We start from the raw sequence: 72,089 nt of genomic DNA on the forward strand, positions 1-72,089 counted from the left end.
TCACATCAGCCGTGAAAGGGGTTTATCAGTTCAGGTTCACGGCATGTCACCACTGGTCATCATCGCATGTGTTGATCCAGATGTATAAAAATGATCAGCGACTCATTGATAACTATGCATATGTTCCTCCTACTGGTGGTCGGACATATGTGTCTAATGGAATGATCCTAGAGCTGGAGCAGGGAGACACCGTTTACATGCGTATACCTAGTGGGCGGAAGCTCTATGATGACTCTGACAACCACAATGTGTTCAGTGGTTTTCTGCTCTATGCTATGTAACTGTTACTACATTACATTAACACTGTTACTGTGCCATTAACACTGTTACTGTGCCATTAACACTGTTACTGTACCATTACATTAACACTGTTACTGTACCATTAACACTGTTACTGTACCATTAACACTGTTACTGTACCATTACATTAACACTGTTACTGTACCATTAACACTGTTACTGTACCATTAACACTGTTACTGTACCATTACATTAACACTGTTACTGTACCATTAACACTGTTACTGTACCATTACATTAACACTGTTACTGTACCATTAACACTGTTACTGTACCATTAACACTGTTACTGTACCATTAACACTGTTACTGTACCATTAACACTGTTACTGTACCATTAACACTGTTACTGTACCATTACATTAACACTGTTACTGTACCATTAACACTGTTACTGTACCATTACATTAACACTGTTACTGTACCATTAACACTGTTACTGTACCATTAACACTGTTACTGTACCATTAACACTGTTACTGTACCATTACAGTAACACTGTTACTGTACCATTAACACTGTTACTGTACCATTAACACTGTGCCTGTGCCATTAACACTGTTACTGTACCATTAACACTGCTACTGTACCATTACATTAACACTGTTACTGTACCATTAACACTGTTACTGTACCATTACATTAACACTGTTACTGTACCATTACATTAACACTGTTACTGTACCATTAACACTGTTACTGTACCATTACATTAACACTGTTACTGTACCATTACATTAACACTGTTACTGTACCATTAACACTGTTACTGTACCATTAACACTGTTACTGTACCATTAACACTGTTACTGTACCATTAACACTGTTACTGTACCATTACATTAACACTGTTACTGTACCATTAACACTGTTACTGTACCATTACATTAACACTGTTACTGTACCATTACAGTAACACTGTTACTGTACCATTAACACTGTTACTGTACCATTAACACTGTTACTGTACCATTAACACTGTTACTGTACCATTAACACTGTTACTGTACCATTAACACTGTTACTGTACCATTACATTAACACTGTTACTGTACCATTAACACTGTTACTGTACCATTAACACTGTTACTGTACCATTACATTAACACTGTTACTGTACCATTAACACTGTTACTGTACCATTAACACTGTTACTGTACCATTACATTAACACTGTTACTGTACCATTAACACTGTTACTGTACCATTACATTAACACTGTTACTGTACCATTAACACTGTTACTGTACCATTAACACTGTTACTGTACCATTAACACTGTTACTGTACCATTACATTAACACTGTTACTGTACCATTAACACTGTTACTGTACCATTACATTAACACTGTTACTGTACCATTACATCAACACTGTTACTGTACCATTAACACTGTTACTGTACCATTACATTAACACTGTTACTGTACCATTAACACTGTTACTGTACCATTAACACTGTTACTGTACCATTACATTAACACTGTTACTGTACCATTAACACTGTTACTGTACCATTAACACTGTTACTGTACCATTAACACTGTTACTGTACCATTAACACTGTTACTGTACCATTACATTAACACTGTTACTGTACCATTAACACTGTTACTGTACCATTACATTAACACTGTTACTGTACCATTAACACTGTTACTGTACCATTACAGTAACACTGTTACTGTACCATTAACACTGTTACTGTACCATTAACACTGTGCCTGTGCCATTAACACTGTTACTGTACCATTAACACTGCTACTGTACCATTACATTAACACTGTTACTGTACCATTAACACTGTTACTGTACCATTACATTAACACTGTTACTGTACCATTAACACTGTTACTGTACCATTACATTAACACTGTTACTGTACCATTACATTAACACTGTTACTGTACCATTAACACTGTTACTGTACCATTACATTAACACTGTTACTGTACCATTAACACTGTTACTGTACCATTAACACTGTTACTGTACCATTACATTAACACTGTTACTGTACCATTAACACTGTTACTGTACCATTACATTAACACTGTTACTGTACCATTAACACTGTTACTGTACCATTACATTAACACTGTTACTGTACCATTAACACTGTTACTGTACCATTAACACTGTTACTGTACCATTAACACTGTTACTGTACCATTACATTAACACTGTTACTGTACCATTAACACTGTTACTGTACCATTACATTAACACTGTTACTGTACCATTAACACTGTTACTGTACCATTACATTAACACTGTTACTGTACCATTAACACTGTTACTGTACCATTACATTAACACTGTTACTGTACCATTAACACTGTTACTGTACCATTACATTAACACTGTTACTGTACCATTACATTAACACTGTTACTGTACCATTAACACTGTTACTGTACCATTACATTAACACTGTTACTGTACCATTAACACTGTTACTGTACCATTACATTAACACTGTTACTGTACCATTACATTAACACTGTTACTGTACCATTAACACTGTTACTGTACCATTACAGTAACACTGTTACTGTGCCATTACAGTAACACTGTTACTGTACCATTAACACTGTTACTGTACCATTACATTAACACTGTTACTGTACCATTACAGTAACACTGTTACTGTGCCATTACAGTAACACTGTTACTGTACCATTAACCCGGTTACTGTACCATTACATTAACACTGTTACTGTACCATTACAGTAACACTGTTACTGTACCATTACATTAACACTGTTACTGTACCATTAACACTGTTACTGTACCATTAACACTGTTACTGTACCATTACAGTAACACTGTTACTGTTTGTGGTAACGTTACATGAAAAGACAAGTGTTTGTTGACCCAATAATGTATGTATATACATTCTGTCAATAATAAACACCTGTTTAAAAAGTACTGTTGTTTATAGTCTGTTTTACTGGTTATTTTAACACTATAATACATCTATAGACACTGATGAAGGGTTTTACTGACTATAATACATCTATAGACACTGATGAAGGGTTTTACTGACTATAATACATCTAAAGACACTGATGAAGGGTTTTACTGACTATAATACATCTAAAGACACTGATGAAGGGTTTTACTGACTATAATACATCTAAAGACACTGATGAAGGGTTTTACTGACTATAATACATCTAAAGACAGTGATGAAGTGTTTTGTCCATAATTACAGTATTGCTGTCGGGAGGAAACCACCTAACTCCATTTACGAGTTTTTTTTTTACTTTGTTAGCATAAATCAGTGCTATTGAACACCCTTTACGTCTGTGTGTTGTTTATAACAATATTGAACCAATGGAAAGTGCTTCAGACAAAACCTCTTAAGTCCATTGGACTCTCAAACTGTTTTTTCAGTTCGAATCCCGGCTCCTCCTCCTGTCCACATGTGGAAGTGTCCTTGAGCAAAACACTGAACCACACATTGTCTCCAGTCAGTGAGACACTGAACCCCACCCTGCCTCCAATGAGACACTGAACCACACCCTGCCTCCAATGAGACACTGAACCCCACATTGCCTCCAATGAGACACTGAACCCCACCCTGCCTCCAATGAGACACTGAACCCCACCCTGCCTCCAATGAGACACTGAACCACACCCTGCCTCCAATGAGACACTGAACCCCACCCTGCCTCCAATGAGACACTGAACCCCACCCTGCCTCCAATGAGACACTGAACCCCACCCTGCCTCCAATGAGACACTGAACCCCACCCTGCCTCCAATGAGACACTGAACCACACCCTGCCTCCAATGAGACACTGAACCCCACCCTGCCTCCAATGAGACACTGAACCCCACCCTGCCTCCAATGAGACACTGAACCCCACCCTGCCGCCAATGAGACACTGAACCCCACCCTGCCTCCAATGAGACACTGAACCACACATTGCCTCCAGTCAGTGAGACACTGAACCACACCCTGCCTCCAATGAGACACTGAACCCCACCCTGCCTCCAATGAGACACTGAACCCCACCCTGCCTCCAATGAGACACTGAACCACACCCTGCCTCCAATGAGACACTGAACCCCACACTGCCTCCAATGAGACACTGAACCACACCCTGCATCCAATGAGACACTGAACCCCACCCTGCCTCCAATGAGACACTGAACCACACATTGCCTCCAATGAGACACTGAACCCCACCCTGCCTCCAATGAGACACTGAACCCCACCCTGCCTCCAATGAGACACTGAACCACACATTGCCTCCAGTCAGTGAGACACTGAACCACACCCTGCCTCCAATGAGACACTGAACCCCACCCTGCCTCCAGTGAGACACTGAACCCCACCCTGCCTCCAATGAGTCGGTCGGTGTGAGCTCGCCACCGTCGCTGTGTGAATGTGTGAAGTGAGGACGCTGGCGTCGACTGTTCGCCGCTTCACCTCCCAACGTATGAATGAATGAACCTTCACCTCCCAACGTATGAATGAATGAACCTTCACCTCCCAATGTATGAATGAATGAACCTTCACCTCCCAACGTATGAATGAATGAACCTTCACCTCCAAACGTATGAATGAATGAACCTTCACCTCCTAATGTATGAATGAATGAACCTTCACCTCCCAATGTATGAATGAATGAACCTTCACCTCCCAATGTATGAATGAATGAACCTTCACCTCCCAATGTATGAATGAATGAACCTTCACCTCCCAATGTATGAATGAATGAACCTTCACCTCCCAACGTATGAATGAATGAACCTTCACCTCCCAACGTATGAATGAATGAACCTTCACCTCCCAATGTATGAATGAATGAACCTTCACCTCCCAACGTATGAATGAATGAACCTTCACCTCCTAATGTATGAATGAATGAACCTTCACCTCCCAACGTATGAATGAATGAACCTTCACCTCCCAATGTATGAATGAATGAACCTTCACCTCCCAACGTATGAATGAATGAACCTTCACCTCCCAATATATGAATGAACCTTCACCTCCCAACGTATGAATGAATGAACCTTCACCTCCCAATGTATGAATGAATGAACCTTCACCTCCCAACGTATGAATGAATGAACCTTCACCTCCCAATGTATGAATGAACCTTCACCTCCCAACGTATGAATGAATGAACCTTCACATCCCAACGTATGAATGAATGAACCTTCACCTCCCAACGTATGAATGAATGAACCTTCACCTCCCAACGTATGAATGAATGAACCTTCACCTCCCAACGTATGAATGAATGAACCTTCACCTCCCAACGTATGAATGAATGAACCTTCACCTCCCAACATATGAATGAATGAACCTTCACCTCCCAACGTATGAATGAATGAACCTTCACCTCCCAACGTATGAATGAATGAACCTTCACCTCCCAACGTATGAATGAATGAACCTTCACCTCCCAACGTATGAATGAATGAACCTTCACCTCCCAACGTATGAATGAATGAACCTTCACCTCCCAATGTATGAATGAATGAACCTTCACCTCCCAACGTATGAATGAATGAACCTTCACCTCCCAACGTATGAATGAATGAACCTTCACCTCCCAACGTATGAATGAATGAACCTTCACCTCCCAATGTATGAATGAATGAACCTTCACCTCCCAACGTATGAATGAATGAACCTTCACCTCCCAACGTATGAATGAATGAACCTTCACCTCCCAATGTATGAATGAATGAACCTTCACCTCCCAACGTATGAATGAATTAACCTTCACCTCCCAACGTATGAATGAATGAACCTTCACCTCCCAACGTATGAATGAATTAACCTTCACCTCCCAACGTATGAATGAATGAACCTTCACCTCCCAACGTATGAATGAATTAACCTTCACCTCCCAATGTATGAATGAATGAACCTTCACCTCCCAACGTATGAATGAATTAACCTTCACCTCCCAATGTATGAATGAATGAACCTTCACCTCCCAACGTATGAATGAATGAACCTTTACCTCCCAACGTATGAATGACTTGACTTTAAAGGAAAGAGAAAACTCACTCAACTCGCTATACCTTCCAACAGCAGAAACAACACAATTCACAGACACGCTGTAGATTCACGTCAGCCTTCCTTCAATTCCAGAGCCACAAACACTGCATGGGGCCCCAACATGACAGCAACAGTCTAGAGCAGCAGCTCCAATCACATCCATGATCACGGCATTCAACACACAGCTTGAATAACATCCGGAATCACAGCATTCAACACACAGCTTGAATAACATCCGGAATCACAGCATTCAACACACAGCTTGAATAACATCCATGATCACAGCATTAACACATGCAGCCTGAATCACATCCATGATCACAGCATTCACATCCATGATCACAGCATCCGCATCCATGATCAAAGCATTCACATGCATGATCACAGCATTAACACAAGCAGCAAATAAAATGATAAGGTTCGTACCTTTAGCTGTCTTCATCAGTGGCGTCAGTGATGGCCAGGGTCAAACTTCGGGGGTCAACTCGTACCAACGCTCTGTGCTGCCAGCCAGGGCTGCTGGGTGTGTTCCTGTCTTCTTCTTCTTCTTCCGTGTGTCATCACCAGATGTCCAGCTCAGTAGCGTACAGCCACGGCCTCGTCTCAGGTCCCGCATCGAAGAGGCCGGTTTATACAGGGAGGGGACAGGCGGTGATTATGTGGTCGTCAGTCTCCCCCGGCTCCCCACACTCACACGCTGCTCCGTCCGTCCGTCAGGCCCCACTTCCTCATGGATGTTTCGAAACGTCCGACCCCAGTTGGCAGGCGGTTCAGCAGGGTACAGTACATTGCCGCAGTGGCAGCTCCTCGCCTGTGATGCCGCCTCCCGGGTCCTGGATGTAACAGTGGCTGCGTGTCCTCATGTCTGGACCGGCCATGCCTCTGCGTAGACTGTTCCTTCAGGGATGGACCTGAGCAGCTCTTGTGCCGTCTTGTTGTACGGTTGGCGGGACTCGAGTCTATTTAGAGGCAGCGCTGCTGTGGTGGTGTTGTGCAGGATATGCCCGTCGTGTCTCTGGGCTTTCCTTGCTGGGGCGAGGGCATGGCAGCCTCTGGTCGGAGGCCGACCGGGGTAATTCCTGCCGTTGTTGGCAGTCAACCTTCCTGGCATGTGGGGCTTCTGCGCCAGGCTGGGGCACAGTATTCAGCTGCGGGGAAGACCAGGGCTTGTGTGGAGATTGGAAGCACCTTGCACCAGCGAGACGTCGGCTCGGTGTGTTCCTGTGGTACAGGTGGTGTAGCCTGGGGAAGGAAAGAAAGAAAGAAAGAAAGAAAGAAAGAAAGAAAGAAAGAAAGAGTGACATGTACAACGTGAATATTTAGGATATTCCTACAGTTTGTGGCTTCAAAATTGAGTATAAACACCCTGACAAAAATGCAGACATATCTCTCTCCAACAGGTGATAACTGATTATTTGCGTCGCCTTATTTGCTCGCACGCGCACGCGCACACGCACGCACGCACGCACACACGCACGCACACACACACACAAACACACACACACACATTTTACTCAAGTAGGCCATGACTCTACGTAGGCTTCTTCACAGACAAATACTGTCATTCAATTGCATAATGTGTAGTGTTAGTGTACATTGAAAAATATGGAAATGCCGTTCCTGAGAGCAATTTCCATAAAAGTCCCTATATGATGTGAAAGACTGATTGTTCAAAATTGGGTATTTGTGGGGATAGAAAACATAATTTTATGTTATAGGTCCTTTAATGTTTGTTTGTTTAGAGTACTTATGGCGCAAATTGTATGCAGACTTATAGCATGTGATGTAGACAGCACTAGAATTGCATTGTAAGTAGTCATAGCACTTTATAGTATATAAGTATAGTATAGTATATGGGCCATTCTACCGATTCGGTTCAAATTGCAGTCCCACAATGAAAAACACATATTAAAAAACAATTTAGTATTCAATCTTTTCACTGTAGTAATGTCATAGTATGGTCTAATATCACAATACATTAATTGAGATAATATCAAATTAAATATTATTTATATTTCACTTCCTATTGGAAGGTGGCTGTCCCAACCTCTCACCCCAAAATATCAATTCATGAAAAAAGTACTTAAATTGTTTTTGTACAAAAAAATGTTTTTTAACACACCCATTTGATTTATTTTATAGGGAAGTTGAAATAATTAAATTGATTTTGTATTTTTCTTTTAAATTGAAAAAATGCTGTCCCATGTTTTCACGTCACTACCGAAAAACAGAAAGAGTTTAAGTCCATAGATGGAGCCTGGTTTAAGCCACACCCCCACACTCTTCACCAAGAAGTGACATAGATGTCATGTTCATCATGGCCAAATGATGAGTAGCTAGTTTACTTCAGTCTGAAATTAATGTCTTCCAAAGTCTGAAAATCAGTGTGTGGTTTTAAGGAGTGTCACTACCGAAACACATAATTTCTCATAAATTACAAACTATTTTTGAGTGGTGCAACCACTCCCTTACGGAGCTATGTGTGTGGGTGGGTGGCTGGCTGGGTAGCTGGGTGGGTGCCTGGGTGGGTATGAGCACGAAAACAGCATGGTTGTTTTTCACCACCTGTGCGCAACCTAACACACACACAGACACACACACATATATTAACTGTATATATGATGATTTTGGTTGTACCAGTACAGTACAGTGATAATACAGTACAGTAGAGGGTACAGTAGAGGGACCCGCACACGGTAACTGTCATTTCTCAACCATTTCGGACGTGGGACGGCTCGTCGGGTCATGCCCGGCCCCCTGGGCGTGTTCCTGGGGGTCTGGATGTTCCGGGGACCCCCACATGGTAACTCTGTCATTTCTCTACCGTTTGGGACGTGGGGCGGCTCGACCCTGGATCCTGTGGGTCTGGAACTCTCTATGCTTTTTAATGTACTTAATTCTAGTAATTCTAGTAGTTTAGAAGTAGCTTGAGTAGCTTGGCTATGCAGCCTTCATTATGCTGATTGGGGGCTTTGGGGACCAGGATGAGTTCTCGGCAAATTAAATTAGATGGAACACCGGTTGAGAAGCACTGGTTTAGAGAACTATGTTTATTTTCTAAGTTGCTGTTGGTAGTCATCATGGCTGCCAGTTCACATACTATTTATTTTATTTATTTTTGATTTTTTTGGTAGTCATCAGGGCTGCCAGTCCATATATTTTTTCTTTCTTTATTGCCTCGCTATTTTATTTTTAATTTTGGCTAGTCATGGCTGCCAGTTCCCACCCGATGTCGTGTGGGAGTTCAGACTGATCCAGACCATGCTGAATAACTGCTAGCTTACATAATGTCTTGAGGCTAGGACTGAAGTCTAAGACATACAGGACACCTGGCCTGTGGTCTGCTCCAAAGAGGATGACACGATCTCCGATCATGCAACAGCACATGCTATCGCTCTTAGAAGGACGTTTCCCCTTGGGCTTAACCTTCTTCCAGGAGAACGTCTCTGGACTGAATGTCCAAAGATCAATGAAGCTCTGTTTACCGTTGTAACCACCAAATATGTACAGCTCTCCATTGTAGGTAAAGGCTGAATGCCACATGCATTCTTCTGGAAGAAGCTGTAGAGAATGTGTGTACATACATGCGTTGGTCTCTGTGTCAAACACTCTGATGGTGTTGTAGTACTGACCCCTCCCCCAGTGGCCCCCAATTACAAACATCTTTGTCCCGATGATGGTGGCAGAATGACTGTCTGTAGCAGGAGGTTCAGTTCCTCTGGTGTTAATTAAAGACCAGACCATTGTGCTGGTGTCCAACTTGGAGATGTCATTAGTGCATCTAGTCGGATGGGTCCGTCCTCCATGGATAAACATGACCTTCCCCAACACACAGGCTGAGTGGCCCCACCTCCCCTCTGGAACAGTCCCAGACACCCTGGGTTTGGACCATATGTGGGCGTCGACATCAAATGCATAAAGCACGTTGCAGTAATCTTGGTTAGTAAACCCTCCCCAGAGGTAGACAGTATCTCCAATCAGAACAGCTGTGTGGCCCAAGCTCCTGGAGGGAACCTCAAGGTGACGTCCTCCTGTTCCAGGGGTCACTGCAGGGGTCAACTTCCTCCAGCGTAAAGACAGTGTGTTGAAGACGAACACTTCAATGGGATCTCTTATCTGGTTTCCGTCTCCTCCAAAGCAGTAGATCTCATGTCCTATCACCACAGCAGCAGCCTGGTCCTCCCTATGTTCTCCTTCCAGATGTATCGTCCAGTGAAACATTTCACACAGCAGCTCCACCGTCAATGAGTGTTGACAACTAGTTTACAGATGAACTTGTTAGGAAGATGGCAGTTCGATTTCCTGGTTGCAAGTCACTAACTGATGTTTAGTGCATCGGACACGTCTTTTAAAAGAACAATTACACGGTTGTGATGTCATTGCATGATTACGTCATATTGTAGAATATCTATAAAAGGTATCCATATATGGAGCTGGCCTGTTCTGACATCACAACAGTCCATATTTGGGCATGCCTGACACTCCATATGTACATGTGTACGTCTGTAATCCACGTAACTCGAGAAATATTCGCTCCACCGACTTCAAATTCGACACATGCGTTCCACACCCCCACAGGTAGTGGTAGTGCAGTGCCCGGTGTTGATCCACGGTTGTCCAGAACCACCACAAAAGGCCTCTGCCCGGGCTCTGGACAAGGCCCCTGCCCAGGCTCCATATATGGAGCTGGCCTGTTCTGACATCACAACACTCCATATTTGGGCATGGCTGAAACATAACTTAGGAATAAAGGACACAGAGATACACAGGATACAGAAAGGTTCATATATGGGGATAAAAGGGACACAGACAGATGGGTGGAACGGGTACTCTGACACGGGTACAACGGGTAATGCATAGCCAGGGGGGACATGGATCTCCAACTTCCATCGTTACCGACTCGGTGCTCTACAGCCGGGCACCGCTCTAGTAGCTAATTATAATACAAAAAATCACACTTGTGTGAAGTGAGGGGCACTCTTATCAGTATACATCATCATACATCATCTCATGAACAACTGAATTTATGTGATTAGTTGGTTAAATTTGTCATATTTGGCGGACATTTGACCTAATTTCTCATTTCATTGTCAATGGCAAATATTGAGACATGTGGTGAGTCTGGGGACAAAAGCTGCTAGTCCCTCAAAACAATCACACAGCCAATCAAATCATCACAAATGTCATTCCGGCCAATCACTTTTGGCGCCTCCACTATACTGCCCTCACTTTTATCTTCAATATGTACTTTGCTCAGCCAATCAAATCATTGCTATAATGGTGCCAATCCAAAAATGTTGAATTTAATTATTAGCAGATCAGTCACCAGTGGCGGTGATGATGATGATAAAATAAAGTCTTGTTAAATTCGACAATTGTCCCAAAGCTGAATGTCTGGTCATCAGGATCCACAACATGGAAGCTCTTTGACTGAATGTCTGGTCATCAGGATCCACAACATGGAAGCTCTTTGACTGAATGTCTGGTCATCAGGATTCACAGCATGGAAGCTCTTTGACTGAATGTCTGGTCATCAGGATCCACAACATGGAAGCTCTTTGACTGAATGTCTGGTCATCAGGATCCACAACATGGAAGCTCTTTGACTGAATGTCTGGTCATCAGGATCCACAACATGGAAGCTCTTTGACTGAATGTCTGGTCATCAGGATCCACAACATGGAAGCTCTTTGACTGAATGTCTGGTCATCAGGATCCACGACATGGAAGCTCTTTGCAGAGACGCTCATTTTAATGCTCACCAATGTGTTTTTGTAACGAGGTACCAAATGGACCCACGGTTTTGCCACTCCCCAGCCGTCAGAATCTAACGACCCACCGGCGACCCTGCCCTGCTACATGTACGCTATATAATGAATTAATACATTTACGTCATATTTGAGGCACATACTGTATGACCTAATTTCTCCTGTCAATGGCAAATATGAGACGTGTGGACAAAAGCTGTATATGGGCCACTCTACCGAATTGGTTCAAATTGCAGTCACACAATGAAAAACAATTAAACAATTTAGTGTTCAGACTTTTCACTGTAGTAATGTTACAGTATGGTCTAATTAATCACAATACATTCATTGTGATAATATAAATTAATACTTTCAGCGCCATTGCCGACGATTAAAGTCAATTGACGCCTAATTTTGATACTGACGCCATTGCCGACGGCCTTCGGCAATTGCGCTTTTATGCCGCGTTCGATTGCTCGAGCCATAATGCTACTCACGTTAGCCGGTTAGCTAGCTGTGTTGTTAGCACATGAACTGGATCGCCCATCTTAGATCGTCGTCGCCATAATAATCCATTCTATCCATTTCTTTCAATCGCCTGTATCTCCTATTCCTTGTCCCAGATGGCATTTTGGTCAAAACAGCGTTTCTTTGACGGCACAGGAGCTCTGGAGCTCTGCAGAGCTCTGGTCTGGCTTCAGATGGTAAACAAGGCCTGTCCGCTCTGTGTAGTTTCCTAGGTTATGACTACTGCTCATGGACCGGAAATGGCGGCTTTTCAAAATAAGAGCTCAAATTAAAAAAATGCTGGCGTGAATTAGATCCTAATTTTTTAATAAATGATAGCGGCCTAAGTGTTAAATATATAAAAAAAACATCCTTATATGTCACTTCCTATTGGAAGGTGGCTGTCCCAACCTCTAACCCCTACATTTAAATTCATGAAAAAGGTACTTAAATAATTTCTGTCACTTTCCTAAATATATTTTTTTAATACCCCCACATTTGATTTATTTTATAGGGAAGTTTCTTTTTTTAATTAAAAAACTTTATATAAAAAATGCTGTCCCATGTTCATGTCACTACCGAAACATAAAGAGTTTAAGTCCATAGATGGAGCCTGGTTTAAGCCACACCCTCACACTCTTCACCAAGAAGTGACATAGACCAAAGTCTGAAAATCAGTGTGTAGTTTTAAGGAGTGTCACTACCGAAACACATAATTTCTCATCAATCATAAACAACTTTGTTTTTTCTGCTAAATGTGATGTTTCTATCCATGTACATCAGTTCAAAGCTGTTTTTCTTAGCCATTTTTTGCCTAGCATTGTAGAGTTAAGGTTAAGCTAAAAACTAGATAAAATTGTCAATGAAACAGTCACTACCGAAACAAAAATCACTAATTAGTGACATGATTGTTTCGGTAGTAACAAAATTGTATGTTTATGCTTTTTAATGTACTTAATTCTGATTTCTATTTCATCATGTGGTCCAAAATACCAAAACAAAATGTAAAAAGTGTGGCAGTGGGTTCCACATGGGTTCTGGAGTTCTTATCAGTGGGCTGGTCCTTCCACATGGGTTCCAGAATGTGTTCAGGAATCTTCTCCATAGCCGTCTTGGAGACCTCCATGGCAACTCCTTCTGGTAGATTCCTCTGGATGTATTCGAGGTAAACTCGCGCTGTGGAGCCCGTTACATGAGACAGCTCGATGCAGCGGAAATGTGTCCTCATCTCATACTGGACCCTGTGCTTCTTGAAGATGTGGATCGACTTCAAAAGTGTAAGCCTCTCGATGTTCTTGGGAGGTTCGAAAACCTTGTGGAGAGTAACGCCAAGCTCCTTGGCTGCCAGAGTAACAAAGAACTCGTAGCTGTCCAAGACAGCCCTGTCGTGGCCTTTCACCAACACAGACACCGTTTGGAACAGAGAGTCCGGCTCTTCTGTGACTGTGATCAACGACGGAGTCGGCCAAGGTGCAATCCCAGAATGAAAGGTAGCCGTTGGTGCCGACGGTAGATGCGGTCGCCGGGTTATACACCTCCGATTAACTCCGCAGTTGCTCAGGCTTCTTGTTCCCAACGTTGACGTTCCTGCAAAAATCCTTGATAAAGAGCAAATCTGCCGACTGACAGACATGTTTTTTGAGCGGCGCTAGCCGCTGCTATGCACAGCTTTGTGTGTCAGTCCGTATGAGCATGGAATGTGCTCAGTTGATTGGTTGAGAACGGAATGTGATGTATGATGATAAGAGCGTTGCTCACTTCACAGTCACACAAGTGTTTGTTTTGGTAACCTTCCAGTAGACTAGACACACCTGACACGTTGATGGCGATTTCAGTTCCAACTGCAGAGATAACTGAAATATTCATTCAGGAACCCCCATATATGAAGAGAATTGACATACTCAAGTCTGACATCATAGACTCTCCTGGAACCCCATGTATGGAGATAACTGACCTATTAATCCAGACAACCCCATATATGGAGATAATTGACCTATTAATCCAGACAACCCCATATATGGAGATAGACGCTCAAGTCTGACAGATCTCGTGGAACCCCATATGTGTGACTCTTTGTGATGTACAGCCTGCCATGAATCCCAAATAAACAATTATTAACCATGTTATGTTGTCACATGGATGTATTTTATCTAAAACATTTTGGTTTCTTCGTTGGTTTTGGAGAATTCAGCTCCATTTCTGGATTTTCTCCTTCTCTATGCCTACCTGTAATGTGGAGTGCCGGCCTGTCAGGCCTGAGATTTGCCAATGCCGTATGACGCAAGCGTCTGTGATTGACTCTGGTGTCCGTAAAACGCGGAAGTAATGTGTGCTTGCAATATAATGATGATAATGTTATAGCATCATAAGTGGTTAATACTTTGTCGATAAAGTAGTTTAGCCTGGACATTTCCACGTTTACCGTAACACTGGCTTAGTACTATCCGGCTAGCAGCGGGAGCTAACGGGTAATAGTCTAGGCCAGGCAGATGCAAAGATACAGTCTACCATTCATTGTCAATGTAAGCGTTTGTAGCTGTTGCAAAAGACACAAAACTACAAAGCTACAAATAAGATGAACTGGTTTCAACTTCACCTACAAAGATGCAAAGGTACAAATGCGTTGTGTATATTTGTATTATTTTTTATTATAAAAGGCTATTTTGGAATCTGTGAACTGTATTCATGTCCATCACTCCATGACTGAACTGTAGTATTGACTACTATTTAAATCTAACCCAATAACCAGGGAAGTTGCAATATTAAACTGCATATTCCGTATCACCCCAGGTGAAGGAGTTCAAGTATCTCGGGGTCTTGTTCACGAGTGAGGGGAGGACGGAGAAGGAGATCAACCAGATAATCGGTGCGGCAGGGGCGGTATTGCAGTCGCTGTACCGCACTGTTGTGACAAAAAGAGAGTTGAGCCAGAAGGCAAAGCTCTCTGTCCACCGAGCTATCTTCGTTCCTACTCTCACCTATGGTCATGAAGTGTGGGTCATGATCGAAAGAATAAGGTCGCGAATGCAAGCGGCCAAAATTAGTTTTCTTCTACAGGTGGCTGGCATCTCCCATAGAGATATGGTGAGAGGTTCAGTCACACGAGAGAGGCTGGCTCCTTACTCGCTGCTTCTTCGCCTGGAAAGGAGCCAGCTTAGGTGGTTCAGGGCATCTGGTTAGGATGCCTTTGTCGGGGCAGGCCAAGGCGCAGTTGGAGGAAACACATCGACTCACTGGCCTTGGAACGTCTCGGGATCCCCCAGGAGGAAGTCACTAATGTTGCTCTAGAGAGGGAAGTCTGGAACAGTCTGGTGGAGCTGTTGCCCCCGCGACCCGACTACGGATAAGCGGTTGAAGATGGATGGATATTCTATATTATCTTTAGGGAAAGTGCAAGAGGTTCATCGTGGCATCCAGGGAGTCTGTGTGCAAAATGTGGCATCGACCGGGTTAACGGTGCTGGAGATTAGCTGGTAACAAACGGACGCACGCACGCACACACGCATGCACCCACGCACGCACGCACGCACGCACGCACGCACGCACAGTGAAAAAGACTCTCCCCCCATGCCTTCGGCCTGGTGGAGACAATAAGCTAGCTTCACTCTTGTTTTCAACTCAATACCACCCCCATCTGGTGTGTGTGTTTGGAGGGGGGGCTTGACATATACAGGGCAGCTAATATCAAAGCACTCGTAGAGGTAAAAAGGACACAGATGATGTTAGTGGTGACTGATTGTGTCTTGAGTGTGAGTGTTAATAACTAGATGGAAGCCAGTTGGTGATTGGCTCCTGTGTATATTGCTCCACTATATAAAGCCTCCAAGCATACAGTCTCTCTCCTTCAGTCAAACTCAGCAGCACTCTGCCATGTGCCCTCCGTGTTAACTTTGTCTCTTCTTTAGGGAATTAAAGGCCTAAAGTTCCCTTTCTTTCTTTTTTTTAATTTTACAAAATGTATGCCTTTTAGACACAGAGTGGAGAGGGTGTTAGGTCAAAGGGCATGCTTTGAACTAGTCAAGTCCTTACAACTACCAGACCAGAACTATGCTATTCATTCTCTGGAGACATGAGAGTTCTCATAAAGGTTGACAGCTCCTCATCTGCTAAATGCCTGGACTGTAGATTTACTGTAAATCAGAGTTTCTCAAAGTGGGCTCAGTAAAACAGACCTGAGTTGCAGTGTACTTGGTGTGTTCTTTTTCAATCTACACACCAAATCTCTCACCAAAAATAGCAGATCTACAAGCTCGCAATCTGTCCTATAATGGAAACAGACATTCTCTCAAGTTTTCCTCTGTATACTGTATCTTATGGGGAAACATTTGCATATCTGTGTACCATAATATGACAATATTCTAAAGATTAACAGTGCAATTCAAGGGGTTCTGTGGATGAAAGGGTAATATTTACAGTCAATACGAAATCTACACACCAAATCTCTCACCAGAAATAGCTGATCTACAAGCTCACAACACATCAGAATAGGGATTCTGGGGTTCCAAGTGGTTAAACTTCAAGTTTTTTGCAATCTGTCCTATAATGGAAACAGACATTCTCTCAAGTTTTCCTCTGTATACTGTATCTTATGGGGAAAGATATGCATATCTGCGTACCAGAGATTCTAAAGATTAACAGTGCAATTAAGTTCTGTGGATGAAAGTGGTTATTTTATTTGCCCTGAGTCAATACTAGTTGGAGAACCACTGCTGTAAACTGTCAGGAATGATTGTGGGGTAGGATCAGAAAACAGATGATAGGAGGCAGAACAGATCAACTAATATCTGAAATAGTTTCTCCTAGTAAGAATTAAATTGTAGATATCCAGAACGAACTGGATATCTGAAACTAAAAGCCAAATACACATATAGCAAGCCGTTTTAACAAAATAATAATTCAATTGTAGATATCCAGAATGTTGATTGTTGATATAAAAATAACGGTTGGGAGCAGAGCATTCGCACATCGTGCCCCCTGTCTCTGCAATGCTCCACCACAAGCTGTTAAGAGATGCAAACTCACTGGACATTTCTAAACGTAGGCTAAAAAAAAACGTATTTTCTCCCTTCACTATGGTTCCCCCTAGTTTAACTGAAACCATTGTTATGTTCACTTTGTTCTGCCCTGTGGTTTTATGACACCATGTTGTATTTTTCTTTTCTAATTTATTTTTGATGATTTATAGCTGTGTACTACTGCATGCAATTGTTTTAACCATGTGTGTTGGCACTATTTACTGTTTCCTTGCTATTGTGTTTTTGGCTGTGATGTTGTTGTATCCTTGTTGTAAAGTGCACAGAGACCGCTTGGGGTGATGTTGCACTATAAATACAAATAAACTGAGATATATCCAGAATGCAGTTACAGATCTGAAACTAAAAGCCCTATAAATGGTGGAAGTGACATCATTCCTCCTGCCTCAGATTACTTTGATAATATTTGGAGTTCATCAAAATCACTTCAGTTTAAACACATAGACCCTCTCAAACATAGCATATCTACAAGCTCACAACACGTCAGAATAGGGATTATGGGGTTCCAAGTGGTTCAATTCGGCCACTATGTCCATTTCTCCGCAGGGTTTCCTCCGGGTGCCGTCTCTATTCATATATACTCTAAGGTGTGTGCGTGTGTGTGTGTGTGTGTGTGTGCGTGTGTGTGTGTGTGTGCCTGCGTGTGTGCGTACCTGGTAGATTATCTTTAGGGAAAGTGCAAGAGGTTCATCGTGGCATCCAGGGAGTCTGTGTGCAAAATGTGGCATCGACCGGGTTAACGGTGCTGGAGATTAGCTGGTAACAAACGGACGCACGCACGCACACACGCATGCACCCACGCACGCACGCACGCACGCACGCACGCACGCACGCACAGTGAAAAAGACTCTCCCCCCATGCCTTCGGCCTGGTGGAGACAATAAGCTAGCTTCACTCTTGTTTTCGACTCAATACCACCCCCATCTGGTGTGTGTGTTTGGAGGGGGGGCTTGACATATACAGGGCAGCTAATATCAAAGCACTCGTAGAGGTAAAAAGGACACAGATGATGTTAGTGGTGACTGATTGTGTCTTGAGTGTGAGTGTTAATAACTAGATGGAAGCCAGTTGGTGATTGGCTCCTGTGTATATTGCTCCACTATATAAAGCCTCCAAGCATACAGTCTCTCTCCTTCAGTCAAACTCAGCAGCACTCTGCCATGTGCCCTCCGTGTTAACTTTGTCTCTTCTTTAGGGAATTAAAGGCCTAAAGTTCCCTTTCTTTCTTTTTTTTAATTTTACAAAATGTATGCCTTTTAGACACAGAGTGGAGAGGGTGTTAGGTCAAAGGGCATGCTTTGAACTAGTCAAGTCCTTACAACTACCAGACCAGAACTATGCTATTCATTCTCTGGAGACATGAGAGTTCTCATAAAGGTTGACAGCTCCTCATCTGCTAAATGCCTGGACTGTAGATTTACTGTAAATCAGAGTTTCTCAAAGTGGGCTCAGTAAAACAGACCTGAGTTGCAGTGTACTTGGTGTGTTCTTTTTCAATCTACACACCAAATCTCTCACCAAAAATAGCAGATCTACAAGCTCGCAATCTGTCCTATAATGGAAACAGACATTCTCTCAAGTTTTCCTCTGTATACTGTATCTTATGGGGAAACATTTGCATATCTGTGTACCATAATATGACAATATTCTAAAGATTAACAGTGCAATTCAAGGGGTTCTGTGGATGAAAGGGTAATATTTACAGTCAATACGAAATCTACACACCAAATCTCTCACCAGAAATAGCTGATCTACAAGCTCACAACACATCAGAATAGGGATTCTGGGGTTCCAAGTGGTTAAACTTCAAGTTTTTTGCAATCTGTCCTATAATGGAAACAGACATTCTCTCAAGTTTTCCTCTGTATACTGTATCTTATGGGGAAAGATATGCATATCTGCGTACCAGAGATTCTAAAGATTAACAGTGCAATTAAGTTCTGTGGATGAAAGTGGTTATTTTATTTGCCCTGAGTCAATACTAGTTGGAGAACCACTGCTGTAAACTGTCAGGAATGATTGTGGGGTAGGATCAGAAAACAGATGATAGGAGGCAGAACAGATCAACTAATATCTGAAATAGTTTCTCCTAGTAAGAATTAAATTGTAGATATCCAGAACGAACTGGATATCTGAAACTAAAAGCCAAATACACATATAGCAAGCCGTTTTAACAAAATAATAATTCAATTGTAGATATCCAGAATGTTGATTGTTGATATAAAAATAACGGTTGGGAGCAGAGCATTCGCACATCGTGCCCCCTGTCTCTGCAATGCTCCACCACAAGCTGTTAAGAGATGCAAACTCACTGGACATTTCTAAACGTAGGCTAAAAAAAAACGTATTTTCTCCCTTCACTATGGTTCCCCCTAGTTTAACTGAAACCATTGTTATGTTCACTTTGTTCTGCCCTGTGGTTTTATGACACCATGTTGTATTTTTCTTTTCTAATTTATTTTTGATGATTTATAGCTGTGTACTACTGCATGCAATTGTTTTAACCATGTGTGTTGGCACTATTTACTGTTTCCTTGCTATTGTGTTTTTGGCTGTGATGTTGTTGTATCCTTGTTGTAAAGTGCACAGAGACCGCTTGGGGTGATGTTGCACTATAAATACAAATAAACTGAGATATATCCAGAATGCAGTTACAGATCTGAAACTAAAAGCCCTATAAATGGTGGAAGTGACATCATTCCTCCTGCCTCAGATTACTTTGATAATATTTGGAGTTCATCAAAATCACTTCAGTTTAAACACATAGACCCTCTCAAACATAGCATATCTACAAGCTCACAACACGTCAGAATAGGGATTATGGGGTTCCAAGTGGTTCAATTCGGCCACTATGTCCATTTCTCCGCAGGGTTTCCTCCGGGTGCCGTCTCTATTCATATATACTCTAAGGTGTGTGCGTGTGTGTGTGTGTGTGTGTGTGCGTGTGTGTGTGTGTGTGCCTGCGTGTGTGCGTACCTGGTAGATTACTCCTCCAGAGTTGGAACAGGTCAGGACGTGCGTGTGTGTGTGTGTGTGTGTGTGCGTGCGTGCGTGCGTGCGTGCGTGCGTGCGTGCGTGCGTGCGTGCGTGCGTGCGTGCGTGCGTGCGTGCGTGTGTGTGTGCGTGCGTGCATGTGTACCTGGTAGATTACTCCTCCAGAGTTGGAACAGGTCAGGACGTGCGTGTGTGTGCGTGTGTGTGCGTGTGTGTGCGCACACACACACACCTTAGAGTATATATGAATAGAGACGGCACCCGGAGGAAACCCTGCGGAGAAATGGACATAGTGGCCGAATGTGGTATTGCAGCGTGGGCCCAAACACATGAACGCGCTGGTCCGTTGACTATCATTGTGCGCGTTCACGATGACACGTGAACGCTGTTTCATACGTGAACCCTGTTTCATACGTGAACGCACGTGAACGTGTGCAATAAAATAAAATAAAAGTCAAACGGCAGCGCGTTCGTGTGTTTGGGTCAAATCCATCCCAGAATGCACTCTGTTCCTACCCGGAAGGAGGAGTGAAATCGCCTCATGCGCTTTAGAGCAACTTAATGCAAGTGGATGGGAGGAGAACTCGGGTGCCGTCTCTATTCATATATACTCCAAGGCGCACACACACACGGAGGAGTCATTTACTAGCTAAATATGTCCTGCACACAGTGATCATCATTTTCTCCGCCCCCTCCCTCCAGCTGACCAATGGGGAGGAGCCGTGGCTGAACAACGTGCTGTCGCTGGGCGGACATCGCGTCTCCGTGGTGACGGTGGACTGGTGCTGCGCCGTGGACTGTGGCGCCTGCCTGACAGGCAGCATGGACGGGAAGATACGACTGAGCACGCTCCTAGGGCACAAGACCTACTGAGCACGCTCAGTGGACACCAAGACCTACTGAGCACGCTCAGTGGACACCATGACCTACTGAGCACGCTCAGTGGACACCAAGACCTACTGAGCACGCTCCTAGCGCACAAGACCTACTGAGCACGCTCCTAGCACACAAGACCTACTGAGCACGCTCCTAGTGCACAAGACCTACTGAGCACGCTCCTAGTGCACAAGACCTACTGAGCACGCTCCTAGGGCACAAGACCTACTGAGCACGCTCCTAGCACACAAGACCTACTGAGCACGCTCCTAGCACACAAGACCTACTGAGCACGCTCCTAGCACACAAGACCTACTGAGCACGCTCCTAGCACACAAGACCTACTGAGCACGCTCCTAGCACACAAGACCTACTGAGCACGCTCCTAGCACACAAGACCTACTGAGCACGCTCCTAGCACACAAGACCTACTGAGCACGCTCCTAGTGCACAAGACCTACTGAGCACGCTCCTAGCACACAAGACCTACTGAGCACGCTCCTAGGGCACAAGACCTACTGAGCACGCTCCTAGTGCACAAGACCTACTGAGCACGCTCCTAGCGCACAAGACCTACTGAGCACGCTCCTAGCACACACGACCTACTGAGCACGCTCCTAGTGCACAAGACCTACTGAGCACGCTCCTAGGGCACAAGACCTACTGAGCACGCTCCTAGTGCACAAGACCTACTGAGCACGCTCCTAGCACACAAGACCTACTGAGCACGCTCCTAGGGCACAAGACCTACTGAGCACGCTCCTAGCGCACAAGACCTACTGAGCACGCTCCTAGCACACAAGACCTACTGAGCACGCTCCTAGGGCACAAGACCTACTGAGCACGCTCCTAGCACACAAGACCTACTGAGCACGCTCCTAGCACACACGACCTACTGAGCACGCTCCTAGCGCACAAGACCTACTGAGCACGCTCCTAGCGCACAAGACCTACTGAGCACGCTCCTAGGGCACAAGACCTACTGAGCACGCTCCTAGCACACACGACCTACTGAGCACGCTCCTAGCGCACAAGACCTACTGAGCACGCTCAGTGGACACCAAGACCTACTGAGCACGCTCCTAGTGCACAAGACCTACTGAGCACGCTCCTAGCGCACAAGACCTACTGAGCACGCTCCTAGCACACAAGACCTACTGAGCACGCTCCTAGGGCACAAGACCTACTGAGCACGCTCCTAGTGCACAAGACCTACTGAGCACGCTCCTAGCACACAAGACCTACTGAGCACGCTCCTAGGGCACAAGACCTACTGAGCACGCTCCTAGCGCACAAGACCTACTGAGCACGCTCCTAGCACACAAGACCTACTGAGCACGCTCCTAGGGCACAAGACCTACTGAGCACGCTCCTAGCACACAAGACCTACTGAGCACGCTCCTAGCACACACGACCTACTGAGCACGCTCCTAGCGCACAAGACCTACTGAGCACGCTCCTAGCGCACAAGACCTACTGAGCACGCTCCTAGGGCACAAGACCTACTGAGCACGCTCCTAGCACACACGACCTACTGAGCACGCTCCTAGCGCACAAGACCTACTGAGCACGCTCAGTGGACACCAAGACCTACTGAGCACGCTCCTAGTGCACAAGACCTACTGAGCACGCTCCTAGCGCACAAGACCTACTGAGCACGCTCCTAGCACACAAGACCTACTGAGCACGCTCCTAGGGCACAAGACCTACTGAGCACGCTCCTAGGGCACAAGACCTACTGAGCACGCTCCTAGTGCACAAGACCTACTGAGCACGCTCCTAGCGCACAAGACCTACTGAGCACGCTCCTAGTGCACAAGACCTACTGAGCACGCTCCTAGGGCACAAGACCTACTGAGCACGCTCCTAGTGCACAAGACCTACTGAGCACGCTCCTAGCACACAAGACCTACTGAGCACGCTCCTAGTGCACAAGACCTACTGAGCACGCTCCTAGGGCACAAGACCTACTGAGCACGCTCCTAGCGCACAAGACCTACTGAGCACGCTCCTAGTGCACAAGACCTACTGAGCACGCTCAGTGGACACCAAGACCTACTGAGCACGCTCCTAGCACACAAGACCTACTGAGCACGCTCCTAGCGCACAAGACCTACTGAGCACGCTCCTAGCGCACAAGACCTACTGAGCACGCTCCTAGGGCACAAGACCTACTGAGCACGCTCCTAGCGCACAAGACCTACTGAGCACGCTCCTAGGGCACAAGACCTACTGAGCACGCTCCTAGGGCACAAGACCTACTGAGCACGCTCCTAGCGCACAAGACCTACTGAGCACGCTCCTAGGGCACAAGACCTACTGAGCACGCTCCTAGTGCACAAGACCTACTGAGCACGCTCCTAGGGCACAAGACCTACTGAGCACGCTCCTAGCGCACAAGACCTACTGAGCACGCTCCTAGGACACAAGACCTACTGAGCACGCTCCTAGCGCACAAGACCTACTGAGCACGCTCCTAGGGCACAAGACCTACTGAGCACGCTCCTAGCGCACAAGACCTACTGAGCACGCTCCTAGTGCACAAGACCTACTGAGCACGCTCAGTGGACACCAAGACCTACTGAGCACGCTCCTAGCACACAAGACCTACTGAGCACGCTCCTAGCGCACAAGACCTACTGAGCACGCTCCTAGCGCACAAGACCTACTGAGCACGCTCCTAGGGCACAAGACCTACTGAGCACGCTCCTAGCGCACAAGACCTACTGAGCACGCTCCTAGGGCACAAGACCTACTGAGCACGCTCCTAGCGCACAAGACCTACTGAGCACGCTCCTAGTGCACAAGACCTACTGAGCACGCTCAGTGGACACCAAGACCTACTGAGCACGCTCCTAGCGCACAAGACCTACTGAGCGCGCTCCTAGCGCACAAGACCTACTGAGCACGCTCCTAGTGCACAAGACCTACTGAGCACGCTCAGTGGACACCAAGACCTACTGAGCACGCTCCTAGCGCACAAGACCTACTGAGCACGCTCCTAGGGCACAAGACCTACTGAGCACGCTCCTAGTGCACAAGACCTACTGAGCACGCTCCTAGGGCACAAGACCTACTGAGCACGCTCCTAGCGCACAAGACCTACTGAGCACGCTCCTAGTGCACAAGACCTACTGAGCACGCTCCTAGCGCACAAGACCTACTGAGCACGCTCCTAGGGCACAAGACCTACTGAGCACGCTCCTAGTGCACAAGACCTACTGAGCACGCTCCTAGGGCACAAGACCTACTGAGCACGCTCCTAGCGCACAAGACCTACTGAGCACGCTCCTAGCGCACAAGACCTACTGAGCACGCTCCTAGCACACAAGACCTACTGAGCACGCTCCTAGTGCACAAGACCTACTGAGCACGCTCCTAGCGCACAAGACCTACTGAGCACGCTCCTAGCGCACAAGATCTACTGAGCACGCTCCTAGCGCACAAGACCTACTGAGCACGCTCCTAGCGCACAAGACCTACTGAGCACGCTCCTAGCACACAAGACCTACTGAGCATGCTCCTAGGGCACAAGACCTACTGAGCACGCTCCTAGGGCACAAGACCTACTGAGCATGCTCCTAGGGCACAAGACCTACTGAGCACGCTCCTAGCGCACAAGACCTACTGAGCGCGCTCCTAGGGCACAAGACCTACTGAGCACGCTCCTAGTGCACAAGACCTACTGAGCACGCTCCTAGCGCACAAGACCTACTGAGCACGCTCCTAGCGCACAAGACCTACTGAGCACGCTCCTAGCGCACAAGACCTACTGAGCACGCTCCTAGCGCACAAGACCCACTGAGCACGCTCCTAGTGCACAAGACCCACTGAGCACGCTCCTAGTGCACAAGACCTACTGAGCACGCTCCTAGTGCACAAGACCTACTGAGCACGCTCCTAGCGCACAAGACCTACTGAGCACGCTCCTAGCGCACAAGACCTACTGAGCACGCTCCTAGCGCACAAGACCTACTGAGCACGCTCCTAGCGCACAAGACCTACTGAGCACGCTCCTAGCGCACAAGACCTACTGAGCACGCTCCTAGCGCACAAGACCTACTGAGCACGCTCCTAGTGCACAAGACCTACTGAGCACGCTCCTAGTGCACAAGACCTACTGAGCACGCTCCTAGCACACACGACCTACTGAGCACGCTCCTAGCGCACAAGACCTACTGAGCACGCTCCTAGTGCACAAGACCTACTGAGCACGCTCCTAGCGCACAAGACCTACTGAGCACGCTCAGTGGACACCAAGACCTACTGAGCACGCTCCTAGCGCACAAGACCTACTGAGCACTCTCAGTGGACACCAAGACCTACTGAGCACGCTCAGTGGACACCAATACCTACTGAGCACGCTCAGTGGACACCAGGACCTACTGAGCACGCTCAGTGGACACCAAGACCTACTGTGACATCAGGACACACAGGCGTTCCTAAATGAAACGTTGATCACATGTTAAATATCAGCTGTGTGAAGTAGAGGTGCTCCCATCAGGTTCTGATCACAGATAGTTTTTTTTTTCTTTTTTTCTCTCACGATCGACCGATACCGATGTTGTGCATAAAGGGGAACATTTGAATATTTACAAAATTATTATATGTCAAAACCCATGTCGTCAAACCTGTTCCTCTGTTGGAGGGAGGGGGGGGGGGGGGAGGGGGAGGAAGAGGAGAATGTTTAGGCCTGTCACAAAGATGCAAAACGATATAATACTATATATCTGTATAAATACAGTACAAATATTATACTTATGCTCAGTAGGTGTTGTGCGCTATACGAGCTTCTAGATCTGCTATTTTTGAAAATTCGGGAAAATGTGGCGCACATCTTTGAATTTATATTCTTTCAGAGTGAACGTTTTTAACGTTTTTTACATTTGACTGTACATGAAATATTAAACGGCTCCACGTGAATGTTTGCTTTTGACTTGTTGTGGTCATTCAGGCGAGCTCTTTGTGTTTCTGGTAATGTATTATTGTATTATTCATATATCAAAATATATGAAAAATCTCTAAAGGGGGCTAGGGGACAACTTCATGTTTTTTAAGGGGTTCCAGCCCCTTCAACACCTCACTTTTCATTGTGACGTCATTATGGCAGCCAAATCTATGGACCTTTTGAAGTTTGCTTTAAGAATGCCCCCTAACTGACGTTATTATGTGATCGTCTACACGATTGTAAATGAAGAAAAAATCCACACACCAATATATTGATGCTACCAAAAAATCTTTACTGAATGGTAACAGTAGATGTGCGTGTCCTTTATGGCGGTTCAGCCTCCCTATACTACTGTCTACACGAATGTGACATATTTCAGCAGGTCACCAATTCCACCGTAACACCACCATGCTGGAGTGACCGAGTGGCCAAGATTTGGGGTATTGGAATGTGACTCTCCTCCTGCTGACTCCACATTGGAACTGTAGTTGATCCATGACTGGGAAACTTTATGCTGATAAACGGAGGACGTCAGATTTACATTCGGACACCGACATACATGATGTGGTAACAGGTACGGCCGCCCCTTTTCCATCTCGCCCCACTACTCTACAGAGCTGTAAATAACAAACATAATTCATGTTGGTGATTATATAAAAGCTATTATCATATTAATTTATAATTGTTAAAGACACGTTCACTCTGTATATCCACGGGCATATTAGCATGATGATGCCATTACAAAACATGGGCTACATCATGGAAGAAATGTGTTTAATAAAATGAAATTAACTGCTAGAAGGTCCTAAATTAACTTAATTAAGCAGTCACCGTCTGTCATGTTATTCTTTCTGAATTTCACAGAGTATAGAGATCGACTACTATACAATCAAATAAATCTGTATACAAGATAATTTCACATTTCAGAGAGGGAGGGAAATACTAAATTAACTGTTAACTACATTAACAAAATTCACGGGGACGGGTTGGTGAAGGGGCGAGTCGTCTGGTATTCCATTATGTGATTGTCCAACACTAGCCCAAACATTTAGGCTGCGTTCGAATTGCTAGGGTTGTTCCCTACTCCCTACTCCCCATACGGGGACCCAGACTCAGTGGACTCAAATAGTGATTAATTCGGACAATACTCCCTGTATAGGGAGCACCGACTCTGACGTCAATATCGGTAGAGGGCGCTATAGGTCCGCGGGTTCATGTACTTTTTATTTGCATTGTAATCCCCATAGGGTTTTTTCAGATCGCCTCATAAAGAACTGTATGAAAAATAAACAAATCATCCCGGCCGTTTCACTCAATTGGATATGAAGAATCAACTGACTACAAAAAACCAGTCAAAACGCTGCTGCTGAAATGATGATAAAAAGGTTATTATTTTAAAATAACATAGGCCTATGATTATTATCAATAAATTAATATTATATCCATTATCCAGCAATATGAAAACAGTGCACCACCTTGACAATATGAAAATATCAGCAGCATGATTATGAACCCCCGCAAATCCTGGGGGGGGGGGGGGGGGGGGGGGGTGGATACGGTAAAAATAGCCGATCTATAAGCAACGCGACGTCCGTGTTGTGAGCTTGTAGATCGGGTACTTTTGGTAAAGAATTACCAAAAGTAGCCAATCTACAAGCTCTGCTCACAATACCGACGTTAACAGAAACAGCAGTCCAATAAATTACTGCCTACATAATGAAGTTGTAATGTATTTAGCGCAATTAAATGAAATCATGTTAGATAACATATTTTTTAATGGCAGGAATTAATTAATATGAATAAAGCATATGTTCGGAGACACAATTAATGTGTCTCACATGCATGTACAAAATATATATTGGACTTTAGCACATAGCTTTACAACCTCACCAACCTTAATCCAAAAACTATTAAAATATAAGGCCTTCTACAGCAAGCAACTGTTTTATTATAAATAAATAAAACAAATCAATTGCAAATAAATGCACAGATCATTTGTCTCGAGATCTGTAGCTTTGAGATCCGCCAGGGAAGAAAAGAGAGGGGAAACGAAAGTTTAAAAAGTACATTTGTGTTGATTTCTTTCGCTGGTTCAACTTCTGCCTCTTCTGAGTTGGAGCGCAATAAGCGCATGCATGCAGAAGCAGCGCACGTGCGCGCAAACGCGTGCATGTGCGCTCAAGAGCGAGCTTGCGCAATGCATTATGGGGCAGATTTGCTTCGCTGTGTTTTTGTAGTGACCATCGGATGGTCCCTACAATTCCCGGTGCATTGTGGGATACTTCAGTCCACTACATTAGGGTGCAAAAATGCTCACTACATATTCGGACACTATAACAAAATGGCGGAACCCCAAAGTAGTGCACTATATGGGGCATAGGGAATGAATTCGAACGCAGCCTTAGACTCTCGTAGAGGTTTTTTTCGATTCTGACGAATCTCTTCGTCAGAATCGAAAAAAACCTCTACGAGAGTCTATGTTTGGGCTAGTCCAACACGATTGTTACATATTTCAGCAGGTCACCGATTTCACCGTAACACCTAACGCAATTTGCAACTCTAGATTTTTTTATAATGGGATGAATCTAGAGTTGCAATACCCTCCATTGACTCCCCATGCATCCAATTTGCGTTTGCGATCTGCTTGTATTAAACGACGTACTGCTACTTTCTGTCAAGAAATTCTGTGCAGGTGATTCTTTTTTCTAAGTGCTGGAGTTTGGAAGCACTCGTCGTAAGTCACTGAACGGCCCTGCGTACCACCTGTTTAGAATCTGCACATAATGCAGGAGGCAGCAGCGCGACCCGTTAACAAAAACGAGTGCTTCCAAACTGCAATAAGAAAAGAACCACCTGCAGAGGATGTCTTGACAGAAAGTATCTCATAACAACATCTCTACGGTGGATGTTTATGAAAAACTAGCTCGGCAGATTGAAAGGGGATAATTCAAGCTTGGACTACAGTAGCCCTGGTCCAGTGCTTACAGCGAGTAGAGCGAGTCTCTGTCAGAGAGAGACTCGCTCTACTCGCTGTAAGCACTGGACCAGGGCTAGGACTACAGCTGCAATGTTGGTGAGTTTAACGTTGTTTAATACAAGCAGATCGCAAACGCAAATTGGATGAGTGGGGAGTCAATGGAGGGTTTTGCAACTCTAGATTCATCCCATTATAAAAAAAAATAGAGTTGCGAATTGCAGCTAGGTAATGCCACCATGCTGGAGTGACCGAGTGTGAGACAGTGAGTGAGTGAGTGAGAGATTTGGGATATTTGGCATTTGACTCTAGAGTATTAAGAATAAGATCCTAACTGACTCGACACTGTCTGGAACTGTAGTTGATCCATGCCTGGGAAACTTTATGCTGACAAACGGAGGACGTTCGAATCCCGTCAGAAACAAAGTTAACAAACGTTCAACTAACTTTTTGCTAACCAGTACATGCTAACATTACAATAACATGCTAGCAGTCAGTGGTTCCCAAAGTGGGTACCTGAGGGAGTTCCAGGGGGTCCCCAACTAAACGATAGTTTGGAACCAAATGGTCCATTTGGTTCCATTTGTACACTCTCAGAGTTAAAATAACATTGATTTTTACAATATAAATTGGGGGTCCCAGAGACAGAAATTCCATTAAACGGGGGTCCGTAGACTAGTGCATGTCAAACTGGGGATCCTTGAAATTAAACGGGTTGAGAATCACTGCTAGAGCCGTAAACATCTTCTCTTATGGGGGGTCCCTGGCATATCTTTTCAAATGGGGGTCCGTGGGCTAATTGGTGTCAATTTGGGGGTCCTTGACATGAAAACGTTTGGGAACCACTAGATGCTACGCATCCCTCTCCTTTTTGTAAAATCTCTTTTCTTATTTATTGTTTTGCTTTAATGATGATACCGAATGTTACAACATAATGCTTAGCCAGGGGTTCCCAAACTTTTTGTTGTTGTCAAGGACCCCCAAAACAACATTTATTAGGCCACGGACCCCCCATTTGAAAACATATGCCAGTGACCCCGATAAGGACCCCCCATTTGAAAACATATGCCAGTGACCCCGATAAGGACCCCCCCATTTGAAAACGTATGCCAGTGACCCCGATAAGGACCCCCCATTTGAAAACATATGCCAGTGACCCCGATAAGGACCCCCCATTTGAAAACGTATGCCAGTGACCCCGATAAGGACCCCCCATTTGAAAACATATGCCAGTGACCCCGATAAGGGAGGATTTTACAGCTCTCTAGCAGTGATTCCGAAACATATTAATTTCATGGACCCCACAGTTTCACAGGCAGTATGCTACGGACCCCCGATTTAATGGCATTTCTATCTCTGGGACCCCCAATTTATATTGTAAAATCAATGTTAATTTAACTCTGGGTTCATTTGTCCATTTGTATACTCTGAGTTACAGACCCATAAGGGTCCATTTTGGTTACAAATTATCATTTAGCTGGGTCCCCTCTGGAACTCCCTAAGTACCCCTGGGGGTCCCCTAGCCGCAATTTGTAACTCTAGATTGTTTTATAATGGGATGAATCTAGAGTTGCAATACCCTCCATTGACTCCCCACTCATCATTTTGCGTTTGCGATCTGCTTGTCTTAAACGACGTTAAACTCACCAACATTGCAGCTGTAGTCCAAGCTTGAATTATTCTCTTTCAATCTGCCGAGCTTGTTTTTCATAAAAATCCCCCGTAGACATGTTATGAGCTACTTTCTGTCAAGAAGAAGAAATGTTGGAGTTTGGAAGGTAACTAACTTTGGATGTGCAAATGCGAAACAGATGCATGCAGGGACGTTCAGTGACTTACGTCGAGCGCTTCCAAACTCCAGCACTTAGAAAAAGAATCACTTGCACAGAATTTCTTGACAGAAAGTAGCTCATAACATGTCTACGGGGGATTTTTATGAAAAACAAGCTCGGCAGATTGAAAGAGAATAATTCAAGCTTGGACTACAGCTGCAATGTTGGTGAGTTTAACGTCGTTTAAGACAAGCAGATCGCAAACGCAAAATGATGAGTGGGGAGTCAATGGAGGGTATTGCAACTCTAGATTCATCCCATTATAAAAAAATCTATCTAATTTTATTGAGGGGGGCAGAAACCGAAAGTTTTCACCAAGTAAAGTTGCTGTACTCTGTCGTCAACCCTAAGCCATTCCATTCCAGCCTTTCAAAATGGGCAGGGGTGAGGTGGGTTCTGGGAGTAAGGCCAAGTAGAAGACATTGGGGGGGATGCATGCGTAGTCGAATGCATCCGCACGTTTTCTTAGGAGGCTGTGGCTCAGGAGGTAGAGCACGTCGTCCAATGATCCCTACGTCGGCGGTTCGAATCCCGGCTCCTCCTGTCTACATGTCGAAGTGTCCTTGGGCAAGAAAGTGAGACACTGAACCCCACACTGTCTCCAATGAGACACTGAACCCCACATCGCCTCCAATGAGGCGGTCGGTGTGAGCTCGCCACCGTCGGTGTGTGAATGTGGGAAGTGAGGACGCTTGCGTCGACTGTTCGCCACTTCACCTCCCAATGTATGAATGAATGAACCTTCACCTCCCAATGTATGAATGAATTAACCATTGTAAAGCGCTTTGAGCGTCAGGCTTTACAGTTATCTGATAATTGTATTTATTTTCTCCAATTTTCCAGATATCAGTAGTTTGATACAATGAGTGGTTCGTTCAGTCCCAACCTGCCTCTGAGGGAGCCCTCCACCACTCCTCCAGTCACCAACCTGCCTCTGAGGGAGCCCTCCACCACTCCTCCAGTCACCAACCTGCCTCTGAGGAAGCCCTCCACCACTCCTCCAGTCACCAACCTGCCTCTGAGGGAGCCCTCCACCACTCCTCCAGTCACCAACCTGCCTCTGAGGGAGCCCTCCACCACCCCTCCAGTCACCAACCTGCCTCTGAGGAAGCCCTCCACCACCCCTCCAGTCACGAACCTGCCTCTGAGGGAGCCCTCCACCACCCCTCCAGTCACCAACCTGCCTCTGAGGAAGCCCTCCACCACCCCTCCAGTCACCAACCTGCCTCTGAGGAAGCCCTCCACCACCCCTCCAGTCACCAACCTGCCTCTGAGGGAGCCCTCCACCACCCCTCCAGTCACCAACCTGCCTCTGAGGGAGCCCTCCACCTCTCCTCCAGTCACCAACCTGCCTCTGAGGGAGCCCTCCACCACCCCTCCAGTCACCAACCTGCCTCTGAGGGAGCCCTCCACCTCTCCTCCAGTCACCAACCTGCCTCTGAGGGAGCCCTCCACCACCGCTCCAGTCACCAATAAGACCTTTCCCACAACAGGTATCTACAGCTGCAACTATCCATTATTTTCTTAGAGGTTATTCTATTGATTACTTTTTGATTCATCGAATAATCGAGATGTTGATCCCGAGATCCAAATGATTGATTTTTAGGAACAGGATATGTGTGAGGAGATTTGTGCCTCTTGGCACAAGTCATAAGTTCCAGCTGGGTAGGGCTGGCAACTATCCATTATTTTCTCAGTGATTATTCTTTGGAATCTTTTTTTTAATGTTTTAATCGAGAAGTGGGTTTTCTTTAAATATATTGTATCAACGAATCGATTAACTACGTAAGTCCTATTGGCCTATAATGAGTTGACATGCCCAAAATAGGGATTGATTTGATCTTTTGTCAAAGTAAAATAAAATTGGGAGCCAGTGCTTCCTTGCTTGGCACTAAGCATCAAGGGCTGGATTTGGGGTTAAGTCCCTGCGACCAGAGACGAAATGTTTTTATAATCGTCATGGGGGCGCCCCTCCTCCCCCCGCTAAGCCCCCCCCCCCCCCCCCCCCCCGCCGCAACGGGGGAAAAAAAGTTGTTGTTTTTCTGGGTCTGGGTCTGACGGTTTGTGATCCTGATTGATGGGAATGGGACGTGAACTCCAGTACTATGGCAAAGTACTGGAACAAATTTAAATGTAAAGTGGTCAGTGTGCATTTTCAGGGCATGCTTATTTTAATGATCAATCAATGAAAACAAATTGTCATGACAAGACATGTTTTTGTCATGACACATTGGCTGATGATTGGCTGATCACCCCATAGCGTTGAGGGCATAAATGTGAAGACGCCAAAAAGCGATTGGCTGGAATGACGTTTGTGATGATTTGATGGACTGAGTACGGAATGTGATGTATGGCGATAAGAACATTACATTATTATCATTATAATAATGTAACATTATTATCATCATTAAAGTGTTTTGGCGATTATTTGCATTACTTGCAATGACCTCATCCTCATGGCCCACAGGTTGAGAATCACTGTTTTAGAGTATTTAAGTTTTAAGTCCGTTGCATGTTTGGTATATTCGTTGCTGTCGGGAGGAAACCTCATAACTAAAAATGAAAGTTTTTAATTTTTTTAGCATAAATCAGTGCTACTACGTCTGTGTGTTGTTTCGAAAATATTGAACCAATGGAAAGTAGTAAAAAGTGCTTATGACAAAAACTCCATTGGACCCTCAAACCGTCTGCTAAAGCAACTAACTCCACCACCACCAAGTATTTGACAATATATAAAGTTACAACACCAACTTTGAGGAGGCTTTTTTTCTTTTTTTTTTTTAAATATACGGTTTTCTTAATTTAAAAATATAAGTTTTTCTTCATTTCCTGAAAAAAAAACATTTTTATTTCCTGAAAAATGAACATTTTGGAGTTATGAGGTTTCCTCCCGACAGCAGAGATATGTTTTAATGTGTGATCTGTGTCTGTCAGTACGTGGTGGTCGTCCTCCCAGAGGTCTGTGTCTGTCAGTACGTGGTGGTCGTCCTCCCAGAGGTCTGTCAGTACAGGGTGGTCGTCCTCCCAGAGGTCTGCTTGGTGGTCATCCTCCCAGAGGTCTGCTTGGAGATCGTCCCAATGACCCCAAAGGAGGAACGCTGCTGTCTGCCACTGGAGAGCCTGTCGTAACAGCAAAGTAAGAACTCTCATCGAAATCACACAAACCCCGTTTTATCAAACCGTTTCATGTTAAGGATCCGATACCGAGACTGTAGATGTTGCTCCAATGCCATTAATTTTTCCCAGGCCGGGTACAAGTACTTCTTTTTTTAGGAGTCTATGGGCTCACCGCGCGAGTACATGAACCATATGACCATGGCTGTTTTCTGCCCCCTCAATATCGCAACTCTTCTATTATAGATGGCTCTGGGCACCACCACCATCCCACCCTGCACCAGCCATGCACATGGGCCGGGTGGGAGGTGCAGGACCCCCTCCCGATGCGAGAGGACGTCCACATGCCAGGAGAGGCCCACCTGTGGCTGACCTGGGGACCACGATGGGAGATCCCAGAGGGCCTTCATGGATGGAGCTGCATGGTAACTAAGGCCCCATTTACACTGGCAGCCAAATCCAGCCTGAATCAGATCTGACCCACATCCAGATTGGAATCTGATTTGTTTAAATGAGTCATGTGACCTCATTTAAACCAATCGGATTTCAATCTTGATGTGGCTCTTGATCGGATTCAGGCTAGATTTGACTGCCAGTGTAAATGGGGCCAAACTGTGCCGCCATTCCTTCAAAGTCTGAGCATGAAATACTTCAATTACAGTTTTCAATAGAGCGCCAAAGTCCTGACGTCACTCACTCATCCCTTGGTTCTGCCCGGTTCACGGAAGTAATTTCTCTATGGAGAATAACATGGGGTGATCTTAAAATCGTTTCATATAAGCGTTGTGGTCCAAAAATAAACAAGCTGTCTCTGCGTTATTGTCAGGGAGGTGTCTCTGTATCGTTATATTGTCGGGGAGGTGTCTCTGTATCGTTATATTGTCAGGGAGGTGTCTCTGTATCGTTATATTGTCAGGGAGGTGTCTCTGTATCGTTATATTGTCAGGGAGGTGTCTCTGTATCGTTATATTGTCGGGGAGGTGTCTCTGTATCGTTATATTGTCGGGGAGGTGTCTGTATCGTTATATTGTCAGGGAGGTGTCTCTGTATCGTTATATTGTCAGGGAGGTGTCTCTGTATCGTTATATTGTCAGGGAGGTGTCTCTGTATCGTTTACGACCGCCAGTCACTCATATATGATAGTCCGTTTCTAGCAGAAATGTAACTAATTCAGTAGCAGTAACAATAGCATTTTCTCTGTCAGTTGATTCTTCACATCCATATGAGTGAAACGGCCTGGATGACATGTTTATTTTTCAAACACAGTTCTTATATGAGGCGATCTAAAATCCCCCCTACAATGCAAATAAAAAGTACATGAACCCGTGGATTTATAGCGTTCCTAGCGATATTGACAGACTTCGGTGCTCTATAGAAGCTGCTCTGTGGCCCAATGTTGTTTTCGTCGACTAAAACTATGACGAAAAATGTCCGTCGACTACCTATTTCCACTGACAAACTAAATGGAAACTAAATGAAAACTAAGACTAAATTTACTGACAATTTTGTCAACAAATAAAAACTAGACTAAAATGTTAGGAAGGGACTCTAGTGGACAAGAGATCCAGTATAAGTCATTTTACACTTGGTCTGCATGCTGAAAATAGCAGATCTACAAGATCACAACGCGTCGCAGCGTGACACGTTTTCAGCAAGTGTAAAAACAGTCATTACGAAGGCATCAAGGCCCGCCAAAATACATTTTAGTCGACTAAATAACCTGTAGATTTAGTCGACTAACATCTCATGACAACAGAACTGTACAACACTGGCAAAGACAGGCTTGGCAAAAAGATGATGTATTATTGTTTCTGCATGCCCATTTAGGGGTGACATTGAAATTAATCAAAGCTATCTTTATTTTGACCATCAATCAAAAATAAGCAAGAATTGCTGTCAAGAAGTCTGAATGTCACTCTGCTGTTGTTGGGAAGTGCACACTGCAGTTAAAAGAACAGCCACTAGGTGGCAGAGGAGGGCTACTTTATAACAACAGCTTGAGTTTCCTCACTGAAACTGCACTGAAATCACAATTCACTTACTAGTCCGGGAACGAAGGGTGATTTTTGGCTGAACGTGGTTTCATCAGATAAAGTTTTTTTTGTCAACTGATTCTTGTAGCTTGGGGTCACCTCTTAATAATTCAAGAGGGTGCCCAGTGATATCCCTTGGGCATTTTTTGTTATTAGCCCCTTAATGCCCGAAACACTAAATAATCCACCCAAAATAGAGTTTTATGGTATTTCATGCCAAATACTTGGTCTAAATGCATCAACTTTGATTTCTACAGTGTTTATGAATGTGGATATGCAATCCACATTGTATAAATGTATACAATGTATGATTAATGCATTATTTATTAATGCATATTATTAACCCCTTCATGCCTGAAAACCCCAACATGCCATAAAATATATCTTTTGAGAATGAGATTGTATGCACAATAATCAAGTCAAATGTATCAAATCTGCTTTCTACCATCTGTATTAGTGAAACTGTAGCATATTTATTTTCAGGTTGAAGATGGTGGCAACAACAGCCAAATCCAATTCAAATGATACACTCCTAAATCTATTCAATGGTCATCGTACTCCTGTCTAGTGACTGTGATGTTCATGTGGAGGACGCCCTTGCCTATGAGCTGTCTTAACTGCCATGTTCACAGAGGATGGAATGCAAATGTATATACCTTTATTGAAAGGATAAGCCCCTTGAGATGCATCATCTCATTTTAGAGGGGGTCCTCAACACAGATGAACAGTAATAATAAACAGCATCATCGAATAAGCAAGGTATAAATATGAACATGCATATTGGAAAAGAGGCAGCACTTTGTTTGTTGTAGAAAGACAAAGTCCAAGAAAGATACAAAAAAAAAAAAAGATTAGAAGCATGAGTGTTAAGATGAGTGAAAATCAATTATTTAAATACATTGAAAAGAAGTGATTGATCTAAGTCTAAGTAATTCAGAAAGCCACGTCCACATTGAAGACGTCACTTCGGGAGGAATGCTGCTGATGCAGATGTCACTGTCATTGATGGATCAGACCTTTGGACCATCCAGCTGATGTCAACCACATACCTGTCTGACAGTGAGGTCTACCTAATCTTCGAGATATAGGTCTACTGTGATTACAATATCAGGTCAGTCAGCAGAGATGCCAGGGAGACGGGGGTCAGCTAGAAATACCATGTCCTATCAAGATATATCTCCTCCAATCACTGTAGCTACAAACAGCCGCCTTTTGAGGTCTGATTTCCACACTCCTTATCTTGTACATAAGTCATGTATGTTTAGTTTTGAACCCATCAGCTCTGAGGTGGTGGAGAAACTGTTACTTTCAATACACAGTGAGAAGTCTGCAGGCCTGGATAACCTTGATGGCAAGTTACTGAAGCTCGCTGTACAACTGTTAACTAATCCAATTACTCACATTTTTAACCAAAGCTTGATGTGGGGGGTGTGTCCACAAATATGGAAGGAAGCTAAAGTTATTCCAATACCAAAAGATTCTAAAAAACATCACAGGGGTTATGTGATGGGATTATTAATACTCATAAACAGAGACTTTAAGAAATAATCGAGGTAGAGAGTGGACTGAAACAATGTACACGTTTATTACAAGGAGTGGTCTGTACCAGCCCAGGGAGGTGCACGCATGCAAGCCTCCAGACCTGTTCAAATGAGTCTCTCTTATACAAAATGAAGAAGCACAAATACATTGGAGGTGTGGTCAGTGGACAAGACTAAACATGGGTCTTGAGTAAGAATAGGTCATCTTGACAGACAATCAACAGGTGGAAGCCTTGCTCCAGGCAGTGTAGTATTTTCTGCCACTACATTCCACCATTTCAAATATGTAAATTAAATGTCTCATATTAATTTATACCAAGGAACATGAGATACTATACTGTCTGCAAATTTACTACAAAAAGATGACTTATATATGGACTATCTCCTAGAGTAAGAAAGGTTTACATTTAAGTGTATTCAATGTCCACCCACATGATAATTTTCTTTTTATTACACACAACTTCTGATGGCTGGTAGGGGCGAAAACCCTTTTCCTTCTTATTGGGAAATTCCAACCTACGACCCTCGATTTGTCTTGAGCGATCACTCATAAGCCAGCATCAGGTGTAGTCTTTTTTCGTGGTTTTCTCCTCCACGCAAATGTTCTCCTCTCCTTATGTTTCTGTCACAAGTTGTGGCATGGCATTTTAGTCTTTTTTCCCCATGGTGGGCCCAGTATTTCGTCTTTTATCCGGCTCCCATCGCTGTCACTGGGGGGTGACTGCGGGGACTGAATGCGTGTGGGCCTTGTAGGGACGTCTGGAGTCTCTGGACGGACATGATGATGTGGCTTGGCTCTCATTGGTGTCACTGGCCCATGTGACATATTTATATGTCTGTCAGGTTTCTTAGAGGGAGAACAACTTGCAGGTAATTTTGTTCACTTGAATTATTTCCCCCGTGGTTAAAAAGGTGGTTATACAAAATTCATTTCAATATTATTATTATTATTATTATTATTTTACATTAATTGTCTTCAGCTTCAGCTTGTTATGTAGACAGCTCTGGAATTGCACTTTATGTAGTCATAGCACTTTATAGTACACATGTATAATATATTATATAGTATAGTATGTATAGTTGACATAGATACTCCAATGTTACGTTCTTAGTTTACGCATGATTCATGATAACTACTTTTTATACATGTGATGTATGCCATGCTTTTTGTTATTGCTTAATGTAAGTCGCTCTGGATTAAGAGCGTCTGCTAAATGCCTAAATTGTAATTCATATAACACTAGACTGACGTCACTGTATGTGTGTATATTTACCCATCATACAAACCCAAATCCTTTCAGTGCTTTCTCTGGTTGTCTTCATTTGTTTGTTTGTTTTTTCCTTGTTCAAACACATCTCCTGATATGTTTCTCTTAATTTATTGGATTTCAGAGCTGGAAAAAAAACAAAACAACACACTACCCCTATTCTAAAACATTTGTTCTATACTTTTCCCCAGATGATAATACATAATTAGGAATTTATTAAGATCTATCTTGATCACAGTTGATCACAATCTTTCACAGTCTGATTTATGGTTAACTCCCTCTCTTATGGTTATTAGCTACATTGACAGGTTACACATTATTGCATCTTTACACTGTATTTCATCACTACTAGTATCCTCCTGTCAATATCAATATTTCAATAATGTATGAGATCGTGTGGGAGTTCTTACCTTGTCGATGCAATGTCTATAGATACTCATTTTTCCCTTTGTCCTTCCTCCTGTAATTGCATTGTATCACAACACTCTTCCTAGACGAGTTATTCTAAGTTTTTAGTGAGTTAGTCAATATCGCCATATTAACCATGCCATGCACACTGGGAAAGGAAGATATTCATTAAATTGTCAACACATTTAGACCATCTCATTGATTCACCATCCAGTCCTGGAAAGTAGGAAAGAACAATTTCACCTAAAAATAACACTATTGTACACAGTGATACCTTAAAACATTTTACTTACTTATAGGCCTACTCGATAAACATCACATTCCACACATACCCGGGCCATTCATTCTCCACACTTGCCACTGCGTAGGTCTTCATTCTACTTCGCTCCATATCACACCAAATCTGTGTAGTGGCCTAACCCATAGGTCGCCACTTGACCCCCGGCTGGGCCCCACCTGTCTGCGCTTTTAACAAGTCATTGAAAGCGGGGTTGTCTAGTGGCACACCACAGTGCTTCTGAAAGCAGTTCTCCAGTCTATTCCTGTAGGTGTCACAGGTTTCATCAGGCCATTGCTTAGTGCTGTGAATTTTTTGCCAATCAGTGGGTACTGGAAATGCTGCTTTGATGCTGTCAAAAAGACCACCGTGATTCAGCAGCTGTCCAGTGACAATGTGATTTTGTGCTCCATTCACATCAAAATGTTCCCTGAGATGTAGCCATTTTAATCCAAAGACTTTGCGAAATACAGATTCGAGCATTCTTGCCGATGGCTCATACATCTCAATCAAGTCTAACACAGCTGCACACCAGCGCTCCACGTTGACTTTGTGGTCTGGAAGGTCCTTCATGATGTCTTTCAGTTCATCAGGTGTCCAGCGTCGCTGCACATGTACTGTTGAAGAATATGTGTCTATTTCTGAGTGCTGTGCCCCAGTCCCCCGATGAGGATGAGGTTCTGGATATGGAATGAATGGAAATAGCTTCCTTGGACAAAGTCTCTGTGACACCTGCTCCCCCCTGTCCTTGATTGTTTTTGAGGGGTTCAGGTTGTTCATGGTTGTTGCTGTTGTCTGCGGGCTGTTCCTTGGTTGTAGTAACAGTCAGTTGTGTGTCTCCGCTGTGGTTTTGCAGTATTTTATAAATATTTAAATATAGTGTAGTACTTGAGTGAAAAAACTTCCCCATGTGTAGTCTAGTCTCCCCTGTACCTGTATCTGAATTACTGCTATTACTACTGGTTTGAGTGGAACCAACTCTTCACAAGCAGTACGTGTTCTGCTACTGTAAACAGCAAAATAGGCGACATGAGGCCAGGTCCTTTGAAATAACATTAATTTACTCATCAGATCTTTCAGACAAATGTGGGCCCGCAATTCTACTCGGTACATCTACAATTTGACATGCAATCTAAAATGCCGTTGAGGTTTAAATGTGGGCCCGCAATTCTACTCGGTACATCTACAATTTGACATGCAATCTAAAATGCCGTTGAGGTTTTGTTTGTTTATTGTTTCAGCAGCCTACTGAATGTAGTTTTAGAGGTTTGACAATATGTCGCCATAGACTCAAGAATAAATTATGTTCCAATGCTTAAAATGAATTTGAATTAAATTATGTTCAACTTAAACTATACTTCATAAACTATACACTTCTTAAACTATACATGTCCCCCCTCTGAGCACTTCTGTCGGATATAGATAGAATTTATCCATAGAATTGCTCATAATTGCTAGAACCATCGCTTTACTTTAAACATTTTTAATATTACCTAAGCTATTTAACAGCATCAACATCCTATTAACACTAAGCTATTTTACCCTATTCGTCACTTCCTCCTGCCAGTCTATCTATAATTGAAACAACGTGCTAGGTATGTTTTGTGCACGCAGATCTGCTATTTTTAAAAATCCTTTTCTATCTTTCGGTACATTTTTTTCCTAACTTCAAATAAAATGATCTCACATCTATAAAGAAATAAACTAAGGATAAACACATCTAAGAATACATTTTGAAAAACACACACTAACAATAAACTTTCTCCGGTAAGTAGGAAAGCCGACTTGGTTAAATGGTTTTTAACTGTTAAATCTTGTTCATTGAAAATAGCTGATCCACGGGTTCACTCAACTGATTTCTTAAAATAAAATGCTAGTATTTACATGACTCGTAACTTAAAATAGTATGTACATAATGTTCTCTTTGTTAAAATAGTATTTACATGACTCTGCTGTATATGGTTTACACTATTATTGATATATTTATTGATATATAAATAAACACCATGATCAACTAGACATTCAAATTGAACCTCATAGCTTATCATACAAATGTGTATGCGTCTTAATTAATTGACCAGTATGCTTGCTGCTTGATTGTTTGATGGAAAGTCCAGATAATAAAAATCCTTCCTTCTAAAGTCCTCCTCCGTCACATTATTGCATGGACAAGTCCCTGTCTGAAACAAGGATGCCGGCTGGAAGCGACAACTGTTTACTGAACTGTGGAGTATGCTGCACTTTGTAAAAATGGCAAAATATAACTCCTAACGTTGTTGAAGTGGGACACATATATCCCCCTGACTTATTTACAAAATCATTCCTGCATCCCAGGACTCATTTACTTTTAAAAATTACTCTTCTAAGAAATTAAAAAATGACTGGACACATCTAGAATCAATTAAACACATCTATAGTTAAATTAGAAATTCAGGAAGAAATTTTAGGAAGATAGTAGAGCATTGAGAATCTATTTACATCACTGCTTGGAATCAAAAAGTGAAATGCCTGACCCCGTTCTCTAGCTGATTAAAGCAGATAGGAGTACAGGCCTATTAGTTAAATGTTGACAACAAAAATGAGTCAACAGGGCATTTGCCATGAGTGTGAATTATCCAACTATTAGGGGACCTTCTCTTGCCCCCCCCCCCCCAAACACTGATGCCTGTCAATCACACTGCTACTCTGAAGTGAGGGGTGCAAATGGACACCTGGTTGGCGTAAGTGACATGTCATGCTGTGAAACTCTCCTTAAATTAGAAAAACTAAACTGAACGGAAACTGAACAATATGAGCCCCCACTGTTATTTTAACAGCTGTGATCGGGCTATTTCTGCGGATAAGTTTACATTTTGCGTGTCCCACACATTACTTATGTCACTGAAAATATCTTGCCTTAGGCGTTGGGGGGGCTGGTGAACTAGTCAAGCCCAATGATTTAGGTACCCCTTGATATGTGAGTCTTACTTACAATATGAGATACTCAGTAGTATACGGTATCTATCTGCCTGTGTTATATATATTTTTCAGTGCTCCTGGGCACGCATGGGAGGGAGACATGACGTCATGCCCTCCACCGTTGGTGACAACAACTTATTTCTTACTTTACTTGTTCATTAATATTACGTTTGAATCAAGACCAATTTACTACAAGATTTGTGAGTCCTAAAACTCCCTTAATTCAGTTGTCTGATAGACTATTGACTATAGGAAAGTTGTATGATCATATTGACAAGCCAAAAAAGTCTCTCATCAAGCTTGACGATTCCCCCCGCTTAAAGGACAGTGTCTTGTTACCCCCATCGTAAAACTGCTTAATTTAGGCATGTAGCAGGGGTCCCTGCTCTACACGTAAAATGTCTTGAGACACTGTAGCAAAGTTGAATCAGATTGACCCCAAAAAGCAGTACTCTCTACTCACCCACTCACTATGACATCACCAATGGCCCACCATCGCAATCGCACGTACCTCGCCACAGAGTGGACGTACAGTGTTCCATCACATGAAAGGAAAAAGACAGTCATTAGTTCATCCCTGGAATGTTCCCTTTCCTCACATATAGTCCTCCATTGTTCATGCCTCTGTCCAAGTGCCTGCATGTCCATGTTCCCAAAATGTAATTCGGGAAATAGTCAATTCCCGCCTGTGTTGGGCCCCAAACCAACACACGCATACTGTTCAGACATCGAAGTGCGGAAACAGTCTGACTGTACATGTGACTTGCCGTGCGATGCGATAGGCGATCCATCTGATGGTCCCATAGTAATCAGGTTCCGTAAAACACAGCACTACTGATTTCTATGTCTGGTGAATCAACTTTACCAATAATACCCTTTACATATCTAATTGCACGTCACTCACACTAACGTATGAGTTCTGTGTCTCACTTTTTAGGTTCACACAATACTATTACTCAAATGCTCCTACGCGGTAATGCAAGTTCTCTCATGAGGGAATTGCGCTTGTCCATATGATCAACTCAACACAACTCCAAACCATGTCTTCCCTACTGGATGACCTGTCCGTATATACGCATGTAGTTGAATACTGTAATTACTGGTCACTGTGTAGATTATGGTTATTACAAATCATACATTAACCACTCCAGCCCTATATACATTTTTTCCATGTTGCAAATAACTAATGTACAAGAACAACACATTGTGAGCTCGTAGATCTGCTTATTTTACAGTTATTTTATAATTAAAAATGAGACATTCTGCTAAATTGTTTTAGTTTCTTAAATACAGCCACAGCTAACACTAATTTACTATTAAGCCTACATTTGAATTCTGGACATTTACTTGCTACAGAGTATTCCTATATCGTGTATGTATAAGTAACATTACACTCACCAGACTTCCCAGCTCGACCCGTCCCAAGTGTGTCCACTCAGAGCAGCTGCTGTATTATAGAGAGGAAGAACGGGGCTACTTTCTGAACTGCCTGTCCTGGAAAATGTCCCTTACTTGAATCTGATCTTAAGTTCCCTGAGGACCTCTCTAATTTTTCCACAAAAAATGCCATACCGATATATTCTGTATAGCGACAAAAACGAAAGGTTCCTAGGAAAAACAAAAACAGGGGTTCCTGTCTTGACTGGGAAAAAATGTGATGACAGTTACAAATATTGCCTATTGTAAGGAGTTACTTACTACCTATACATTTCATGCTTTGAGTATAATTTTGCCTATCTATTTAGTCCAAATATAGAGAGTGACAAAGCCCAATTACACTCAACTTGCCGTGACTCTGGGAAATTGTTATATTGTCATTATTTTATAATAAGACGTAATAAGATAATACATATGACCATGATGATCAGCTAACCACGTTACTGTTTGTTAATTACTTTAAATACAAGACAGCACTTACTGGGTAGACCTGCTATTTTGAGTCTGCCGCTGACAACTGCTAACTGCTGTCCTACTAACCATGGGTGGTGACACTTAACTAAAATACCAGGACTACATTCTTCATACTTACTTGTTCACAACGCCACATTTATACTAGGAAATCACCATTTGACTTTTCACAAAAATAGTATTTTCCGTTCATCCACACGTACGTCCCACACACTTCCATTCCATACTCAACATTCCACATTCCACATTCATACCTGCTGCTCGAGTCTTACGCGTTATACAAGTTGCTGTTTCACCATTCTCTTTTAATCTTCCCTGTGGGCTGTTTGGTCCCAACAGGAGAGAAAAGAAAGAAAATAACGGTGGACGCTGTCTGTATGATTTCCTATGCTATTCCCTATCCTACTGATATAGGCTATAGTTTTTCTATATAAATGTCTATGAAAGACTGTTACCACTCGGCAACGATGAAATACGATGAGGAGGGACTGTCACCACTCCTTTAAATACGATGAATACTATATAAATGTCTATAAAAGACTGTTACCACTCGGCAACGATGAAATACGATGAGGAGGGACTGTCACCACTCCTTTAAATACGATGAATACTATATAAATGTCTATAAAAGACTGTTACCACTCGGCAACGATGAAATACGATGAGGAGGGACTGTCACCACTCCTTTAAATACGATGAATACGATGAGGGACTGTTACCAGCTCTTTCAAATACGATGAATACGATGAACTAGTACTTTGTACGGCTGTATCTCTAACGATCACAGCCTCAAAATACAAAATGTTGTACATTGAGTCAAAACACTCTTACCCCAAAGTTCGTTTAGGTGTTGTCCCTGTCGGACCAGCATCTCAGATCCATATGCACAGCGCTATCATCTGAAAAAGAGAATGCTGACGGACAGTAGAAACACGCTGCTCACTGCGCCATAATTGTGATGGGATTATTAATACTCATAAACAGAGACTTTAAGAAATAATCGAGGTAGAGAGTGGACTGAAACAATGTACACGTTTATTACAAGGAGTGGTCTGTACCAGCCCAGGGAGGTGCACGCATGCAAGCCTCCAGACCTGTTCAAATGAGTCTCTCTTATACAAAATGAAGAAGCACAAATACATTGGAGGTGTGGTCAGTGGACAAGACTAAACATGGGTCTTGAGTAAGAATAGGTCATCTTGACAGACAATCAACAGGTGGAAGCCTTGCTCCAGGCAGTGTAGTATTTTCTGCCACTACAGTTAACAGCCGCCCTATTAGCATTCTGCCAGTTCTTGCTAAATTAATGGAAAAATATGTCGTTAACCAAATTCAATCATATTTTTCTGAGAATGTATTGAATACTGACTTTCAACACGCCTATAGAGATGGTCTTTCTACATGTACAGCAATGACACAGTTAATAGATGACTGTCTAATGAATGTGGATTCCAAGAGACTAGTGGGGTCTGTATTGTTAGATTTAGAGACTAGTGGGGTCTGTATTGTTAGATTTAGAGACTAGTGGGGTCTGTATTGTTAGATTTAGAGACTAGTGGGGTCTGTATTGTTAGATGTAGAGACTAGTGGGGTCTGTATTGTTAGATTTTAGTGCCGCGTTCGACATTATTGATCACAATCTTTTGCTTGACAAACTTTCATGTTATGGTTTTACCTTATCTGCACTAAGGTGGATAAAAAGCTATTTATCCAGCAGATCACAGAGAGTATACTATAATGGGAGTCTCTCAGACACTAAACATATTCACTGTGGAATTCCACAAGGAAGTTGCTTAGGTCTTTGTTGTTCACTATATTTACAAATGACATGCCACTGGTCTTAGACAGGGCCAATGTAGCCATGTATTCTGATGACACTACTTTGTATATGTCTGCCACTAATGTGGAAGATCTGTCTGTAGCTCTCAACAAGGAACTACAGAACATATCAGAGTGGGTGGTGAACAATAGGATGGTCCTGAACATCTCAACAAGGAACTACAGAACATATCAGAGTGGGTGGTGAACAATAGGATGGTCCTGAACATCTCAACAAGGAACTACAGAACATATCAGAGTGGGTGGTGAACAATAGGATGGTCCTGAACATCTCAACAAGGAACTACAGAACATATCAGAGTGGGTGGTGAACAATAGGATGGTCCTGAACATCTCAACAAGGAACTACAGAACATATCAGAGTGGGTGGTGAACAATAGGATGGTCCTGAACATCTCAACAAGGAACTACAGAACATATCAGAGTGGGTGGTGAACAATAGGATGGTCCTGAACATCTCAACAAGGAACTACAGAACATATCAGAGTGGGTGGTGAACAATAGGATGGTCCTGAACATCTCAACAAGGAACTACAGAACATATCAGAGTGGGTGGTGAACAATAGGATGGTCCTGAACATCTCAACAAGGAACTACAGAACATATCAGAGTGGGTGGTGAACAATAGGATGGTCCTGAACATCTCAACAAGGAACTACAGAACATATCAGAGTGGGTGGTGAACAATAGGATTGTCATGAACATCTCAAAGACTAAATCCATTGTATTTGGATCACAGCATATATGCTCAAGTCAAAACCCAAATTGAATCTAAATCTGAGCGATTTAGCAATTGAGCAGGTAGATGAAACAAAACTACTTGGGCTTACATTAGACAGTCATCTAACATGGTCTACTCATAACAAACAACTAAGAAAATGGGAGGGGATTTGTCCATGATGAGATGTGCTGAGTTTTTAACTCCAACATCTGCTGTCCAGGTCATCCAGGCACTAGTGATATCCCACCTTGACTATTGTCCAGTTGTGTGGTCCAATGCAGCTAAAAAGGACCTGCGTAAATTACAAATAGCCCAGAATAAGGCAGCTCGCCTTGCCCTGAACTGCAATACTAGATCTAGTACACTGTTAAATCATCAGAAGCTGTCATGGCTGTTGGTGGAGCAGAGATTAGCTGCTAGTCTGGCTGGATTTTTTAGGAACATTTGTTCAAATAAAAAAACAAAATGCTTATATAAAAATATTCATTATACCAGTGATAGACACAGACATAATACCAGACATGTTGCAATGGGTCGATTTACAGTGCCTAAGCCAAGAACTGATGCAATGAAGAATACAGTCATGTACAGGGCAATGACTTTCTGGAACTCTCTACCAGTATGCATCACAGAAATTAAGGGTAAATGGCACTTTAAGAAAAGACTGAAGGATTCTCTTATGGCGAAATTGTAATTCTGTTTATGTCAATATACCAGTTAATGTAATCTAGATTGAATGCACTAACCGTAGTTATGCTTTAATGTATTTATTCTTTTTGTTTTTTTCTTTATTTTCTTTTGTGATATCTGTAATGTTGTAATGTTTTTTTGTGTGTATATTATTCTGTGAGGACCCCAGGAAGAATAGCTGTTGCCATGTGCAACAGCTAAGGGGATCCTAAATAAACTAAACTAAACTAAACTAAACTTGTGCTATAGGCATTCCAGCAAGTGCCATCTGGACCTTCAGGTTCTGTTCCGTTAAGGAAACTATGGAGGAAACTAGACTGCTAGTCTGGGAGAAAAGAATGGGAAAGGTCATGCATGTACTTCAAACCAGCTGCACTACCACCAACAGATTAATTGAGAATGTATAGATCCCCCACTTTTAAACATCTTTGTGGCAAAAGGTTGATGGGCATCTTACACCAGCATGAGACCGAGAGTAGTTTGGATGGAAAAAGACAGATCTATCAGGCCACTGAGCCCTACCAATCTACCTAAAGACCTGCACTAATAAGTGTAATAAAGTAATAAGTGATCGAGTTAATTCATAGGAAAGGAGGTGTGGTGGACATGACCACTTCCAAATAAGCATTTATTTTGGAATGCAAATTTGTTGCTTTTGCATTAATTATTGTAAGCCTATTTTATGGGCTTTTGCTGTGTTAAGCTAACCTGACTCCCATGACGGGGTTAATATCTAAAAATGCCCTATTCTGAAATCAAATATATAATTGTACATATCCACATTCATGCGGATAAACACTCTAGAAAACGAATTTGATGCATTTAAACGATATATTTTATGGGATTTGGGGGTTTGAGGCATGAAGGGGTTAATATGCATTAATTAATAATACATTCATCATAAATCTACTACATTGTGCCTATCCACATCCACAAACACATGTAGAAAGCAAATTTGATGCATTTAGACCAAGTAATTCGCATGAAATACCATAAAACTTTATTTTCAGGGATTTGTTAGTATTTCAGGCATTAAGGGGTTAATAACTAAATTTGCCCAAGGGATATCACTGGGCACCCTCTTGAATTCGTGAGAGGTGACCCCAAGCTACAAGAATCAGTTGAGAAATAAACTTTATCTGACGAAACCACGTTCAGCCCCACGGCTCCCGGACTATACCCCATTTTGGACTAAGTTTGATTAAAAAAAAGGCTTCTAAATCCTAACATCTTTCTGAAAAACCTATGTTTCTATGTCAGTGGTGCTCAACCTTTTTCATGTCAAGGACCCCCAGATTTATCTCTATTGGGCCACGGACCCCCATCTCAAAATATGTAGTTCCAGGGACCCTCCAGAAGCAAATATTGTAGTTAAAAATGTTCGCTCTAATGATTTGCGCCACATTTTAACAATTGTTCAAAAATAGCAGACCTACAAGCTTGTAGATCTGCTATTTTTCAATAGCTAAAGTATAACATAATGCTTACAACACCAACAGGGGTTCCCACCCAGAATGGGTTAATTGACGTGATCTGAGTGGATGTTTGACTAAACCTTTCCTGAAGTGTGAGGTGTGATTATCAGCTACTAGTTAAACAAGGACATGAAGTCATTCATTGTTTGTCTTCTTTACTGCAGGGTCTGAAAGTCCATTGACTGTGACCGTGTGTAACTATTGCAGTAAGCAAGGTAAATACATAGTCATCCTTGACTGTGTGTGTGTGTGTGTGTGTGTGTGTGTGTGTGTGTGTGTGTGTGTGTGTGTGTGTGTGTGTGTGTGTGTGTGTGTGTGTGTGTGTGTGTGTGTGTGTGTGTGTGTGTGTGTGTGTAGCCAGACCAAAGATGAAAGATTTTACTGCTCCTGATATTGATGATGATTTGCATTGTATGTCTTGTATAGAAACAAAACAACTATATTATTAGGACGCAGCAGGTAAGACACATTAATATTCATTTGTCTTACCCTGCTGCGTCCTAATAAAGTTTTGGCACTCTGGCTATTGGCGTGTGTGGAGTTTTTTCAAGATTTACTCTGAATACTAGACCGTAATGCACACGGCGGTCATCTTTCCATAAGTTAATGGCAGGGTGGAAACTAGCCACAATTTGCCAATGACCGTCCATACATCCAAACAGACAAAGTCCTATCTAATTGTATTAAATAACGTCAAACTCACCAACATTGCAGCTGTATGAAAAGCTTGAATTATCTATCCTCTTTCTATCTGCAAAGTGTTTGTTTCATAAAAATCCACGGTAGACATGTTATGAGCTACTTTATGTCAAGAAATTCCTTCCAGGTGATTTTGTTCTAAGTATTGGAGTTTGGAAGCGCTCATTGAATAATCACTCGACAGCCCAGCGTACCACCTGTTTAGAATTTGCACATAATGCAGGAGGCAGCAGGATGCTGCGTTACTGAAAGGGAGCGCTTCCAAACTCCCAACACTTGGAAAAAAATCACCTGCAAGGAATTTCTGGAAAAAGTTAATGAAGCATATCACTGTCGCTGTCGTCCGACAGGAGATTTCCGATGTGTTCGCTGTAAGAAAGCGTTCTACTGCTCCATTCACTGCCAGACACGAGACTGGCCGACGCACAGACACGGGTGCTGGGCCGGAGCTGGCACAGTGGCACGTAAGTCACCCATTGTCAACCTTTTTGATATATCTGTTGGACCTTTTTGATATATCTGTTGGACCTTTTTGATATATCTGTTGGACCTTTTTGATATATCTGTTGGACCTTTTTGATATATCTGTTGGACCTTTTTGCCTTTTTGATAGATGGAAATGGGGAGATGGGGGGGGGGGGGGGGGTGTGTGTGTGTGGTAGGCGTTCCACTCGGTAGGCGGCGTTCCACTCGGTAGGCGTTCCACTCGGTAGGCGTTCCACTCGGTAGGCGTTCACGGTAGGCGTTCCCGCATAACTTCCGGGTTTAAAGATGATCATGTCAGGCGCATAACCCTCTATTATCTGGGGACTGATTGGTTTTCTTCCAATGAGTATCAGTTGCTCTAGATCCATAGAATCAGTTGCTCTAGTTCCATAGAATCAGTTGCTCTAGATCCATAGAATCAGTTGCTCTAGATCCATAGAATCAGTTGCTCTAGTTCCATAGAATCAGTTGCTCTAGATCCATAGAATCAGTTGCTCTAGTTCCATAGAATCAGTTGCTCTAGTTCCATAGAATCAGTTGCTCTAGTTCCATAGAATCAGTTGCGCTAGATCCATAGAATCAGTTGCTCTAGTTCCATAGAATCAGTTGCTCTAGTTCCATAGAATCAGTTGCTCTAGATCCATAGAATCAGTTGCTCTAGTTCCATAGAATCAGTTGCTCTAGATCCATAGAATCAGTTGCTCTAGTTCCATAGAATCAGTTGCTCTAGTTCCATAGAATCAGTTGCTCTAGATCCATAGAATCAGTTGCTCTAGATCCATAGAATCAGTTGCTCTAGTTCCATAGAATCAGTTGCTCTAGATCCATAGAATCAGTTGCTCTAGATCCATAGAATCAGTTGCTCTAGATCCATAGAATCAGTTGCTCTAGTTCCATAGAATCAGTTGCTCTAGATCCATAGAATCAGTTGCTCTAGTTCCATAGAATCAGTTGCTCTAGATCCATAGAATCAGTTGCTCTAGTTCCATAGAATCAGTTGCTCTAGATCCATAGAATCAGTTGTTCTAGTTCCATAGAATCAGTTGCTCTAGTTCCATAGAATCAGTTGCTCTAGATCCATAGAATCAGTTGCTCTAGTTCCATAGAATCAGTTGCTCTAGATCCATAGAATCAGTTGCTCTAGATCCATAGAATCAGTTGCTCTAGTTCCATAGAATCAGTTGCTCTAGATCCATAGAATCAGTTGCTCTAGTTCCATAGAATCAGTTGCTCTAGATCCATAGAATCAGTTGCTCTAGTTCCATAGAATCAGTTGCTCTAGTTCCATAGAATCTCATCATTCCATCTCATCACAGTAAGATGCCATGTGGTGGGTGTGGCCTACCACGCAAACCTCAGTTCGGGAGATCCTCACATTCATTACTTGTAAAAATGAAAAGTCTGTATTCTCTCCATTGACAGTGAGACTCCTATGGAGAGCCGAGGTTCAGCAGGGATGGGACAGACGGCTGCACCACTGATGGGACAGACGGCTGCACCTCTGATAGGACAGACGGCTGCACCTCTGATGGGACAGACGGCTGCACCAGGGATAGGACAGACGGCTGCACCAGGGATGGGACAGACGGCTGCACCAGGGATAGGACAGACGGCTGCACCAGGGATGGGACAGACGGCTGCACCAGGGATGGGACAGACGGCTGCACCACTGATAGGACAGACGGCTGCACCAGGGATAGGACAGACGGCTGCACCAGGGATGGGACAGACGGCTGCACCAGGGATGGGACAGACGGCTGCACCTCTGATAGGACAGACGGCTGCACCTCTGCAGCCAAAGGTAAAACCAGGACTTGTGTCTTCAAGCCTTGTTATAACGCTCCACACGTCCCAAACTCTTCTCTCTTCTGGCTCAAAAACTATGGAATGCACTTCCCATTACAATCAGAACTGCCGTAGCCTGAAAACCCACCTTTTCAGACTCCATCATGGCCCGTAGCACTTACCCTAGCCCCTTAGATAAGCACTTTATGTAGACTTAGATAGCATTTTATACAGACTTATAGCATGTTATGTAGACAGCACTAGAATTGCATTTTGTGTAGTCATAGCACTGTATAGTATAGTATAGTATAGTATAGTATAGTATAGTATAGTATAGTATACAGTTTATATGTATAGTTTTCATTATATAAATATGCCACTGTTTCGTTCTTAGCTTACGCATGTTTCATGATAAATGCTTGGTATGTACGTATGTGATGTATTGCCATGGTTTTTTGTTCTTGCTTATTGTAAATCGCTCTGGATTAAGAGTGTCTGCTAAATGCCTAAATTGTATAACACAAGAACAGTTCAGTATTGAGAACATTTTCACCAGAGACTAAACACCATTCAGTAAACTATAGCGGTGTGTGTGAGTGTCAGTAAACTATAGTGGTGTGTGTGAGTGTCAGTAAACTATAGTGGTGTGTGTGAGTGTCAGTAAACTATAGTGGTGTGTGTGAGTGTCAGTAAACTATAGTGGTGTGTGTGAGCGTCCATCACTGTCACCTAGAAAGAATTAATGCACATGGCATTCATGATGAGAATCAGTGTTGATTTCGTCGACTAAAACTAAGACGAAAAATGTTCGTCTACTACCTTTTTTCACTGACGAAAACTACATGGAAACTAAATGAAAACTAATCCATGATGACTAAAACTAAGACTAAATATACTGACATTTTTTAAGAAGGGACTAGTAGTAAGAGATCCAGTATGAGTCATTTAAGAAGGGACTAGTAGTAAGAGATCCAGTATGAGTCATTTAAGAAGGGACTAGTAGTAAGAGATCCAGTAGTAAGAGATCCAGTAGTAAGAGATCTAGTAGTAAGAGATCTAGTAGTAAGAGATCCAGTATGAGTCATTTTACACTTGGTTGCATGCTGACAATAACAAGCTCACAAGCTTGTAGATCGACTATTTTCCGCAAGTGTAAAATTAGCCATCGACGGCATCAACGCCCACCAAAATACATTTTAGTCGACTAAATCTTATGATATTTAGTCGACTAAAACTAGACTAACACTAAAACATTCCAGGTGACCAAAATGTGACTGAAACTAAATAAACTATTGAAGAGACTATGACTAAAACTAAAATCGAAATTTGCTGCCAAAAACAACACTGCTAAGAATGCATAGCTGGTATCGATAGTGTGGCAAATCTGAAATCCATTAAAAATATTGGAATATTTTGTAGTATGAAAGAAAGAATGAAACCAATGTCGTCCACAGAGAGGCACACAATTCTTAATAATATAATGGATGAATTTAAACACATTAAAACCATGTTTACATCAAATAAGATCCACACTGTGTCTGTTTGTGTCTGGTTAGCTGAATGGCGGTGATCACTCCACTCCCCAGCGAAGTCCCTCTGTTGTAGGGAAATATCCGAGTACATTCCTGTCGGCCCAGCGGTACGCAGCCAAGGAGACAGAAAAACCTTCTGAACAGGACATCAGTGAGTTGACACACGCACGCACACACACGCACGCACACACGCACGCATGTGTGCGCGCATGCACACACACTATCTCTCAGCCTCACTCACTGCAGTCACTGAGTTTAGATGCTGGTGGTCTGTGAATTCACTGGTTTGTGAAAACGGGCCGAACAAATAATTAGAAAGAAGAAAAAAAACGGCACGTTACAACACTTTTTTTGTTGTTTTTCTTCTTTGTAATTATCTGTTTGGTCCAAAATATTGTGTTTGTTGTCATGATTTGTCAAGACTCGAGTTGGCTTCGTACGACGCTTAAAAGGTCTTTAAATAAATACTTTTTGAAATGTCAATGCAAACTCCAACTTTTGAAGTGAACGTGTATGTCTGAAGGAGCTCATCTAAAACTAGTATTATTCCTAAATATTGCCCAACGCAGACAGATGTAAAGACTTGCCCAACGCAGACAGATGCATGCGAGGACTCAGCCCCGCCCACCACCCAGGACACAGCCCCGCCCACCACCCAGAACGCAGCCCCGCCCACCACCCATGATGCAGCCCCGCCCCCTGAAGTGACATCACCACCACCAGGTCAGTCAGTAGTTCTAAGCGGTCAGTTGTTCTAAGCGGTCAGTAGTTCTAAGCGGTCAGTAGTTCTAAGCGGTCAGTATAGTTCTAAGCGGTCAGTAGTTCTAAGCGGTCAGTAGTTCTAAGCGGTCAGTAGTTCTAAGCGGTCAGTAGTTCTAAGCGGTCAGTAGTTCTAAGTGGTCAGTAGTTCTAAGCGGTCAGTAGTTCTAAGTGGTCAGTAGTTCTAAGTGGTCAGTAGTTCTAAGCGGTCAGTAGTTCTAAGTGGTCAGTAGTTCTAAGTGTGAGTGTGTGCTTCAGTGTTGACTAGAGCAGTGGTTCCCAAAGTGGGGTCCGGGGACCCCCTGGAACTCCCTCAAGGACCCCCAGGGGTCCTTGAGGGAGTTCCAGGGGGTCCCCAGCTAAATGATAGTTTGGAACCAAATGGACCCTTATGGTCCTGTAACTCTGAGAGTGTACAATCTTAGTGTGCTTTTCCAAGTGTATAATCCAATGACTCTCATTCACGGTGGGTCACAATTATGGTGGCGTCACCTCACAAAGACTCATTAGTTGTGTGTGTGTGTGTGTGTGTGTGTGTGTGTGTGTGTGTGTGTGTGTGTGTGTGTGTGTGTGTGTGTGTGTGTGTGTGTGTGTGCGTCTGTGTGTGCGTGTGCGTGTGCGTGCGTGCGTGCGTGCGTGCGTGCGTGCGTACTACTAGGGCATTAAGCAACTAGTCGACTAGTTTCCTAGTTGACTAGTAAATCCACCTTGTTGGTACTAGTTGACTAATTGATAAAGGTAGTTAAACAACTAGTCGACTAGTAAACTAGGCAACTAGTCAACTAGTAAAAATGACTAGAAGTGAAAGGCCTAGTGTGCACGAGTGTACACATAAAGTGTTCTTTATGTGTACAAGCCGTTGGTTTTGCAGTATAAAGGCCTTGATAAAACGGGGAGTGATAAAACGGGGAGTGATAAAACGGGGAGTGATAAAACGCCTATAGTTCATTTTCAATGAGACTTACGTTTTTGCGCCGCTCTAGAGCAGACCTGGAGGAGACCTGTCGTTCCTCGCTTCACGTTTGCAACAGTTGATCTAGAATAATTATTTGTAACCAAGCGCAGGAAATGGATGATTTTACATAAGAACGTATTTTGGTTAAAAAAAAGAAAAAAAAAGGGGTAAGAAAACAGTATTGTAATTTGTTATGAATCTTCAAATGCTTTCACCATTACTACTCCTTCACACCATTACTACATACTACACCATTACTACTCCTTCACAAACTCTATTATTCACCTAAAAGTCAGAACTGAAAACGGTGTGTAAATATTTATATTAAGTGAGATTTGTTTTGTGTGATTTTCAAGGAGATTCTGCACAGGAGACAACTCAGCGAATGACAGCCCAGGGCAGCCGTCCTACAGAGAGTAAAGGTAACTCTAAAACAGAATGACGCCCCAGGGCAGCCGTCCTACAGAGAGTAAAGGTAACTCTAAAACAGAATGACGCCCCCAGGGCAGCCGTCCTACACAGAGTAAAGGTAACTCTAAAACAGAATGACGCCCCCAGGGCAGCCGTCCTACACAGAGTAAAGGTAACTCTAAAACAGAATGACGCCCCAGGGCAGCCGTCCTACACAGAGTAAAGGTAACTCTAAAACAGAATGACGCCCCAGGGCAGCCGTCCTACAGAGAGTAAAGGTAACTCTAAAACAGAATGACGGCCCAGGGCAGCCGTCCTACACAGAGTAAAGGTAACTCTAAAACAGAATGACGCCCCAGGGCAGCCGTCCTACACAGAGTAAAGGTAACTCTAAAACAGAATGACGCCCCAGGGCAGCCGTCCTACAGAGCGTAAAGGTAACTCTAAAACAGAATGACGGCCCAGGGCAGCCGTCCTACACAGAGTAAAGGTAACTCTAAAACAGAATGACGCCCCAGGGCAGCCGTCCTACACAGAGTAAAGGTAACTCTAAAACAGAATGACGCCCCAGGGCAGCCGTCCTACACAGAGTAAAGGTAACTCTAAAACAGAATGACGCCCCAGGGCAGCCGTCCTACACAGAGTAAAGGTAACTCTAAAACAGAATGACGCCCCAGGGCAGCCGTCCTACACAGAGTAAAGGTAACTCTAAAACAGAATGACAGCCCAGGGCAGCCGTCCTACAGAGAGTAAAGGTAACTCTAAAACAGAATGACGCCCCAGGGCAGCCGTCCTACACAGAGTAAAGGTAACTCTAAAACAGAATGACGCCCCAGGGCAGCCGTCCTACACAGAGTAAAGGTAACTCTAAAACAGAATGACGCCCCAGGGCAGCCGTCCTACACAGAGTAAAGGTAACTCTAAAACAGAATGACGCCCCAGGGCAGCCGTCCTACACAGAGTAAAGGTGTGTGTAACTCTAAAACAGGGGTGGGCAACTTTGACGATGGAGAGGGCCACTATATTTCCACACTCACTCCCTAGGGCCATATATTACTCTTGTAGCAAAAATAAACGATCTACAAGCTCAAAATGCGTCACGCTGCGAGCTGAAAACCCAAGAATTGTACATTTGTATATACCTGTATGTGGAATAGGGGGTTGTAACCAGGGCTCGACGCTTAGCATTTTTCCAAGTAGCACGTGTGCGACTAAGTTGAAAAATCTAGTAGCACACAAATTATTTTAGGAGCACGATGAAAAGTTATCAAATAATGTGTTTATCCTATATACAGCTGTAGTCCCCACACGTCTCAATATCTTGACAATGAAAGGAGAAATTAGGTCAAAATTCCGCTAAATATGACGTAAATTAAACATCAAAACATTAAACGCCATTGACATTGAAAGGACAATGTATGTCATGTAAACGAGCAAATCAGCTAACCAATCACAAGCAACAGACATTCTGATTGGCCAATATGAGATGATTCATGATGATGTATGATGATAAGAGCGCCCCTCACTTCAGTACTTCATACAGTGATATGAGGTAGGGGGCGGGCAATATGAAAAGTCTTTCAGAAATGATCACAATATTGATATTCATCTGGATTTGTTTGTTTTTATATCATCTATATAATCAATTTGTTTTTATGCTGATAGTCTATTAGTTTTTTATGCAAATAGATAGATGGATAATCAATTCATTTTATGTTGCTCATATATGGATGGATGGACAGACAGACTTTCTATCCGTTTTTATCCTGCTGTTCTATCGTGTGAGATTCGGTGCAGGGCGCAGGCTACTCCATGGTGAATTAGTATTGTAACATTCTCCTCGTCTTTGACTGCTTCAGTTCAGACCATCGTATATATATCTTTGCCTTTTCCGTCGCTCGTTATGCAGGCTACTGACTAATATGTACCCAGCCAAGTCGGTCATTCGTATTATCATTTGCGCTGCGCACACGATTTTGTAAGCGAGGTGCTGAGCGATGGTTGTTTTGGTAGAATCCGTGCACACGTGCACTCTTTGCGTGCACGGCAGCACGCTGTTTCACCCACGTTTGGTTAAAAGTTATCGAGTGATGTTTGAACATTAAACTTTCCAAATAACTTTAGTATTCAACGTGTCGGGGTCCTAGCAACTCCTTCTGTGCTATCCTGCTGCGTTCGCTGCTGACAGGGAAGAGAAGTACTGAGCAGCAACACATGGAGGGGCGGGGCGGTGGGAGCAAAAGGGACAGATCTTCAAATGAACGCCGCATTGAGTCTCGACACGTTGTTAGCTTGTAGATCTGTTCTTTTTGGCGAACGACACCGCCGTACTATATAAATATAAATGTAGGTATAGAACCGCGACTATAGACTGTGCACTTGCTGTAGAGCCTTGTCTTTATCACGATTGAACGGTCAAATTCTGTAGTCGCACGGGTGCTACAAAGTGAATTTGACAACTCGCACGGTGATATTTTAACTCGCAAATGCGAGTACCTAGTCGCACTGTCGAGCCCTGGTTGTAACGATACATTTTAACAGTGATACGATACATCGCGATACATGGTTGACGATACGATACATGGACGACATTGGTTCATTATGGAGATACGATACATGGTTGACGATACGATACATGGGCGACATTGGTTCATTATGGAGATACGATACATGGTTGACGATACGATACATGGACGACATTGGTTCATTATGGAGATACGATACATGGTTGACGATACGATACATGGACGACATTGGTTCATTATGGAGATACGATACATGGTTGACGATACGATACATGGACGACATTGGTTCATTATGGAGATACGATACATGGTTGACGATACGATACATGGACGACATTGGTTCATTATGGAGATACCATACACGGTTGACAATACGATACATGGACGACATTGGTTCATTATGGAGATACGATACATGGACGACATTGGTTCATTATGGAGATACGATACATGGTTGACGATACGATACATGGACGACATTGGTTCATTATGGAGATACGATACATGGTTGACGATACGATACATGGACGACATTGGTTCATTATGGAGATACGATACATGGTTGACGATACGATACATGGACGACATTGGTTCATTATGGAGATACCATACATGGTTGACGATACGATACATGGACGACATTGGTTCATTATGGAGATACGATACATGGTTGACGATACGATACATGGACGACATTGGTTCATTATGGAGATACGATACATGGTTGACGATACGATACATGGACGACATTGGTTCATTATGGAGATACGATACATGGTTGACGATATGATACATGGACGACATTGGTTCATTATGGAGATACGATACATGGTTGACGATACGATACATGGACGACATTGGTTCATTATGGAGATACGATACATGGTTGACGATACGATACATGGACGACATTGGTTCATTATGGAGATACGATACGATGATTTGAAATCGATACAGTAACTATTTAGCAAAGAAATTAAATCTGCTTGAAACATGTGGATAGTGTTGATTTTTAAGGGAAAATGTATGAATTTGGAAATAAATAAACACATTGATTATCTGGAAAATACATAGACATTATTGTAATTAAACCCACTCTTTTTATTTTTTCTTCTTAAAATTGCTAAATACCACAAAAACATAGTATTGATACAATCGATTATTTGCATTGCAAAACGATACGATGCGATACAAAGTCAACGTTGCTGTTTTCATTTCGATTCTTGAAATTAAAATGGATTTTTCGATGCAGTTCCTATATCGTTACACCCCTAATGTGGACGGTAAGAATACTGATGGTGAATGTGTTGAATTGAGCACACGGTTTAGTTGATATTGTTGATACGTTGGCCCCTATAGGTGGCGCTGGCGGGCCCGTCTGCTGCTGTTTGGAGCTGAAGACCAAGGTCAGAGCATCCTCATCTTATTAATAGGGACTTTTAAACAACAGTGTTTCCCTGTTTAATGTTTTCGTGTGTGATCTTCCAACAGGTGGCTCACCTGGAACAGCTCATGGAACAGCAACTCTGCCATCTCACTAGACTGGAGAAGCACGCTGGCAAGCGTTGCTGAATGACCCAAACCTTCAATATGTTGAACACTACACATACAAACACTGTAGAAGTTAACCCATTTTGACCTGAGATCAGATTCTAAAAATGTCTTCTAAATCCTGACAGTTTTCTGAAAAAGCTTTCTTTTCTATGTCAGTCGTACTTCGATTTTTCAAAAATAGCAGCTCTACAAGCTCATAGCGCGGCACTCGGTGCCGCGCTATGAGCTTGTAGAGCTGCTATTTTTCAATGGCTAAAGCATAACATGATGCTAACACCAAAAGGGGTTCCCGCCCAAAATGGGTTCAGTTGCAAGTTACTGTGCGTAAAATCTGATTATTACAATCTTAACCCTTTAATTTATACTTTTGTCCGTTCAAAAGTAGCCGATCTACAAGCTCTCAACGGATCACATCATGATAACTTGTGCACTCATAGATCTGCTATTCTTGGAGCATCTTGAGAACGTGTGAAAACTTGTACTTTGTTGTCCTTTAAGTATATTGTGATGCCAACACTTGTGTTCTTTGTTGTCCTTTAAGTATATTGTGATGCCAACACTTGTGTTCTTTGTTGTCCTTTAAGTATATTGTGATGCCAACACTTGTGTTCTTTGTTGTCCTTTAAGTATATTGTGATGCCAACACTTGTACTTTGTTGTCCTTTAAGTATATTGTGATGCCAACACTTGTGTTCTTTGTTGTCCTTTAAGTATATTGTGATGCCAACACTTGTACTTTGTTGTCCTTTAAGTATATTGTGATGCCAACACTTGTACTTTGTTGTCCTTTAAGTATATTGTGATGCCAAGTTTGCCAACACTTGTACTTTGTTGTCCTTTAAGTATATTGTGATGCCAACACTTGTACTTTGTTGTCCTTTAAGTATATTGTGATGCCAACACTTGTGTTCTTTGTTGTCCTTTAAGTATATTGTGATGCCAACACTTGTACTTTGTTGTCCTTTAAGTATATTGTGATGCCAACACTTGTGTTCTTTGTTGTCCTTTAAGTATATTGTGATGCCAACACTTGTACTTTGTTGTCCTTTAAGTATATTGTGATGCCAACACTTGTACTTTGTTGTCCTTTAAGTATATTGTGATGCCAACACTTGTGTTCTTTGTTGTCCTTTAAGTATATTGTGATGCCAACACTTGTGTTCTTTGTTGTCCTTTAAGTATATTGTGATGCCAACACTTGTGTTCTTTGTTGTCCTTTAAGTATATTGTGATGCCAACACTTGTGTTCTTTGTTGTCCTTTAAGTATATTGTGATGCCAACACTTGTACTTTGTTGTCCTTTAAAGGGTTAGTTCAGATTTTTTGAACTTAAGTTGTATGAAATACTTGCCATTAATATAGTGGTTGCAACTGTATTAATTGATTGCCCGAGTCCCATGGTGGGAGTTCTGCTCTGGTTTTGGTCAATATTAAGTAGTTCCGGTCATTTTGTGGGGGGCACTGGGGCCACGCAGTAAAAGTAAATGAATCCACAAAACTAACTTAATTTGTATTGTTGACCTATTTCTAAAATATTAGTGCAACTTCCGTTCTTTTTTTACCCCTCTATCACACAGAACTATGTTTTTTGTGTCCATATCACTACGCCCAAAAAATAGTTCCATGTGATAGAGGGGTCAAAGTTGAACGAAAGTCGCGCTAATATTTTAGAAATAGGTCAACAATACAAATTACGTTAGTTTTGTGGATTCATTTACTTTTACTGCGTGGCCCCAGTGCCCCCCACAAAATGACCGGAACTACTTGATATTTCACCAAAACCAGAGCAGAAGTCCCACCACAGGACTCGGGCAATAAATTAATACAGTTGCAACCACTATATTAATGGCAAGTATTTCATACAACTTAAGTTCAAAAAATCTGAACTATCCCTTTAAGTATATTGTGATGCCAACACTTGTGTTCTTTTGTACTCCAGAACATTTACATTTGTAATACAGGAGTTTGACTTGTAGCCGACTCAGAGTATTTATACATTGTGGAATTACAACTTTGATTTAACCCATTTAGACCTAAGTTTGATTCTACAAATGTCTTCTAAATCAGGGGTTCTCAACCTTTTTGGCCGGGGACCCCCGGAAATGCTTTGGCAACGTCTCGGGACCCCCGCCCCGCCCCCTCCCGACCCCCAATATAAATTGACTGCTACAATAACCTTAACCCATTTTGGGCGGGAACCCCTTTTGGTGTTTTAAGCATTGTTATAATTTAGCTATTGAAAAATAGCAGATCTACAAGCTCGTAGCGCGCCACCGAGTGGCACGCTACGAGCTTGTAGGTATGCTATTTTTGAAAAACCGTGAAAATAAAATTTAAAAAAAAAATCTTTTTTTTTTGAAAATAATTTGGGGACCCCCTAAAATAATTTGGCGACCCCCCGAGGGGTCGCGACCCACGGGTTGAGAACCCCTGTTCTAAATCATGAAAAACCCATTTTCTGTGTCAGTGGTTCTCAACCTTTTTCAAGTCAAGGACCCCAAACATTATCTGTATTTGGTCACCGACCCCCATCTGAAAATATGTTGTTTCAGGGACCTCCCCAGGAGCAAAGATTTGAGTTAAAAACATTCGTTTTGAAAGAAATATATATATTCAAATTTTGCGCCACGTTTTCACGATTTAAAAAAAATAGCAGACCTACAAGCTTGTAGCGCTCCACTCGGTGGCGCGCTATGAGCTTGTAGATCTGCTATTTTTCAATAGCTAAATTATAACAATGTTTAAAACACCAAAAGGGGTTCCCGCCCTAGGCTGAAACATTTGTTCCACCACTGCTGAAGTCCTGAAGTCTTGATTTCCACCCAGTTGAAACCACTACACCACTACAAGGTCGACCACACCAATACGACTCAATGAGTTTCATTGGTGTGGTTGACCTTAAAAAAAAAAGTCTTGTCCCGACACGACCTTTTGGTGTTGCTTTGGGGGTGACGGCGTGCTCAGCCCAGCAGAACAACCTGTACAGTACAGTACATGTTGCTTTGGGGGTGACTGCGTGCTCAGCCCAGCAGAACAACCTGTACAGTACAGTACATGTTGCTTTGGGGGTGACTGCGTGCTCAGCCCAGCAGAACAACCTGTACAGTACAGTACAGTACAGTACATGTTGCTTTGGGGGTGACTGCGTGCTCAGCCCAGCAGAACAACCTGTACTGCAGGGTTCCCCAATAGGCGGCCCGCGGGCCATTTGCAGCCCGCAGAGCGCCCCCTTGTGGCCCCTGGAAGAATTTATTTTTAAAAAGGGGGGGTCCCAGATATAAATGGCATTAAATGGGGGTCAGTAGCCTATGCATGTCAAACTGGGCATCCTTTTCAAATGGGTTCTTGCCCTGAAAATGAATTTTCATGGCAAGACCTCAACCTCGTGCGTGCGGACTCGGCCCCCAGCCTGGTACCCTAGTCAAAATATGGCCCTTGAGGAAAATTAATTGGGGAACCCTGATGTACTGCATGTATCTGAACAACAACAGCTGATTACACTAGACATTCTGTCCTTTGTCTGTATAGAAGTGTCTATTTGTACGTCTCTAGATGTTTTTGATGAATTGAACATTGTGGACCCTATTGGAAACAAGTGTAATGCTTAATTGGGTCGTACACTCAGTTAACAGCCTTTGTATTGAGTTTGTGCTTGAAATGTACTGTAATTCTGCAAACTGTTAATACATTTTTCAATCAATCAATCAAAAAAACATTTTCTCAGACGCTGTTTTCAGCGCCTGTACGGTTATTTCGACACGCCGGCGTGCGGTTGTACATCAGGGCCGGTTCTAGGGGGGGGCAGGGGTGGGCATAGCCCACCCAAACGTGCGTCCTGCCCACCCAATCAATGTTCCCCCTAAGGTGCGCACATGGCCAAATGCCCCCGCGCACAACTGAAATCTGTCGCGCACAGACACAGACGCTGGTGTAAAAAAAAGTTTTTATTTAAAAAAGAAATTGCCCCGAGTATCACTACAGTAATATTAGGCTACCTATCCCGAGTCGACATTTGCCCACACTTTATTTTTTATTTACTTTACACTTTATTTAGATTACACAGGCGAGGCGACCGCAACAGATAGGTCTCCTCCCCTCCTTTTATTACTCTATGGTCTCCTCTCCTCCTGCCTGGGACCGAGGCTACTCCTGTGTGTGACTGCGCGCGAGTGGGGACCTTAGGAGGTGGAGACGTAACAGCAGCAGCAGTCAGTGTTAACACTTTAATTGCCCGGAACTATTTAATCCATTACATTCATGCGCCCAGTCGATTTATAAACACGGACGCCTTTTCCGGACGGACCGGCCGGAAGTTCATGATGTTGTGTAGCAGCTAACAATAGCGACAGCACTTTAGAATCGATCGACAACAACGGGAGACAAGAATAAATCTATCGAGACTAGCGACTGGACCGCGGAGCGCCGTCTAACACAGGATCTTTTTTCAGAAAAAGACGGGATGATTTAGATCGCGATTTATGAACGTTTTAAGATTTTCGTTTTCATCAGCTAAACAGAGGAGGGAGTTTTTTGATGACGCCTCACTCTTGCGCGTCACAGAGGAGAGCCCAGCAGGCGCTCCTGGGCTAAACAGCCAGGCGATCTGTTCTCGTATCAATAAACTTCGTCTTTAGGACAATACTTCGTCCTGAGCGTCGGGCGTTACTAATAGAAAGGACAAAGAACTTCGTCCTGGGCGATTAATCTATTTAATGAAACCCCAAGAACCAGATAAGCTGGCGTTGCTTGGACCCGTGCGTTGATGGGACATTTAGATTTAAAAGGCGAACGGATGGAAGTGTGGATAAAAGCACAGCTGTGCGCAACAACAAGAGAGGGGGACTAACGTTAGCTAACCAGCTAACGTTGTTATCGCTACAGCACAACAAGCCTCCAGACAGTCCGGTGTGCTTGTGAATGAAACATGTGGAAGCTAACGTTAATCTCTAGCGGTCTAGCCCCATATGGAACCTCTCTGTAATTCTCCAATCTGTTAATACAGCTTTCTTCAAAAGGGGCTGCTGACGTTCGACAATCTGAGAAACTAGGAGTTCAAAAACACAAACCAACAAACTCGGGTGTGTGTGTGTGTGTCCCAATACATTATTTCCGTTTTCTCATGTAAAGCAATATTGAGTATTCATATAGCCTACCAGTCGTTCTCAACCTGTGGGTCCTCCCATGATTTGGGGGTGGGGGGACCCTAGATGACAGTGAAGTGACAATTTAAGGACTTGTAATACTTTTATAATACCTCAAAGGCTCTAAAAGAAAAAAATACCATTACTGCATCAAAAGTAATCAGCAAACCATGCTATAAAAACATTGGCCAGATTATTAAATGATAAAGAAAGAGGCAACAATTGTGAAAATAGCCTTTCTACAAGTTCACAACGAGCTTGTAGATCGGCTATTTTCACAATATTTATCTGTGGAACCATTCTGTTGCTTGTCTGGGTGGGGGGTCCCCAGTTCAAATATGATTACTTTGGGGGGTCACAGCCTGAAAAGGTTGAGAACCACTGATTAACTGAATATTCTAACTGAATATTCCTAAAATTGCTAGCCTACCACCTTGATATAAAATAAAAATGTTGTAACTTGCGTAACTTTATGTAACAAAAGCCATTTGGAAAAAAGAAAAAAATCCCACCTGTGTGAAGTTAGGGGCGCTCACTTAGCATTATCTAACGTTTGGATAGTTGGTGTCATGACGTAATGTTTGCTCAGTAGTTGCTGATGTCTGCTCAGGAGGTTTGAGTGTTTGCTCAGACCGAAAAAAGATTAGAGGGGACATTGCACCCAATGTGGGTTTGACACCCCAGCATAAAGGGAGGCTGTGGGACGCCGACACGCTCACTGTCTGTTCCAGAATGAAGCTCTGCTCTGCTGTTCTGCTGTTGCTCTTCTGTCTGTCTGAGGCTCACCATGAGGCTCAGACTGGACCAGCTGGTACCCTGGTGGTACAACAACCTGACCATAAGGCTCAGACTGGACCAGCTGGTTCCCTGGTACAACAACCTGACCTTCTTTGGGCCGAGCTAAGAGAGCTCAGGGACATGGTGGTAGAGCAGAGAGTCCAGTTGAAGAACAACGAGGCCAGGCTGTCAGCCAGCGAGGAAGACTCCAAGGACCTCCGAGACGAGGTCCTCCGTCTGGGGGCCACCGTGGTCCAGCAGAAAGAGAAGCTCAGCTACACGGAGGCCAGGTACGGGAATTAGGGATTTATTTTTAAATATAATTTAGGTAAATTTATCTAAATGTCATTCTGTTTCAAGTATAGCATGCATGACGGGTCCAACTATAGGGCTGTTTCCATGATTCAGAATCCATTACAAGCATTTGTTTTTTGTAATTTTGTGAATTGATTCAGAGTCATGCAATGCTACTTAAACAGGGTGAAATTGTGTACATTTTGCCTGCATAGTGGTCGGTAATGGTATATATTATATTATATATACATAGTGGTTGGTAATGGTATATATTATATTATATATACATAGTGGTCGGTAATGGTATATATTAATGGTATATATGCTTCCAGCAGCTGTCACAAAGTTCCCAGAGGGAGTTTGCTTGGATCAGATTGATATGTCTGAGCTGGTTAATAATTATTGATAACGACCACCTTATCGATCAGGCTTATCGAGCAGGGTTCTTATCGAGCCGGGTTCTTATCGAGCCCACTATCCAGCATTTTCTATTATCTTGTGGCATGACGGCTGACGCGAGACAAGACATTCTGAACAGAACCGGTATCTTTTACTAGAGCCTTCAAATACAGTACTGTTCTAACAAACGGAAGGCAAGTGACCTTTTTTCTTTACCAATGCAATAATATTAAAGAAACTGTTAACTGGTTAATATGGGTACGGACACTTTAAAAGTGTCATTGTGTTTCCCCGGGCAGCGTTGGATGGAATTTGTATCAATACACTTTCAGACCCACATGTTTGTGCCAGTGTGGATGATTACATTTATGTATAGACCAATTATTTGTTTACAAACATTGGGACTGGGCGCACGGGTGACTGTTTCATGTAATCAATTCCCAACAGATCTCCAAACCTGTTGTTTTGGGGAGTGCTGGTTTCAGTCCATTCAACCTCCTCTTGTGAGTTGGCTAGTGAGATGCACCCTAGGAGACATTTATACTTCAAAGCCCAACAGTGTTGCGCACAGAGAACAGCTGATATACAAGCTCACATCGCATCGCAGATGCGACTGTTGTGAGCTTAGAGGTCTGCGTGCGCGACACCATCGCGGGACGAAGCATAAATTATACTTGATGGGCTGCAGGTGCGCGTGCAGCCGTGCACAAACAGGCTCTGCTGCCGTGTTCATGAGCGCACCTCCCGTTCTTATGACAGCGACTGGAGGTGTGGTTTTGAGGACAACTGTTTTGAATTGCTATTATTGTTCAAACACAACAGAAACCAAGGACTATATATTTCAAGGGCGAGAGATCACAATAAAAATCCTAATCATTCTTCCTCCACACTGGGATAAAAACAGCATCTGAAAGTTTGATGGGGCATTTTTTACACGTGAGTGCAGTTAGAACTTTTCCATTGCATCTTATGAGAGGTGGTGTTCTTCTGCTGCCTTTGTGCGCGCGCATGCTGTTTCTTATCAGTGTGACGTCGTCTGATAAGACGTGTCTTGGTTGTTTAAACATGACGTCATGGGCCGCTACGCTCAATAACAGGCTTGATAAGCCCAAAGCTTATTGATACCGGGTACTGGATAAACCCAAAGCTTATTGATAACGGGTACTGGATAAACCCAAAGCTTATTGATACCGGGTACTGGATAAACCCAAAGCTTATTGATACCGGGTACTGGATAAACCCAAAGCTTATTGATACCGGGTACTGGATAAACCCAAAGCTTATTGATAACGGGTACTGGATAAACCCAAAGCTTATTGATACCGGGTACTGGATAAACCCAAAGCTTATTGATACCGGGTACTGGATAAACCCAAAGCTTATTGATAACGGGTACTGGATACCCACATGGAAAGAAAATATATGTACATATATTTTTTTATATATGCCACATATATGTACCAGCGCATATGCACATATCTGAAATTGGACCCCTACATATGTCTCTCAACATATATGTACAATATATATATTTCAATATATGTTATATGACACATTATATATGCACATATATGAACCTGAATATGGCATATATGCAAGATATATGTTGCATATATGTGGCATATATTGGCATATATGTTCATATATTTCCTTTCCATGTGGGTAAACCCAAAGCTTATTGATACCGGGTACTGGATAAACCCAAAGCTTATTGATAACGGGTACTGGATAAACCCAAAGCTTATTGATAACGGGTACTCGATAAGCTTGTTATCTGGCTTATATGCTTTTTCAGATCGTGATACAGTGAATGATATAGATATAGTATATATGGTGATACAGTGAATGATATAGCTATAGTCAGTGGTGTACAATTACTTTGTTACTGTACTTAAGTACACGTTTTGAGAATTTGTACTTTTATTTACTATTTCTATTTTTCTGTACTTTTACTTTTACTTTGTTACATTTACAAGTAAACAAATCGTACTTTTAATCCGCTACATTAAAATTGGACACCTTTCGTTACTCGCTACACATAGTTCCGCGCAAAATTTGCGAAATATGCGGGGCTCGCTTGATTTCACAATCCCCGCATTTCCCGCATAAAGTTTATAAAGTCATCGCCTCACTCATTCGTTCACATTCACACAGAGAAGCGTGGTGGTGCGGTGCGGTGCGGGACAGAAGCGCCCGTGTCTGTCTCTCTCTCTCTCTCTCTCTCTCTCTCTGCGAGAGATGCGTGAGAGAGAGTGAAGGGGGGGGGGGATTGCGTTAGCAACAAGCTTCACTCAGAGTCACAGCATGCAAAAATAATCGGTAGATCTGCTACCGTCTGGGGGCTGAGAGAGAGAGAGAGAGAGAGAGAGTCAATGGTTTTACTAACCTTAACACTTTGATTGCTACAAGATCTCGGCAGGCCTATTTGGATGTTGCTACCGTTTAACATTGCACAAAGGCCTTGTTCGGGGGCCCACAGCAAAATGTTCTCTTATAGCGAGAATCACACGCATACATCAAAAGAAAGCTGAACATGTCCACTTCAATTAAAAAAATACATTTTGATTTTACCATGTTCCAAAATCACACCCCTGTGAAGTGAGCGGTGCAACTGTTCTTTATAGTTGCGCGGTGCAACTGTAGAGAACAGTTGCACCGCTCACTTCACAGGGGTGTGATTTTTATTATTACAGTAGAAGTTTACAGACCAAACTGTAAATAAAAGGTTTACATGACTTTCTGTCTCAGTCCGTATATAGCGAGCTGTAGTGAATAAGTACAGAACAGTTGCAACGCTCACTTCACAGGGGTGTGATTTTTATTATTACAGTAGAAGTTTACAGACCAAACTGTAAATAAAAGGTTTACATGACTTTCTGCCTCAGTCCGTATATAGCGAGCTGTATTGAATAAGCAGAGAACAGAATATGGGACAGAGTTGCACCACTCACTTCACATGGGTGTGATTTTTATTATTACTACATTAGTATGAAAGCAGAGAGTCTTCTGTTTCATACGGTATATAGTATTTCGCTATAGGCCTTGAATATTGAGTTCGGGTCCATGTCTTCTCTGCAGTTATATCTGGTGGGCGCAATGTGCATCCACCCAGTATCCAATTTATGACAAACTGTACATGGGATCAATGTTTACTCTTTTCCTCGTAAAAGTACACATTCAGGGCTTTCATTCGGTGTATAGGATGTATAGCATATTTATTGTGTTTATTGTTATATCTGCCTGTCAATGTCTGACTATAAACCTTCATAACTATGCTTTCTTTTTGATGATGATTGCCGCCTCGCCTAATCTATCTCACTGCTTTCATTGTTTTGATCGCAGTAACATTGGGGGGGGGGGGGGGTCATGGGCACATTGGGCAGCAAAAGTCTTGATCCGTACGGCTATAAAAAGTCCCATTCCACCGTTCGGTTCAGAACTATAGTATAACGGTGAGACGCGTTGATATCAGCTGATTTTGTTTTTCAAGCTAGTGTAGGGAACATGCCTGGGCATGCTAGCCTGGCACGGCCAGACTCATAGCGAGGGTTCACTGATGTTTCCTCCGGGGAAGAATCTTCAGTGAATCCCCGCTATGAGGCTGGCCAAGCCAGGCTATGGGCATGCAGCTTGGGGGCGATGGAGAAAAAAAAAAGCGTCACCCGGCTGTGATGTCGACGAGAAGGAAAAAATGACTTCCACAGATGACAACACCACGGTTTAGGTCGCGGAAAAGTTCGTTATACATTACACCCGGGTCGATTACGTCCCCGACGCGTTCATTGCGGTCTTATCACTACAATTATAATGAATAAAAAAGCGTTACAATCACACGTCCGAGCGATCTCCGATTATGACGGCTCTGCATGGCGATACGTGATCCACCAACGGAACACTGTCTTGTCGTGGCGGCCCCTCGATACTGTGGTTAGTTCGTAGTATTGTAGGCTCGGGGATCGTTTGGTCGCTACAGTATGAAGAAGGAAACATGCATCTGTCCATGTGTGTTGCAGACGTTATGCATTGCAATGCCGATCTGGTGCATATGTGTTTAGGCAGCGTTCCGTTCAGCGTTCATCATGTTGTTTTTTTCCGAGAGACAGAGGAGAGCATGTACCCCCTCGCAAGATCCTCCTCCTGGAGAAACAGGAGGGGAGGGGGGAATCAAATGTCCGAGGTGGAAAGCCTGGTGAGGCGAGGTTAGGTGAAATTTGATTATTTTCACACACCGACTAGATCGGCATGGGCGCATCCATTACACTGGCTTCTACACGTAAAGCGGCCCGCCCTCCTGTTTTCAGGAGGGGAGGGTTTTTTTTTTTTTTTTTTTCTGATCACGTGAGCGGGACTAAGCAGCAATGATAGGGGGGTGGTTCTTCATTGTCCGGGTGGGTAAAAAGATGAATGAAAGTATGCTATAAAAAAGTGATTAAAACGTATGGATACGTGGTTCGCACCGGACGTTTGATTAATTGATAACGTATTGATACGCGATTAGCGTCGGCTGTGTTAATAAGTCTTTAAAAAACAAGAATTAATTCATTATGAATAATAACCAGCAGCTTCCGTATCTATGTGTGTTTAATATAAGGGGGGTCCCCGCGGAGGTCGGTGCAGTGTTCCGTGGCAATGTTCCCTCTAATTTGTTTTGGGTCTGAGTAAACACTCAAACCTCCTGAGCAGACATCAGCAACTGCTGAGCAAACATACATCACCTTGACACCAACTAGCCAAACATGAGAGAATGCCAAGTGAGCGCCCCACACTTCACACAGGTGTGATTTTTTTTTTGTCAAATGGATTTTGGGAGTGAATCAATGAATAGTTACATAAGGCTACGCAATACAAGTTCCCCTTTTTTTGTTAATATCAAGGTGGTAGGCTATCAATTTTAGGAGCCTTTTCAGGCTGTGACCCGCCAAAGTAATCATATTTGAACTGGGGACCCCCCACCCAGACAAGCAACAGAATGGTTCCACAGATAAATGTTGTGTATAGCAGATGTCCAAGGTCGTTGTGAACTTGTAGATTGGCTATTTGCACAATTGTTGCCTCCGTCTTATATAATAATAGGGCTATCAATCGATTAAAATATTTAATCGTGATTAATCGCATGATTGTCCATAGTTACTTGCGATTATTCGCAAATTAATCACATATTTTGTATCCGTTCTAAATATACCTTAAATTTATTCTGCATTTGAGCCACGGACCACCATTTGATGACATTTAGCCTTCCAGACCCAAACTAAAGAACTGTATTGATGTTGGTACCATTAGGAGACATAACAGGCCAAT

The 72,089-nt window shown here is 43.1% G+C and overlaps 2 protein-coding genes and 1 long non-coding RNA gene across 3 annotated transcripts; 2 read left to right on the top strand and 1 right to left on the bottom strand.

Moving 5' to 3' along the window:
* Nucleotides 1-9,523: 9,523 nt before the first annotated feature.
* LOC306942678 (kelch domain-containing protein 3-like) lies at nucleotides 9,524-14,451 on the bottom strand (the record flags this gene model as incomplete). The annotated part of the gene is made up of 3 exons (XM_079528687.1): nucleotides 9,524-10,281; nucleotides 13,579-14,028; nucleotides 14,397-14,451. The coding sequence occupies 3 exons, from the start codon at nucleotides 14,449-14,451 to the stop codon at nucleotides 9,524-9,526; spliced, it is 1,263 nt and encodes a 420-aa protein (XP_079384813.1).
* A 12,429-nt stretch (nucleotides 14,452-26,880) lies between these two features.
* LOC306942679 (uncharacterized protein) lies at nucleotides 26,881-54,661 on the top strand (the record flags this gene model as incomplete). Its single annotated transcript, XM_079528688.1, has 10 exons — nucleotides 26,881-27,010; nucleotides 32,086-32,735; nucleotides 34,177-34,239; nucleotides 34,300-34,378; nucleotides 34,603-34,781; nucleotides 49,639-49,689; nucleotides 50,524-50,637; nucleotides 52,098-52,460; nucleotides 54,050-54,127; nucleotides 54,546-54,661. Exons 2-10 carry the CDS (start codon nucleotides 32,105-32,107, stop codon nucleotides 54,659-54,661), a joined length of 1,674 nt encoding a protein of 557 aa, XP_079384814.1. The 5' UTR covers nucleotides 26,881-27,010; nucleotides 32,086-32,104.
* Nucleotides 54,662-56,835: 2,174 nt separating this feature from the next.
* On the top strand, nucleotides 56,836-60,262 carry LOC306942074. Its single transcript, XR_013792235.1, has 3 exons — nucleotides 56,836-56,856; nucleotides 59,986-60,032; nucleotides 60,118-60,262. It is a non-coding gene; the product is annotated as an uncharacterized lncRNA (long non-coding RNA).
* The last annotated feature ends 11,827 nt before the right edge of the window (nucleotides 60,263-72,089 follow it).

Source organism: Electrona antarctica (genome assembly GCF_951216825.1).
Source record: "Electrona antarctica genome assembly, chromosome: 18".
In the NCBI taxonomy this organism is placed as follows: domain Eukaryota; kingdom Metazoa; phylum Chordata; class Actinopteri; order Myctophiformes; family Myctophidae; genus Electrona; species Electrona antarctica.